This window comes from Myotis daubentonii, chromosome 3 (assembly GCF_963259705.1).
Source record: "Myotis daubentonii chromosome 3, mMyoDau2.1, whole genome shotgun sequence".
Lineage (NCBI taxonomy): Eukaryota > Metazoa > Chordata > Mammalia > Chiroptera > Vespertilionidae > Myotis > Myotis daubentonii.
The window spans coordinates 107,153,933-107,226,021 of NC_081842.1; the positions used below are offsets into that span (position 1 = coordinate 107,153,933).

The 72,089-nt window shown below is 40.9% G+C and overlaps 2 protein-coding genes across 2 annotated transcripts; both read left to right on the forward strand.

Moving 5' to 3' along the window:
* The first annotated feature begins 11,859 nt into the window (after positions 1 to 11,859).
* On the forward strand, positions 11,860 to 13,221 carry LOC132230545 (Y-box-binding protein 1-like). Its single transcript, XM_059688158.1, has one exon. The coding sequence runs from the start codon at positions 11,860 to 11,862 to the stop codon at positions 12,406 to 12,408; it is 549 nt and encodes a 182-aa protein (XP_059544141.1). The 3' UTR covers positions 12,409 to 13,221.
* Positions 13,222 to 28,138: 14,917 nt separating this feature from the next.
* Positions 28,139 to 58,637, forward strand: TM4SF18 (transmembrane 4 L six family member 18). The gene is made up of 6 exons (XM_059688171.1): positions 28,139 to 28,249; positions 28,350 to 28,543; positions 31,634 to 31,723; positions 53,007 to 53,149; positions 56,067 to 56,247; positions 58,329 to 58,637. Exons 2-6 carry the CDS (start codon positions 28,367 to 28,369, stop codon positions 58,341 to 58,343), a joined length of 606 nt encoding a protein of 201 aa, XP_059544154.1. The 5' UTR covers positions 28,139 to 28,249; positions 28,350 to 28,366; the 3' UTR covers positions 58,344 to 58,637.
* Positions 58,638 to 72,089: the final 13,452 nt, after the last annotated feature.

Genomic DNA, 72,089 nt, shown 5'->3' on the forward strand with positions numbered 1-72,089 from the left:
CTTTTGAAATTCCCAGTGCCTAGGCCACACCCCTGGTTAATTAAATCAGGACAAATGGGGATGCAACCTAGGCATCAATAAATTTTTAATACAACCCATGCAATCCCAAAGTATAGTTAAGGCTGAGAACTACTGCTCTAGAAGGAAATAATCTTACAGCAGTGGATCTCAGAACTGAATGCCAATTATAATTTGTTCTTAAAATATAGGTAGATTATCAGCCCCCACTCTGAAATTCTGATTCAATTTATCTAGGATGAGGCCAGGGCACTAAAACTTTTAAAAAGCTCTTCTGATGGTTCTAATATGCAACCAGGGTTGAGAATCATTGATTTGTAGCATGAAGGGTAAATTTCTGAACATATGCTTCAAACTCTCCAGCCCTGTTCCCATGGCAGACATTGCTAACCGTTCCCAGAACCCTTTCCCAGCAGGTCCAGACATGGCTTTAGAATTCTTCTCTACTCAGCATATCAGGCAGACATCAATAATTGATCAGAGTTGCCAATGGTATTCCCTGTGGCATCTCTGCTTTATCGATTTTCTCCATCTCCAACCAGGGGTGGCTTTGTTGGGCCTTCCTCCCCTATTCCTGCCTCTAACTCCATGACTTGGAAAGTCTGAGATTTTCACAGGAGGACTCACCAAGTCTGTGACTACATGACAACTGTTCAGGCTTTAGGACAATGCTGCACTTTCACACTATGCCTATAGTCTTCAAATCTCAAGAACTTTCTGCATACATTAATTCATTTGTTTGAAAATGTCTGGTGCTATTAGGAGTAATGAGATAATGAAACACTCTGTGCTTCCAAGATGAAGACAGTGAGCTATTCATGTAAAAGGCCTATTTAGAGGCCTCTGAAAACACTCACAGGAGTTGGCTGCCTGTTTTGCTTTGCTGTGAATGTATTTAAGGCCAGGACCATTCTTTAGAGAAGGCACAATGATGTGGGAGGAGCAGCAGTCAAAACAGCCGGTAGAACTCCAGCTTTTGTCACTTCCTAGTTTTGTTATCATAAACAAGTTTCCTAATATCTCTCAACTTCACTTGCCTCAGATGTCCAGTGGGAATTATACTAATGTCTGACTCACATAATGTACATGAGAATTTCAGCTACTCTAAGGAGCCTGAGCACCTTGGGCTGATTTTAAAGGCCACCTATGGAGCACATTTGCACTTCAGTAAGAGGACAGGTGGTTAAAAATCCAGAAAGGAACCTTCCTTTGACTAACATCAGAAATTTGTAAAATTTCCCATATTGATCTTTAATTAAAAACAAGATCTATGTTGTAACCAAGTTTGCCCTAGAAGCCAGGTTATGTCCATTCAGATAACTGACCTCTCCATTCAAAACAAAACCTCTTACAGACATATACTAAGTGGCTACTCCACACCAAGCTAATAATGGGGATTAAAAAAAACAACAAACAACTTTCATTTCTCCAATGCATGAGAAGAAATCCCAGCCACAAAATGCAGATAGCACAATACATATATTCTAAGATGCACATTTTAGTCACACATAACATACTTGAAATTGGAGTGCATCTTAGGAATGCATCTTACAACTGAAGGCATATGATAGTTTGACTAACAGCATTTCTTTTCTTTTTGAATGGCTCATAGAATAAATGGGGCATCTTACAATTGATGGCATTTTATGTCAGTAAAATACAGCAATTACTATCCCTCAGGGTTGTTTGAGGCTAAAACAGGGTAACATTGGAAAAGCACCTGTATTTTCTATTTTCTGCTGTATAGAAGGTTACCCCCAAAGTTAGCAGCTTAAGGGAAGAATTTTTTTCTCATGGTTTCTGGGGGCCAGAAATTCAGGAGCAGTTTTAATGCAGGCTCCAGGTTAGGGTTGTCCATGAGGCAGCAGTCAAAATGCCTATGGGGTCCTCTGTCATCTGAGGCTTGACTTGAGTAGAGGTTCCATTTCCCAGATCCTCATGTGCCTTCATCAGGAGGCTTTAGTACCTGCAAGGTAGCCTTTCCAATGAGCTGCTTACAGCAAGGCACGGGCTTCTCCAGAGACATGATGAAAGGGAGAGAGCATGCACCCAGGAGCCATAGAAAGAAAAACGACAGCAGCAGGCTTTTATACCTAATCACACAGACCAACCCTGGTACAGGAGAGCAGAGATCACTGGGAGCCAACACACTGAGTGACAAAAAGATGGTAAGGACAGAATATTAGTTTCACTTTTCTTTTTACCTCATATAAATTCTGTTGGAAGAGATTGAGTCTGTATTTTGGTTTATACCACCAACCAGCTCATGGTTTCAGTTTGCATAGCAGTATAGCTAGAGTGGCAAATGCAATTTTGTGTTTGACTATTTGGTATGGCTGAGGATAGAAAGCTTTCCTTCTTGATTGTGTGCAAAATGGAGAATCTTAGGATTTTACTGATCTTAGTCTTGAAAGAAATGCATCCAAATTTTAGAGACTAATCACCCAAGAGAACTCTGCTACATCAATGCTTCTGACCTTCATAGAATAGTGGTTTGGCACTAGTGGTCTAGGAACAACAAGAGCTCATGGGATCTCAGACCTCAGCTCTTCTGGTTGGGCACATGGGAACTGGCTAAGCATAGTGGAAAGAATATACACATGCATTGTAAAATCTGGGAGCTGATTTCAAAAATATTATTGGAAATAAGAAGCCTGTTTATTTAAAGATGAATCTCGGGCATCCCTGGATATAGCATCACATATCATGAGTCTGTGGTTCTTATAGTGTGGTCCTGGCCCAGCATCATCAGCATCACTTGAGAACTGGTTTGAAATGCAAATTCTCAGTCCTCACCTCAGGACCACTGAACCAGCAACAGGGGAGTAGAACCCAATGATTCATCTGTGTTTAATGAATGCTCGAGGTGATTCCAATGCTTACTCAAGTTATAGAATCACTACCCACTGTAAAATCTTCTTTGGTATGATACATACCCCACGTCCTTTCACCCTCCTGCCAAAAAAATAAAAAAGCACAACTAAGTTATACTGTTTGGGATGCATTTGCATGATGAAACTATGAAGAAAAGTAAGGCAATGATTACCATAGGTCAGGATAATGGTTACATCTAGGGCAGATAGGGGTTGTGTAGAAAAGGGTACATGGAGGGATTCTAGGATGGGGGTGTTACTCACTTGAAGGAGTGTGGGCACAGCCATTATGTTTTAGCATGGGTTTCGGGAAGGTAGATGATGGAAATATGATGGCTGGGGATTTGACTCATTCACAACCCTGCCCCCATTATGGAGTAGCTGTGCAGTTCTCTTCATAAAATTAGAGTTCCACACAAATGAAACCCAGCATAGGGATTTTGTGTGGAAATACAGGTGTTTTCCAACACCAACCACCAATTTTCCTTTTCTCTGGTTAGCAACTGGGTGCCCAACAATGCAATTCAATTTTAAAACTATCCAGACTTAGTGACAGATTCCACAGATTTAAGGGTTCAGTCCTCTAAAACTGTACCTATTTCAGAGAACTTCGGTTGTTCTCTTGACCCCCCCTCTTCAGGCTCAATAATTTGTTAGAGTGGCTCATTGAACTCAGGAAAACATTTTACTTGTGTTTGCCAGTTTAATATTAGCATGAAGAAGCCAGATGGGAAAGAGATGCACAAGGCAAAATGCCGGGGGTGGACACAGAGCTTCCATGTCCTCTCTGGGTATATCACTATCCTCACATTTTGATGTGTTCACCAATCTGGAAGCTCATCAAATATTGTTGTTCAAGAATTTTTATAAAGCTTAACCTCCAAGCTCTCTTCCACTTCCTGGAGGTCAGTGGGTGGAGCTAAAAATTCCAAACATCTAATCACTTGGTCTTTTTGGTGATCAGCCCCAACCTGAGGCTACATAGGGGCCACCCCCTAAGTCTCCTCATTAGTATAAACTCAGGTATAATAGAATTGGACATAAGGAAAGAAAGATTCCAAGAAGCCAAAATAATCCTATCTAATAATAGACAAACATGGTAATTGACCTTACCTTCGCTACGCCTCCCATTGGCTGATCAGAGCGATATGCAAATTAACCGTCACAAAGATGGCGGCTAATTTGCATACTGCAGGCAGGGCGGGACAGTGCAAGCTGCCATCCAGGCCCCATTGTGGGACCTGGGGGTGGGGATGGGGCCCACTCCGGTGTGCTACCCAGGGGTGGGTGGAGGCTCAGGCGAAGGCAAGTGATGCCAATTGCCTCACCTGAGAGCCCCCGCCCACCCACCAGAGACACGGGGCCCAGTCCCATGTGCAACCCGGGGGTGGGCGGGGGCTCAAGCGAGGTGATTGACATCGCTTGCCTTTGCCTGAGCCCCTGCCTGCCCGCCAGGGACACAGGGCCCTCTGAGAGAGAGAGAGAGAGAGAGAGAGAGAGAGAGAGAGAGAGACGGAATTGGGCACCCTGCATCCCTCCCTGATTGACCACTGCGATTCCAAGCCAGCAAGTGCTGCCTTCAGGCAGCAGCTCCAGGTCCCTCACCCCCACCCCAGGCCCAAGAGCACAGTGCTGGGCAGGGGCACCCAGGGGTTCGGGAATGCAGCACAGGGGGCCAGTATGACGTGGGGGGGGGCTGTGTTTACACCGCCAAGTTCCCCACTTTTGCCCTGGCCCACGCATCCCTCCTCCTTCCCCTCAGAGTCCCAGCTTCTGCCTACATGATTGCTGGGAAGGCCCAATTGCACTGGGGAGTGAGCCATGGTGATTGGGATAGCCACTTTCTGGGATGGGACAGCCAGACCACCGCGATTCATGAGGGTGATGAGGCCGGTGTGGCATGTGCAGCCCTTGGGCAGCGGGGGTGGCTGGCCAAGCCGAGTTTGGCTTCAGTGGGACCAGTGGGAGCCCATTGAGGCCACCCCAACCCCCACAGGTCCCGGGAGGATGGTGGCTCAGTGGAGAGTGGTGTCTCCATGCATGGTGCCCAGGGGTGGCTGTGAGCTGCTACAACCTTGCCCCACGCTTCAGGGATGGGGAGAAGGCTTGCAGCCACCAGCACCCTAGGCTGCACCTCCTGTGCCTCAGCCTGCCAGGTTGGCAGGGTCCAGAGCAGGTGAGCTGCTCCCTTCTCCCAGTGGTAGAACAGGGAGGAGAGCGCTGGGTGCAGGAAGGGGGACCTCAGCTGGGATCCTCCTGGTGTGGGGAAGGGGCCCAGCCTGGGCCCGGTGGGGAGCTTAGGAAGTCTGGCTAAGCAGGCGCTGGTTCATACCAACTCTTACTCTGCCATCTTCCTCCAGCTCTTCAAGCTAGCCCCCCTGCCCCACCTGTCCGGGGGAACGGGCTCTGGGTGACCTCCCTGAGCTCAGACTGTGGACCCAGAGACCTCAAGGAAGAGTGCCCGGCCGGGCCCAGGCAGGGGCTGGTGCAGAATTACCAGGGCAGAGTTGCTTTGGTGTCTCGGTGAAGTTTGCAACTGACCCAAGGAGGAAACCCGAGAGGGGAAAGGCTGGGAGGCATGAATTGCCAGCACTTTAGCCACTTGAAAACAGCTCCACTTGGAATGTGAGGCAGTTTTATGTTCAGCTGAGAAGTGAAGGGGCTGAACTCAACCATCGCTGGGCTCCTGTCAGTCTGAGGCCCAAGCGTCCACCATGACAAGGAAAGAAGAGAGCGAGGGACCCAGAGGAAGGGAGGACAATTGAAGAAAACCGTGTCTAGACTTTCCCCAGCCCTCTCCTTCTTTCTGCTGCCTACAAGAGCCCCAGGCCTGGCCACAGTTCTGTCTCCACCTTTTAGTCCCCTATTCTCCAACCACAGAGGAAAGAAATAAGGAAGGAGTCTCTGCTGCCTTCAGAAAGTATCTATATACCTGATCGGCCAGTTGCCTTCCACAGAGGGAGGCCAGACTGCGGCTTAGGCCTGCTCCCCACAGGGACATCAGTAGGACATCCTGTGAGGGCTCCCAGACTGTTAGAAGGGGCAGGCTGGGCTGAGGGATGCCCCCCGAGTGCACAGATTTTTGTGCACCGGGCCTCTAGTCCTATATAATAAAAGCCTAATATGCTAAGTGTCCAGTCGTCCAGTGGCTGGTCATCTGTTCAACCAATCAAAGTGTAATATGCTAATGATATGCTAAGGCTGCCCAACTATGATGTGCACTGACCACCAGGGGGCAGACTCTCCGACCAGTAGGTTAGTTTGCTGCTGGCATCCGGCCGATAGGGACTAAGTGAGATGGGCCGGACATGCCCTGGAGCCCTCCCATGGTCCCTCCCAGGCCCTGATCGTGTACTGGTGAAATCCTTTAGCTTAGCCTGCACCCTCTCCCAATCCGGGATCCCTCGAGGGATGTTGGGGAGCTGGTTTTGGTCTGATCCCACAGGCCACTCCCCTTGGGAGGACTCCAGACGCAGGGCTCATGGCTGGCGAGTGCTGCTGCAGTGGCACAAGCCTCCCCTGATAGGAACTGATTGGGTGCGAGCCTATGGCAGGCGCAGTGGGGCCAGGATGAGTGGGAGCGGCAGGTAGGAGCTGCAGGCAGTGTTGGACTGAGGGACCCCCACCCATGCACGAATTCGTGCACCAGGCTTCTAGTAATATATAAGTAGATGTGATAGAAACCCCTGAGATGAAGAGAGACATGTGGAAAGTAGCAAGCAGAGTATAACCAAAATTAATTTTAGACTGTAATAAAGAATAAAAAGCATTTATTTGAGCAAAATGAACTGCAGCCTGAGAGACACATATTCAGGGAGCAATCTAAACTGTATTCCCTTCCAGACAATGGGAGACCACCTTTTATACAAAGTTCTGGCCCATCCCAATTTTATACAAATGAGGTTTCCAAATTCTGCAGTTGTTATTGATCAATATAGATGCAAATGAAGACACAATTTATGCAATTCTAACTGGACGAGGCAGATCTCAGTCCCTCAGTAGAAAGATAAAACCATGGCTTCTCTGCAGTAGTTAACTCAGATGGTAAACAAGAGGGGCACAGTGTGGGGAGCTGAAAGTTTAGTCTGATGTTCTTCCCTGTATACAAAGTACATGAAGAGCCCTTGTCAGAAAATGGCCATTAGACTCTTTTTTTTAAATTTATATTCTTATTATTCATAAAATTTTAGCCCTTGATTGACCATGGGAAGTTCATCTCAGCAGATAAATTCTTTCTCGGGGTTCACATCAAATAAATCTTTCTTCTTGGGGTCCACAAGAGTGGGATGGCTTAAAGATTAGCTGCAGTTTGAACTCAGCAGTTTGAAAAAGACATATGTATTCAGTAATGAGATGCAGAAAATTAAATCAGGTGCTGTGGGGTCTTCCTTGACCATCTACCTTGACTCATTTCCATTTCCCATCCAGTCTCTAGGTAATTCTTTGGTTTTCCAAGGCTGGTAGTATCTCCAGATATGAAGATGTTGCAGAAAGATCATGGGACTAGGACTCCAGTCCTCCTGGACTAGGACTAGGAGTCAGGGCCCTCAGCCCCAGGTTTGCCCTTGGTCAAGTTAACTCCCTTCTCAATAAACATGGCATTAGACCAGATAATATTTAAGCAGAGTACAATATGGTAAAAACATGGGCAGTGCTGGAGGTGGGGAGAAATGGAAGGATAAAACACCTCTGAGGGGATTAGATGTATTTACTTCTCATACCATGAGTCTGTGGTTATATTATATTACAGGTCTGTAACTTCATTGAATAATAAAAATGACAGAATGAAAATATACTGGAATTATTTTATCTTAGCCTTGTAAAAGGAGTTAATATTCTGTTGTATCTCTTTAATTCTTTTGTGTGAGAAGTGCAAGCTACTTTCCCTTTTCCCTTATGGGCTAAGATAGAAAATAGCTTTGGGGTGAACGAGATGGGGTTCCTTAAAAGATACATATCATTTAGACCATAGAGAATATGTAAATAAAGGTTGAGTAATTTATATTGTCTAGGCAAAGGTGACATAGAGAGGCTCTTTATATTTTGGGAGTTGGGGGAGGGGTGGAAATAATGTTGCTGTCCTACCCCATGGTGATCACTGGGGAAAAAAGGACAGGACAGAGGAATCCATCCTGACTCAGAGCTTCAGGGCCAGCTCTAGGGGCACAGAAAATAAGAGATGGGCTGAAAGGGCTGCCACGTGGGGTCTGGTAGGGATGAGTGCTGAGGGTGCACGCTGTTGTCTGTGCACAGCCACTGTGGCCTCTGCATGGACTGGCATCTTGAGGGCTCCTCACAGCAGACAGGAAACATTTTATTTTATTTTTTAAACATATTTTATGGATTTTTTACAGAGAGGAAGGGAGAGGGATAGAGAGTTAGAAATATGGATGAGCAAGAAACATCGATCAGCTGCCTCCTGCACACCCCCTACTGGGGATGTGCCCGCAGCCAAGGTACATGCCCTTGACCGGAATCGAACTTGGGACCTGTCAATCTATAAGCCGACGCTCTATCCACTGAGCCAAACCAGTTAGGGCAGGAAACATTTTAAGGCAAACCAACTGTTCTTCAACAGTGATAGCATGTGGCAGAGAGGAATAAAAACAGCACTGAACCAAAGTCTCCCCGAGGTTAAGGATGCCTTGCCAGCCAAACCAGATTTGCACAGTTTAAGAGGGTGCACTTCAAGAGGAAGAATGACATTCTTGTTGCTAGGCTCAGTGAGAGCTACAGTTTTGTTCACTATGGACACTGAGGGAGAGCAGAGTTTATCACTCCAAAATATGTCTGTTTGGGGGATAATAATTGTTTTAAGCTGGTTATTTTTAAGAAACAAAAGACTCAGAAAGAACTTTCGATATTCTCCCTAACTGCCTAAGATAAGTTTGAGAGGGAACCTGCTCCAGGAAAGGAGCTAGCATCATAGATACTATGGGTTAATATGAACTGAGTGTGATAGCAAGGTCATTTGATGGAAGTCTTCTATGTGTTCCATTGTTAAAGATGATTCAGCAAACATTTGTTTACCAAATATTTCCTTTCATTTTCATGTGGCTTGCCTTCTTCCTCATTGAAGTCCAAATGCACACATACACACACACACACACACACACTCACACACACACACTCACACACACACACACACACACACACACCACATTTTCTTCTTAGTTGAAGATGGCATATAAACCTCAACTGCCCAATTTATCCATAATTCTTATTATGGACCCCCATATGTACATAAGTAATTAAATTATTTTCTGTTAATCTGTCTCATGTAAATTTGATTTTTAGGCCAACCAGAAGAACTATGAGGAAAAGAAGAGAAAATTTCCCTTTCCCCATCATATTTTGAATTCTTGGAGCAGTTTATACTGATTAATAAAAATTTTAAAAATTTCTGGATGTTAATTTTGTATCCTGCTGTGTTGCCAAATTCATTTATTAAATCTAATACTTTTTTGGTGGAGTCTTTAGGGTTTTCTATGTACAATATTATGTCATCTATGAATAAGGACAGTTTTACTTCCTTCTTTCCAATTTGGATGCCTTTTTATTTTCTTGTCTGATTACTGTGGCTAGAACTTCCAGTACTATATTAATAAGAGTGGTAAAACTGGACATTCCTGTCTTGTTCTTAAGGGAAACGTTTTTGTACTTTTAGTGGATTAAATATTTCATTTATTTTCTAGCTTAACACCACAGTATTAATTCCCAAAGGATTTATATATTTTTTTATATATGACTGTGTAATCTAGTCAAATTTGTATAGTCCATGCAGCTTAGAGTGTCAGTCATTCAAACCATAGTTAGGGTGTGAGCCTTACTCTGGGTCAGGCATTGGTCTTGGCATGGAAGATAGAGTAGTATAGAACAGAACATGGCTTCTCCCTCAAGTAACCTGCTTGTCTGGAAAAGATCACAAGACACTAAAAAAGCAGAGATGAGGAAGATTTTAGTTGCTATCACTAATATTGGGAGACGTAAAGTCATAAACAAATGTCAACAACCAAACATAGAATCAGCCCATGAAATCAATAGTTCTCATGCAGGCACTGATGCTCAGATGTTATATGTGTTGAGTGTTTGAGTCAAGATTACTTGGGTTTGAATTCCAATTCCACCACTTAGCAGCTGTGTAATGTAAACACTAAACCCCAAATGCCTCAGCTTCCTTGCCTGTGAAATGAAAAGAATGACTACTCAAGAGAGATTTAAATTAGATAGTACAGGCAAAGTGTAATGCTAAGCAGGATTGTTCTATAAGTTTAGCTTTATTGAATTAATAGCAATGAGCCAAAAATTTGTAGACCAATTAGATAACGAATGTATTTTTGTTATGTTCAAATCAAGAGTTGAGCCGTTTAATAAAGAGTTATATGTTTAGAGGAGATGAGATATACATTTCTCTTAACTCTCTGGATCTTGATTCATATCAGAATCACCTGGGGGATTTTTTAATTGATGTCCAGACTCCAACTCCAAAGTCTGATGCAGTTGGTGTGGAGGGTGCCTTGGGCTTTAAGATTTTTAACCATAAATTAATGTGCAGCCAGGGTTGCCACCCACAGGTCTAACTAAATATGCAGAGTGAGCTGATCTGTTCTTGGGTCACAGGTAACTAATATAGTTGCTTGTGGCTTTCCCCTTATACACCCTCATTCTGAGTGAGCAGTTGTCTTGAAAACAATCAGTGGGCGAGACAGTTACATCCACCAACTGGTGCTAACAATTGGACTGAGGCACCTATAATTATAACCACTTGAGGCATTTGTGTGTCCTTATAGTACCAAAGCATATTCCTCATCCAGAAACTGTGAGAGGCCTCCAACAGCTGGAATTAGAAAGGTGGATTTACAGGGGCAGCTCCCATAGCCCAGCCTAGAGACTTTGGGCCAATCAGTCTCCCTGTTTCATTTTGGCTTGTTATCTGTGGAGAATGTTCTTCCTGCATACCCCACAGAACTATTGTTAGGTCCATGATAATTATGTTGATAAAGCACTTTGTAAACATAAAATAATAAATAATTGATATATAATTCTTAGTAGAGATTAGACATTTACACTTTTTAAAACTGTAAAAACTGCTATTTTGTAAATTATAGTTTCTGCTATCCAAAGCTACATTTTCTATTGCATTACAGAAAAACTATGATGATTGAGACCATTTGCTATGGCAATTCTCTGCATTAAATTTCACAAAGGCAATTCACTAAAATATGTAATAAAAATATTTTTTAAAGCAGATCCTAAAATTGAATGCAAAAAGAAGCAAATGAATCTCTGTATCAAATTATTATCAAGATTTCTTTGCAGTCCCTTTTGACCTTAGAATATGTCTCACTAAGTTAGGATTGTGTTCAGTTACTTGAATTACTCTGTTCCATACTGGACACAGTACCCTGATTGCTCATCTTTAGTGCCCTTATATTCCAAAGAAAAAAAAGAACTGCAACAAAATCTAAGCTCTAGTTTGTAGATTTATGATAGCAATATTAGAATTATAATTCTAAAGCTATTTGTATATTGTAAAACAAAAAAGTAAATATGTTATTCAAAACCAAAATTTGCAGTGTGGTCATGTAGAATGTTCTTGGTCTTAGAAGATGCCTATTGAAAGTTTTCCAGTGAAACCTCATGATGTATGCAACTTTCTTTTAAATAATTCAGAAAAAATGGCATGTGAAAAACATAACACAAAAGGAGCAAAATATGACCAATCAATGAATCTAGTTAGTGATCATTATACAATTGGATAGTGATCATTATACAATTCTATTTTTTTCAAGTTTTCTAAATTCAAAATTTTTCAGGATAAAAAATATTTAGAGTTCGATCGGTAGCGGGAGCAGAGAGCGGACCTCAGAGAGCCCTGAGCAGCCCCACCGCTGCCGGCCTAGTTACCATCACACCCCGGGAGGAGCCACAGCTGCCACAGCCGGCCCCAGTCACCATCACCACAACCATGAGCAGCGAGGCCGAAACCCAGCAGCCGCCCGCAGGCCCCACCCTCAGCGCTGCCGACACCAAGCCAGGCACCACGGGCAGCTGCGGCCCGGGCGGTCTCACATCAGCTGTGCCTGCCGGCGGGGACAAGAAGGTCATCGCAAGGAAGGTTTGGGGAACAGTAAAATGGTTTAATGTAAGAAACGGATATGGTTTCATCAACAGGAATGACACCGAGGAAGATGTATTTGTACACCAGATTGCCATAAAGAAGAATAACCCCAGGAAGTACCTTCGCAGTGTAGGAGATGGAGAGACTGTGGCGTTTGATGTTGTTGAAGGAGAAAAAGGTGCGGGGGCAGCAAATGTTACAGGCCCTGGTGGAGTTCCAGTACAAGGCAGTAAATATGCAGCAGACCGTAACCATTATAGACGCTATCCACGTCGCAGAGGTCCTCCAAGCAATTGCCAGCAGAATTACCAGAATAGTGAGAGTGGGGAGAAGAATGAGGGATCAGAGAGTGCTCCCGAAGGCCAGGCCCAACAGCGCCGGCCCCATCGCAGGTAACGGTTCCCACCTTACTACATGCGGAGACCCTATGGGAGTCGACCACAGTATCCCAACCCTCCTGTACAGGGAGAAGTGGTGGAGGGTGCTGACAACCAGGGTGCAGGAGAACAAGGCAGACCAGTGAGACAGAATATGTATCGGGGCTACAGACCACGATTCCGCAGGGGCCCTCCTCGCCAAAGACAGCCCAGAGAGGGCGGCAATGAAGAAGATAAGGAAAATCAAGATGAGACCCAAGGTCAGCAGCCACCTCAGCATTGGTACCGACGCAACTTCAACTACCGACGCAGACGCCCAGAAAACCCTAAACCACAAGACGGCAAAGAGACAAAAGCAGCTGATCCACCAGCTGAGAATTCGTCTGCTCCCAAGGCTGAGCAGGGCGGGGCTGAGTAAAAAATGCCGGCTTACCATCTTTACCATCATCCGGTTTAGTCAGCCAACAAGAAGAAATATGAAATTCCAGCAATAAGAAATGAACAAAAGACTGGAGCTGAAGACTAAGTGCTTGCTTTTTGCCCGTTGACCAGATAACTAGAACTTATCTGTATTATCTATGCAGCGTGGGGTTTTTATTATTTTTATCTAAAGATGTCTCTTTTTGGTAATGACAAACGTGTTTTTTAAGAAAAAAAAGAAAGCCTGGTTTTTCTCAATACACCTTTAAAAATTTTTTAAATTGTTTCATACCTGGTCAAGTTGAGATTTTTAAGAACCTCATTTTTAATTTGTAATAAAAGTTCACAGCTTGATTTTTTCAAAAAAGTCAACAAACTGCAAGCACCTGTTAATAAAGGTCTTAAAAAAATATTTAGAATAGTAATATATCTTATTTAGCATTTTATAAAACATTTTTTGCTATTTAACTCTAATCAGAATATATTATTTGTATCAGTAAAAATAAGCTAGATTTTGCTTCAGTAAAAAGCAGCATCAAAATATCAAGGGCTTAGAAAATCAAAGGTTTATTTTTTGTTCAAGCCATTTACCCATTACAGTCAACACAGAGAGTCCATGCAAGAACAGAAAGGGCTATGGGGAATCTTTCACAAATAGATATGCTTGATTGGAAATGTCACACACATTAATCATATAACCCAACTCACCCCTAAAGAAAATCTGATGAGCAATATTAACAACTGCTTTGTTCATATGTTTTATGCCACAGAAGTCAACAGATATGGGAAGTTAACATAGTGTAGTGATTCTGTAGCCAGATTATCAGTTGCAGGTCAATTATTTACTAACTAATCTTAGGCAAGTTACTTAATTTCTTTGTGCCTCAGTTACATCTTGTATAAAACTTGGACCTAATAATACCAACTGGGGAAACAATAGGTGATTTAACATAGTTAAAGCATTTAGAACAGTATCTGGCATATTATTATCATCAACATATTTTCTAGTATGAAACTCAGTATAATTATAAAAATGTTTTAATGCCCCTCTGCCAAATCAAACAGTACAAAGATTTACAGAGAAAAGTTTCTCTCTCACATCTGAGTCTCATCAACCAGTTTTCCACCCCAGACACAATTGCTACCAGCTGTGGCATTTATGACTTTATAGCCTTTCTGCCACAAATCTCCAGTTCGTTTCTCTGCTTCTGATAATGAAACATTTCCTTTGTCAGCCGACATGATGTTGAACCTTGCTAGGGACTCCAGAGGAAAAATGGGCTTCTCTTCCTGGTTCTGGTTCGCTTTCTGTTCTTATTCCTGTGGTGCTGGGTGGGTGTGTGGGAGAGACAATGATGGAGCTCACTCTAGCAAGTTCCACTGATGCCCAGGTGGTTTCCCCAGGTCCAGCTCAGAAACACCCCTGTCACCAGCTTCCTGGCAGCTTCCCAAGGACTGCAATTTGTGGACCAGCCAGCTTCCCTTCAGGTTCCACAGAACTCTCCATCGGCAGTTTCCCAGTGAATTTCATCAACAGCCTCAGCAAGTGATTCCTGCTAGCCTCAGACTCCTGATTCCCTTGTGGAATTTCCTGGTTGTCAGTCCTTGTCTGTGACTCCCAGCTTGTAACCCATGGACCAGCTCTGACATGAGGTAACCCAGCAAAACATTACGTCATTCAGGGGCTGCCTCCTCTCCAAGGAGGTCTGGGCCCAGCTTTGAGGACCCCTGCCTTCCAAGTCCATGCCTTCCTTGGATACTCTTTCTCAGCATTAGGGTATTCATCAGAGGTCTGTTATTCCCACTTAATAAATAACTAGAAGCCCAGTGCACAAAAATTTGTGCACTCGGGGGTGTCCCTCAGCCAGGCCTGTGCCCTCTCGCAGTCTGGGACCACTCGGGGGATGTCCACCTGCTGGCTTAGGCCCACTCCCTGGGGCATCAGGCCTAAGCTGGCAGTCAGACATCCCTCTGGCAGCCTGGGAGCCCTCGGGGCATATCTACTTGCCAGCGGGGAGCAGGCCTAAACTGCAGTCGGACATCCTTAGCACTGCTGAGGAGGTGGGAGAGGCTCCTGCCACCACCGCTATGCTGGCAGCCATCAGCCTGGCTTGTGGCTGAGCAGAGCTCCCCCTGTGGGAGCGCACTGACCACCACGGGGCAGCTCCTGCATTGAGTGTCTGCCCCTGGTGGTCAGTGTGTGTCATAGTGACCAGTCATTCCCAGTCATTTCTTATCATTCTGCTGTTAGGGTCAATTTGATTATTAACCTTTGATTATATAGGATAGAGGCCTGGTGCATAGGTGGGAGCTGGCTGGTTTGACCTAAAGGGTGTCCCGGATCAGGGTAGAGGTCCCAGTGGGGTGCCTGGCCAGCCTGGGTGAGGGGCTGAGGGCCATTTTCAGGCTGGCCAAGCCCCCCAGCGGGGACCCTCACCCCATGGGGGTGTGGCCAGCCTGGGTGAGGGGCTGAGGGCTGTTTTCAGGCTGCCCACAGCCCCTTCACGGTGGGGGAGTCCCACTGGGGTGCCTGGCCAGCCTGGGTGAGGGGCTAATGGCCATTTTCAGTCTGGCCACACCCCCTGGTGACCCAAGCTCCCAGCCTCTCCTTTTTTTTCTTTTTTCTTTTTCTTGGATTTATTTATCTTCTATAATTGAAACTTTGTAGCCTTGAGCAGAGCCCATGTCCGGCTGAACCCAGGCTCCCAGCCCCTCCTTGAGCGGAGGCCATAGCTGGCTGGAAGCAGGTATCTGGGATTTATTTACCTTCTATAATTGAAACTTTGTAGCCTTGAGCAGAGCCGAGGGCCGGGGCAACCCAAGCCTCCTGCTTGCTCCAGCTCCATGGCAGTTGCCAGCTTGGTTGGGTTAATTTGCATACTCGCTCCTGATTGGCTTGTGGGCATGGCTTGAGCATAGCAGAGGGATGGTTAATTTGCATGTTGCTCTTTTATTATATAGGATTATTCTTTATATTAAATCTTCACTATGCAAATTATTGTGTAATTTCTGTCTCCTGAATGGACCCTGGCAGATAGAACAGCTTCTTGTCATAATCTTCTGGAGATATTCTATGCCTATAGGAGTGTATATATACACCTTTTTTGTTACATAAATAGTAATATTCTGAATAGTGTTTTTTGAACTCATCAATCAATTCATATCAGCACACATACCTTTATTTCATTCCATATTATGTAGATATGTCATAATATATTTAATCAGCTTTCTATTAATGGGGAATTAAATTATCTCCAGTCTTTTCTCTCCACAAATACTGTAATAGTATTCTTATTTGGTTGGCCCATATGCTCATGTGCAAGCATATCTTACCTGAAAAATTACTTCCTGGAAAAGAACCTACCTTCTTAAATTCTCTCCAAACTATCTGCATGCCTAGCGCTGCCACCTTATTATAGGCATTCTTCATTTTTTAAGTGAAATATTTTTTATTAATTAGAATTAAGAAATCATTTTGAATATATTTTAATTGCTTAAAGAACATGTAAAATCAGTGAAAAACATATCCCAAGGAAGATTATCATCAGTTTATTTGAGACAGGCATGCCCATGCACATATACACACACAAAAAATTCCTCTGTATGTCCCCAGAGTAAAATTTCTTTTTGAGAATCCATTATACATGTTTAAAAGTTAATAACATGTTCCTCATATAGTGACAAAATGGCCACTAAAATAATACCATAAAAACAGATGAAAATATTTGAGTGTATTCTGAACTACTCCCAGATATAACTTAATTCAGCATTTCACTCCCTCAGTTAAATGACTGTATCATGTGCTATCTTTTGCCATCTCCACTTTTTTTGGTATTCCTGTTTCCCTCCTTCCTTTCTTTCTTTCTTTCTTTCTTTCTTTCTTTCTTTCTTTCTTTCTTTCTTTCTTTCTCTCTTTCTTTCTTCCTTCCTTCCTTCCTTCTCCTCACCTGAGGATATTTTTCGATTGATTTTTAGGGATAGTGGAAGAGAGAGGGAAAGACAAAGAGAAACATCAATGTGAGAGAATCACATCGATTAGTTGCCTCCTGCATGAGCCCTGACCAGGGCCCAGGCCAGGGAGGAGCCTGCAACCAAGGTACATGTCCTTGACCAGAATCAAACCCGGGACCCTTTGTCTACAGGCCAAGGCTCTATCCACTGAGCCAAACTGGCTAGGGCAGTATGCCTGTTTTCTTTTTTTTTTTGAATTTTGTTTTATTGCTTAAAGTATTACAAAGAGTAGTACATATGTCTCCTTTTTTTTCCCCCTTGACCTTCCCTCAGCCTCCCCTACCCCCCCAGGGTCTTGTGTCCATTGGTTATGCTTATATGCATACAAGTCCTACGGTTGATCTCTTACCGCGCCCTCCCCCGCCCCCCCCCCCCCCCCGCAACCCTCCCCGGCCTTCCTGCTGTAGTTTGACAGTCTGTTCGATGCTGCTCTGCCTCTGTATCTATTTTTGTTCATCAGTTTATAATGGTCTTTATTATCCATAGATGAGTGAGATCATGTGGTATTTTTCTTTCATTGACTAGTATGCCTGTTTTCTTAATCATCAAAACATCTTTTAGTTTTCCTCCCCCTATTCTCTATCCAGTAAATTGTAAATCCTATTATTCTTTTTCTTCCCACTTTTTAAAAAAATTTTTCAGTTACAGTTGACATTCAATATGATACTAGGTTCAGGTATACAACCTAATGATCAGTCATTTATATAACTTATTAAGCCCCTGATAAGGCTAGCACCTATCTAACACCATACATAGTTATTGTAATATTATTATTTTTTTTTAATATATTTTATTGGTTTTTTTACAGAGAGGAAGGGAGAGAGATAGAGAGTTAGAAACATCGATGGGAGAGAAACATCGATCAGCCGCCTCCTGCACATCTCCCACTGGGGATGTGCCCGCAACCCAGGTACATGCCCTTGACCGGAATCGAACCTGGGACCCCTCAGTCCGCAGGCCAACGCTCTATCCACTGAGCCAAACCGGTTTTGGCAGTTATTGTAATATTATTGACTAAGTTCTCTATGCTGTACTTTACTTGATTATTTTGAATTTACCAGTTAGTACTTCTTAATTTCTTCATCTTCTCATCCAGCCCCCAAACCCCCTCTTACCTTCCCCTCCTTTTTTTGAAATGAGCTGTATTGAGATAAAATTTCTGTACAGTGAAATTCACACTTTGAAGGCTTAGTTTTGACAAATGTATACTGTTGTCTAATCACCACCACAATAAAAATACTGTATACAGTATTTCTGCCACCCCAGAAAGTTATTTGTGGCCCTTTGTAATCAACTATCCCCCACCCCAGCCCCTGGTAATCACCAATCTGATTTCTATACCAATAGCTCTGTCTGTTTCAGCACATCATAGCACTAAAATCATATATAGTATGAAGTCTGCCTTCTTTCACTAAACATGAGTCTTTCAAGATTCACTCATGTTCTAATATCAATCGTTCCTTCCATTTTCATTACATAACATCCCATTTATAAATGTACAATTTATTTATCTATCAGTTAATACTTCCAATTTTTGGTGAATACAAACATTTCTGTAAAGGTCTTTGTAGAGTTATGTTTTCATTTTTCTTAAGTAAATAATTAGGAGTGGGATTGCTAGGTTGTATGGTGTCAGAGACAGAGCTAGAGCCCTGCACGAGCACTGCTGCTGAGTCATGTATTCCTCTAAATTCTTCCCGACTATGCCAGGGCAGGTTCCTTCTCGAACCCTGCCCACTGTACTAACTGTTGGGAACTTAGTCCAAGTTCCTCCTTTATCCTCTACTCAGTAGTAACAGGTGTTGGGCCCGAGCCCCCCTCCCTGGGGCTGGACCTCCTTGGACGTCAGGTCTTAGAGAAGCCATGAGAGGTTATGGGCATATAAGAATGAGTCTATATTGCAGAAGCCAGTGACTACATAGCCATTAGACAAAACAGTTCTTTACAGCAAAGTCCATACAGGCAGGCATCCAGACACTGGCTGGTTAACATAATTGCCCCACATAGTAGCATTAATCTCTGCACCCACAGCTATTATCTGAGCAGCTCAGTGTACTGCTGCCCCCTAGACTCACCACCTCACATTGTAGCGGTACCTAAGCTCTCTGGCTCAGCATCTTCTCCAGTCTCTCCTGCCCAGCACTCTGGTTAATATGGTAGCTATATATCTGAGCTCTCTATGAGCTCTTAGCCTTACATCATGGCAGTACCAGCTTTCAGCTCCATCTGAGCTCTCCTCTTTCCTGCACACATAGGAGCTACATTCTCTGTCCTACCACCTCTGCTTCTCACACTAGCTAGTCAGTAATTCCAGAGACAAAGAAGGCTAGTTGCCAACAGTGACATCAAGCATTTGGCTATAGAAGGACACAGCTTACCGTGAGATTGCTGTGGCCTTGCAGCTGTGTATGGTATCTTAGCCTAGGTGCAGAGTGGCCTTGGACAGTCTGATGAATTGACAACAAGGCCTCTGTGCTTTAATTGGCCTTGACTATTAGGCACCTCTGGCATGGTTCCAACATATGGTATGTGTGTATTTAACTTTGTACAAGGCTGCCAAACTGTTTTCCAAAGTGACTGGGCCATTTTCCATTCCCACCAGCAACAAATGAGGATTTCTGTTGTTCTTCATCCTCACCAGCATTCGGCCTTCTTTATATATAGTGGAATTACTACAATTGTCTCTAGAGTGATCTCTTAGTTACAGACCTTTCAAACTCTGATCCATCCTTCAAACTGAAACTAGAATGAGCTTTAAAATTCTATCCACTCTTTTTTTTCCCTTTTTATTGAATGTATTGGGGTGACTCTGGTTAACAAAATTATACAGGTTTCAATTGCACAATTACACAACACATCATCTGTACACAGTATTGTGTGTTCACCACCCCAAGCCAAGTCTTCTTCCATCACCATTTGTCCCCTCATACCCTCCTCCACTTCCCCCGGCAATCACCACACTGTTGTCAGTGTCCATGAGTTTTTTTCTCCTTTTTTCTTTTTCGCTCAAGCCCTTCACCCTTTCTACCCAGCCCCCCAACACCCTCCCAACAGCTGTCAGTCTGCTCTCTATGAGTCTGTCTCTATTTTTCTTGTTAGTTCATTTTGTTCATTAGATTCCACATATGAGTGAAATTGTACAGTACTTGCCTTTCTCTGTCTGGCTTATTTCACTTAGCATAATATTCTCAGGTCCATCCATGCTGTCACAAAGGGTAAGATTTCCTTCTTTTTTATGGCCCAGCAGTATTCCATTGTGTAAATGTACCACAGCTTTTTTATCCACTCACCTACTGATAGACATTTGGACTGCTTCCAAGTATCCAAATATTGGCTATTGTAAATAATGCTGCAATGAACATAGGGGTAGTCTTTCAAATTAGTGTTTTGGGTTTCTTTGGATAAATTCCCAGAAGTAGAATCTCTGAACCATAAGGCAGTTCCATTTTTAATTTTTGAGGAACCTCCATACTGTATTCCACAGTGGCTGCACTAGTCTACATGCCCACCAACAGTGTATTAGGGTTTCTTTTTTCCACATCCTCTTTAACACTTGTTTGTTGATTTATTGATGATAGTCATTCTGACAGGTATGAAGTGATATCAAAATGCTATCCACTTTTAAGTGGCTCTGACTTCCTCAGGATAAAGTCCAAACTCTTTAGCCTGACATACACAGGACCTTTTGAGCTCTGGGCTCCTTCCTCAGCCATCTTCCCAATTACATTCCTTGTATCCCACTTTGTAGCCAGACGCAGCCAGCTCCACTGGTCCCAAGCTGCAGAGTGGCCACTTTTTCCCAACTCAGTGCTCTGTGCAGCCTGATGCAGTTGTTTGGGCAGAGCATTTATTTTCCACTTTGAATTCCCAAAATGAAATCACCCTCTGAATGTTGGGTACTGTTGGTGAATATACAACTGAATGTCTACCGAGTATTCTTTTTCAACTACTTTTTAAAAAATATATGTATATTTTTAAAATTAATTTCAGAGAGGAAGGCAGAGATAGAAACATCAATGATGAGAGAGAATAATTGATTGGCTGCCTCCTGTATGCCCCACACCCAGCCTGCAACCTGGGCATATGTCCTGACCTGGAATCGAACCATGACCCTCTGGTTCATAGGCTGACGCTCAACCACTGAGCCATGTCAGCCGGGAACTTTTTCAACTATTTTTAATGAAAAAGTTAAAAAATTCAGGAAAATAGAAAAACTAGTGAAATGAACATCCAGGTTGAATTAAACAATTGTTAACAGGTTGTCACATTTGCTTCATTTATCAATCTATCTTACATCCATACTTCTTCTCCCTCCCCATCTCCTCCTCCTCCTGCTAAATCATTTCAGATTTCAGATTTTTGTTAAACCATTTGCTAAATGCATTTCAGGTGTATATATCTCCTAAAAATTAGAACAACTTCCTTTATAACTATACTGTTAATACACCCAAAATAAATTAAAAACAACCTTCCAATATTATCTATTTTCATGTATTTCTAATTGTCCCCAAAATGTATTTCAACGTATTGTTTTCCAAATAATCAAGTGTCATACATTGCACTTATGTATCAGTAAACATTTAACTTTGCTTGAGTCTCAGTTTGCCCAGCTAGTTGCCATGACTAGTTCTATCCCCACCTTTCCAAGGAATCTCCCATAAACCCCAGCTCTATTCAAGGTTCCTGTACCTGCTGTACTTTCACGAGGCCTATGCTTAAATCTATTGAGGATTCAACATTTTGTATTACAAACTTTTAGCTGAACTTTTCTATTTCCCCAACTAGACTTTAAGCATAGCATCTTGGGGGCAAGATATGGCTCTTTTGCCTCCCTGCTAGGTAGTAACTGTCCAAAACACATTTAAAGAATCAATGATGGAATGCAGCTTCTCAGTCCTTCACTGTGAAGAGCTGGAATAAATAAATGGACTCTGGAGGGCTTGGAGCCAGGGAGAAGGGAATAAAAGGCAGGCAAGACAAGTCTATTCCTAATATGGACTATTGCTTGAGGAGCTTTGAATATGAGTTGTATGCTCCTTCCCGCCTCTCAGTAGGCAAAATGCTAGATGGTTACCATTAGTTGGAGATGGACCTAAAGTCTAGTGGCACTATAGACATTTGGGGCCAGATAATTCTAGAGAAAGAATTTTAAACACAAAAAAATCAAGGATTCTTCACCCTAATGGCCCATTTCTGTTTACACAGCTGTTCTACTGTAGCTTTTCTAATGTGTTTTTAAGGAAATATGCACTCCCAGTGTGTACCTAGATTGAGCCATGACCACTACTTTATGCCCATGGTCAGTGGAGTAAATCACAATTCACCCACTGAACTCCTTGGGTGAAATTTCTCTCTGAATGTTAGCCTTTGCTGCATTCAAACTTTTGTCTTTGTGGCAAACATATGATGAATTTCTTTTAGATACTTCCTTCTTCTCCATTTCCCATCATCTGTGGATTAATTCCAGGATAATATTTTAACTCTGATTTTAAAGTGACTCAGAGACTGCACACCAAGACTATTTTAAGTGGAGTGTTTCCTCCTGAGTCACCTTGTCTACTGATAGCAGGCATCCTGCGGATTTCCTCAGCTCTGCTAGAGAGAATGGGAAGCCAAGGCCAGGGACAGCCAATGAGCATAAACCCAGTGACTCTTCCCAGTTCCTGGAGGACTAGCAAGAAAATCCTGATTTAGTAAGAATTCCTTGGCAAGAAAATTTGGAATTTACTGGAGACAAATGACTTTAGAAGTGCTTTTAATGAGTACAATTTTTTTTTAAGCAGGCATGTTAAAAAAGAGTTTTCTTAAGAATGAAATTAAGCAAAATTTTTAGTTGCCCAGGAAGAATTCATTAGATATTTTTGTTAATGTGATAACCAAAGACAAGGAAATTGCTTACTTCCCCTTTTCACAGTTTTATCAAGGTTTCCAGCTTGTCATCTCTTCTTTATTATCTTCTGTCACCCTTACTAAACAGTCTTCCTTCATAACTGCCTGTGTCATGAAAACATCACCAGAGACATCTTTTGGAATGTGACCAAGACTGAGGAATACTAGCCATGCATGTTGCTCTTCCCCAACCCCGTCTTCACAGAAGACATCAGCAATCTATCTAGCTAACAGCCGACTGTATATCTCTCACACCAAAACCAGTGTATCTTCAAAATAACACTGTAGGAATCAGAATACCCACACTTAATAAATATTTCCAATGAAGAAGAGAGTGTTCATGCATAAAAGTTTATCAGGCAAGGGTGAACATAGTGGAAGAGTCCAAAGAATATGAAAGTCTTGGGCTTAACTTCTAGTTCCTGGGCAAGTTTTAAATTTTTTTCTTGGATCCATTTTCTCCCCACATTCAAAATGAGGTTAATAATGCCTTCACCTTCATGTCATGTGAGAATACTTTTCGTTTGTTTTCAATGTATCTGAAAGCTTCCAGTACAAAAGATGTCAATTTATCATAATTAGTTTGAGGGAGGTGCTGATTGGCAGTGACAACTCACCTCACTGACACTGAAAATTTCTGGAAGCTACAATTTAATACATTAATCATTAATACAGGATGGGAAATGCTCAGTGATTCCCTCCACATGAACTTTAACAAAAGGTATTCTTAGTCACTTCCCTCCAAAGAACAAACTGTTAGCAATAAAACTCCATGAAATCTCAATTACACCCTCTCAGAAGCTTGCAAATATGTTTAGTAAAACGCACTGCTTCTGGGTTTCTTGGTAGCCAATTATCCTCTTGAGAGATCAACCTCTTCTCACCGTTTCTCATCATTTCAGACCTGTTAGAATTACTATGACAAGAAATTTCAAGGTGAGGAAAACTGAAAGCCAAATCAAACATTTTCAGTATTATGACTAGCTTTGCTTCAAAGTTGATGAGAGAGGAGATGGTTGAGTATTGGCAGAAGAGACTGTAAATTTCACTACTGGTTTATATTGCTGTCATCTCCCACCCTCAGTTCACTCCATCTCAAGGTTACTTCCTTTTATTTCTTGAAGAGTTCAGCACCTGACTCTCTAAGTGTAGCCATTCTCTCCAAAACTACCATTGTCATAATTGTTGGTTTTAATACTCATTCTAAGTAGTCATTCCAATACCCAGATCTGTCAGTTCCTTTCCTCCAATCCTCTTGCATCCACCCTACCTCACTCAGCCAGTCACGATCATGGTTATACCTTGTATCAGTGTATTAGGGCTGCCATAACTAATACTACAGAGTAGGTCGCTGAAACAACAGAAATTTATTTCTCACAGTAATGGAAGCTATAAAAACAAGATCAAGATGTCAGCAGGTTTGGTTTCTCTTGAGATTTCTCTCCTTGGCTTGCAGGTGGCCACCTTCTTGTTGTGTCCTCCTATGGTTTTTCCTCTGTACACAGGAATCCCCAGTAGCTCTCTGTGTTTTCAAATTTCTTCTTATAAGGATACCAGTCAGGTTGGATTAGGTCCCACCCTAACAGCCTCATGTTAACTTAATCACTCCTTTAAAGGCCCTATCTCCGAATATAGTCACATTCTGGGGTTATGAGGATTAGGGTTTCAACATATGAATTTTGAGAACACAGTTCAACCTATAACTTACCTTTAGACTTTGTCTTCACCAATTCATAAAACATCTTAATCTCAAATTTGAAGATCCCACTTCTTAATCACTGAATTTTATCTTTCCAGTTCTTTCTCTCTCTGCTGCCCAAAACCACACTGTGACAATCTGCAAATCCAACCCTCTTTTTTGCTGTTCCTCACATTCTCTCGTGTCCTTATTCAGATTAAGTCCCACAGTCTATCATTATAATCACTCCATTACATATATTCTTGATTCCTTCACCCCTCTCTCTTCATGGTATTTGCCTGGCAAAGTCCCAGGTATATTCCAGCTTTCTCTTACCTCTGTAGCTGAACTTGAACACTCAACAGTGCTTCCCAGTCTCACTATGAATTCATGACCTCATGGGGGACTTCAGTGCCTACTAGTAATCCTGCCACATTTCTCTAGATCATTCACCATACAACTTTTTTAGGCAACTGTTTCATACATTCTCTTCTCTCTCCAGACCTTTAATACCCTCTCCCTATCTTCTCACTCTCTCTGCTGATAAACTTCCTTTCACTGAAAAAAGCAGAAACAATCAGAAGTTTCCACTACCTCCTTTCCCATATGCTCTGTCTTCCCTTCTGTTACTAGGACTGAACGGCCCACGCTGCTGTCTAAGGCCAGCTCCTCCATTTCTGCACACACTCCCACCCCTTCTCACTTACTCAAGGGCACTCACTGTTTCAGCCATTCTCTATCTGTCTATCTATCTATCTATCTATCTATCTATCTATCTATCTATCTACCTATCTACCTATCTATCTATCTACCTTCCTATCTATCATCTATCTCTCTCAGGTTGTCAATCCCCACATCCCTTCCCCACCCCAACAAAAACATTGCTATCAGTATACAAACATGCTATAATTTTTCTCATTAAATGTTTCACCTTGACTCCCACTTTCCCTCCAGCTACTGTCCCCTTCCTCTGCTCTCCTTTGTAGCAAAACTTTCCAAAAAGGTTATTTCCCTCCATCTCCAATTCCTCTCTTCCCATTCTTTCATGAACCCACTCCAGCTGGACTCTCATGTCTATCCCACCACTATAGCTCCTTTTTTCAAGGTCATTAGTGACCTTCACATTGCTAAATCCAGTAGTCAGTGCTCAGGTCTCCCGTATTACTTGCTCAATAGGCAGCGTTTCACTCAGTCGATCACTTCCTCCTCAACTAGAAACTGGACTTCCAGGATAAGCTCCTGGTTTTTCTTCCTACTCAGTGATCAGTTCCCAGCTCCCTCATTTCCCAAAACTCAATTTATTGAATTGCCTAGGATTTAGTCTTCAGACCACTTTTCTACCTATACTCATTTCCATAGTGTTTTATGGCTTTAAATACCATTTAAATACTCCATCGCAGACCTCTTCTCTGAACTTCATATTTGTGTATCCAACTGCCTAATTGGCATATCCACTTGGATTTCTAATAGGTTATTTCAAAATGTGGGATGCCTAAAACTGACCACCTCATCTCCCCCTCCCAAACCTTCTTAATTCACTGCTTTGCTCATTTCAGTTAATGACAACTGCATTCTTCCAGTTGCTCAGGCCCCAAACTACATAGTCATACTTGACTCCTCTCTTCTTTCTTCATTCAATCTGATCTGTCACCACATACTTGGCTCTGTCTTCAAAATACATACAGGATCCAGCTGTATCTCACCATCTCTGCTACTGCCATCATTGTCTGATTCGCTATCATTCATTGTAAGGCTGGATTGTTGAAATGGCTTCGAAACTCACCTCCTTTCTTTCACACATACCCTTACAACCTATTCACAACACAGCAGCCAGAGTGAGCCTTTTAAGACATCAAGTCATTTTTCTACTCAAAACTAATTTCAGATATTACTATTCTTCCCCTCCCTCACCTGGCTCCAGCCGCAGTGGTCTTTTTGTTGTGACTCACTTCTACTTCAGGGCTTTGGCACACTTGTTGTTCTCACTGCCTGTAATACTTTTTCTCAAATTCTCTGCATGGTTGACACCCTCCACTTCCTTCAGATCTTTGCTCAAATATCACCTTCTCAGTAAGGTCTTCCCTGACCACCCTTTAAAAAATGATATCCTCATCCTTATTCTCTAGTACTCTTAGTTGTCTTTTCCTGATTTATTTTATTCACACTTATCACTACCTGATAAGCTATATGTTTTACTTATCCATTTTTTTTTATTGTTAGTCTTCCCTATAGAAGAATGCAAGCTCCACAAGGACTATGATTTTGGACTGTCTTGTTCAGTGATCTCTCCTCAGCTCTTAGAACCATGCGGCACAGAGGTGCTCAATAAATATTCAGCCAAAAATGTTACTGCTCTCCTTATCGTCGCAAGGACTCTAGTAAAAATGATTTTAGGTTGCTTCTATGTTCCTGGGGGGAAAATTTAATGATGAGACTTTGTTGATGCACTTTGCTCAAAACACTAGAGGAAAAAAGGCACTCCATCAGGAGGTGCCAAGAAACCTCATTAGCATTGTCACAGTGTAAGATTGCTTGTTTCTAGGTTTGTTTTGTTTTAATCAGTAAGTGGCTTCAAGTATCTCAATTTTTTAAAAAAGTATTAGTATAATACAATTTAGAATTATTCATATAAAAATAAGCTTTTATTCTCTTATTAATAATATTTTACAGAGCATAATAATAAATTAAATATTTCTGGAATCAAGATTTTAAGAGTTCATGATACAGAAATCTAGGTCAGAAAGAAGATCATGACCTCCTGTATTATTTATATTCTTATAACTGCTGTTTTTATTATTAATAATGACTCCCATTTATTGCCTACTTTTCCTATATCACCTGACACTGCATAATAATCTAATTTAATTGCACACATATCATTTAATGTTCACATTATTCTTGTAGGCGAGGCACTATATGTTATTCCCATTTCACACAGAGACAGTTGAGATTTGAGAAAGTGAAGTCAAGCAGGATTCTGAGATTCTGAGGTTACCAATATTCTTGGCAATGAGGTCAGGCAATCTTTGAATTCTTTACCACCCCTGTCTACATCGTTTCTAACATGTTAGCACCAAGATTCCTTCCCTCAATCCTCGCCTCACGTCACCATAATCAGAGGGGATATGTGGCTCTTTAAATTTAGGACAATTATTTGGGAGAAGAATTCTTAAATCCTTATTTCAAACTTATTACTCACAAAATCTTAATCAAATTGCCCAACTTTACTCACTCCCTTTTCCTAAGCAGTAAGAAAGATATGAATTTATCCCTGTTATTGTTTTTTCAGAGAGGTAGAGGAAATAGACATGAACTCTTGGTGTTGCGACAATGAACTCAGACACTTATTTTTCTCAACCATCAGCCTGTTTGTCCCTTTGTTTGTCTTTTTTGTGTCCCCTGCCATTTAAATAATGCTTGCAGAAGAAGGAGCCCACAATTAAGAAGACTGAATTAAAAACAGTATAAAATGACAGGACATTTGAGCAAACATACCACATGCCTACCATGCTCTAGTATAAGCTCTCTTGGTAGTTTTCTCTTTAATCCATTTCTACTGTTAGATGAAATTTGCCAGACTCAATGTCAACGCCAGCTCCGACTTCCTTCTTAACATGTACTCGGGGTTAAGTGTGTAGCGCTCTAATCCAAAGGAAAATTACTTATTTTAAAAGCAGTAAAAACACAGCATTCCTCTGGCACAGGATGAAGACCAACTCAGCTCTTCAGTCCTAGATCGTTATCTATTGTTCTCCAAACAGTAAACCACTCTTTCACAGTGAGAAGCTGTGGGTTGCAGTCCTGTCTGAATCCTGGGCTCCTCCTGAATAGGAAGTAAAGGGCTCTGACCTAGAAAGTGGAGGTAATGTAAAAAAAAGGGGGTGGGGAGGGGGTTAGTTGGGGGAGATAGGTAGGATAAAAACAGGCTTTATGTAATTTTACTCTCTTGTAATCTCCTGCAGGTTCTGAGCAGGGTAAAATGGGGTCTCAGAAATGTGGAGGCTGCCTAAGTGGTCTGCTGATTCCGCTTGCGCTTTGGAGTATAATTGTGAATATACTATTGTATTTCCCAAATGGGCAAACTTCCTATGCATCAAGCAGTAAACTCACCAACTACGTGTGGTATTTTGAAGGAATCTGTTTCTCAGGTATCATGGTAAGTGTGATCTGGGAGACTGGGGATCACAAAAGGGGAAGTTTTTACTAAGAATTGCTTTGTTCCTACTAAAAGTTATCAATAATGGTAAAATTGTTCCACTAATCCTGGGTTTGGGATTTGAAAGATGGGTGGGGTGGGGAGGCAAGTAGTCCCTTGGGACTTGAAGAGCAGGTTTGTATTTTGGTTAGCTGTTCATTTTTGTAGCTTCGGCAGGACAGGAAATTGGTCTTAATAAAAGTTTGCGAGACTGGCCTATAGAAATATTGTGTCTTCATGAGCTCTGTGTGTCAACTTAAACCATTTAATCCCTAGTGGCACTGCTCTTTTCCAGAAAGACTTTCTACCTGCATTCACAATTTCTCTAGCTTGATACTAAGACAGCACAGAAAAGCAGAGGCTTGGAACTGCACACAAATTCGCATTCAGATCAAAGCTCTGCATTTGTGCCATGAGACCTTGAGCAAGTTACTCAGTGTCTTGTCTTCATTTGGAAAACGGGGATAATGACATTTACTTTTCAGGAAGTTGTAGGGATTTCATAAAATCTCATGTATGAAGTGCCCAGTACAGTGATTATTGTGATTATAAATACTTATCAAAGGATAGGCCATTTCATCATTAAATAGTGCGACATTACACCCCTAATAAAGGAGAGTAATATTGAAAACTAAATCAAATTATGCACAGTAAGAACCCATGAGTGTTTTCCTGATGACTTTTCTTTTAAAAAAATTAACCATGTTGGCAACTCAGAGGAAAAGAGATTTTTCCTGGTAGTATCAATACTAAAAACAACACATTTTACACTGTAAGCTTACTATGCCACCAATAACTAAAAGCAAATCCATTATAACCTATCTCTACATCTTTGTGGGGCTTTAATTTTTATAATACTTGAATAGTTATGTTGGAAAACAGTTTTCATTTTGTACTATTTTGCATACTAAATTAGTAAACTTTAAAATATTAATACCCATTGCTATTAAAACTACTATATGATATGTACATAACAAATGGTGCAATGATTCTATAAATAAATGCCAACTTTTGGATGAATTTGAAATTATATATTAAGATTCATGAGAATGCTCTGTCTTCCAAGTCAGTAATCCTAAATCTGAGAATTCATTCTGAGGAAATAATCCAAAATAAGGAAAGAGATGTATACACAGATGTTTTTGGCAGCAGTATTTGTAATAGGACATAGTTAGGAGCATCCTAATATAGAAATAGCCAAGTAAACTGTGATACATTCATTTTATACGGTGAAGAAAAGTGTAATGATGAAGATCTAACAACAAGGAAAATGAACATTTTGTAAGTGAAAAAAGATATAACAAACTTGTGAATAAATTATGATTGCAACTATGTAAAATATACACAGCTGAGAAAACACTGGGGCTACATACATGAAAACAAGTGAGGGTGGCAGAGCTATGGGTAACTTTCCTCCCTTTTTCTTGAGCCCTCTGTATTGAAATTATGTTTTACAACAAAAAAAGAAAATTTCTCTTTCAACACAGGCCCAGCTTGTGTTTCTCTTTTGGCATAGGACTCCAGAGCTTAGGTCTAGGTATTTCTGCCAATATTAAAATGAAGCTGGTTATCTTGTTTCCCTCCATATATCATTATAGTAAATGGAAGAGTTGTAAGGCATGATTGGGTTAAAATCTATTAAAATCTGTGATAACTAATGTGTTGAAAGGAGGGTAACATAAGACTTCTTTGTTATATTCATGTGAAATTTAAAACAGGGGAAGAACCTATTCTCTATATTTTATTGTCTAAGATTTTTTTTTTGAAAAATATTATTGTTGCTACATCAAATCCTTTTAAGAGAAAGGAGAGGAATATAGATAAATAATTAAGTTGATTGATAAATAAATAAAGACTGAAGGAATTTGGAAACTGGAAATGTTGACCACAAACAAATAAATAAAGACTGAAGGAATTTGGAAACTGGAAATGTTGACCACAAACAGTAAAATAGCAATGAACTTAGCTTCAAGATCCAGTATGGGGAACAGTGGGAGTAAAGGATGTGTGGAGAATTTGCCAGAAGCAATACATGCTCCATACCTGCCCCAACCATGAATTATAAAAATCAAGAAATTCATGTCTTTCCAGAACAAAATACAATGCTTTGCATAAGATACTAAAAAAAGGGGAAGTAGAATATATTGAATTCTCACAATTTGTTGGCTTGCTACAGACAAAACACTGGAAAATTTGTACCTGAGATGGCTTGAATGCATGGGGGAACTGACTTACTTTACTGCCTTAGCCAGTTTGGCTCAGTGGATAGAGCATCAGCCTGCAGACTGAAAGTTCCCAGATTTGATTCTGGTCAAGGACACATGCCTGTCAATGTTCTCTCTCATCATTGATGTTTCTATCTCTCTCTCCCTCTCCTTTCCTTCTAAAATCAATAAAAATGTATTTTTTTTAAAAAAAGAACTATCTTTCCATATTCACCATGCATCTCACCTATAATCCCAGACAACAATAAAAGGAGAGAGGCTTTGCAAATTGAAAATTTGTGAATGGCTTTCCTTTGTCTTTTACAACTGGGTCAATGAGAAATGCCAGGTGGTATTCCCATGTCCATACCACTTACTCCTTTTTAGTTGTTAGATTTTGATGACTGATTAACTATGATGATAATAGCTAACATTTATCAATTACTTACTATGAATTAAGTGCTATGTTCAAAGTTGTACATACATTATCCCATAATCTATATATATAAAAGCTCAATGCAGGAGCTGCCCCCTGGTGGTCAGTGAGATCCCACAGCCAACCTGCAGCCGGCCAACCTCCAGTGGTCCCTTCCCCCTGCCAGCCTGCCTCGATTGGCCTCTATTGGCCCTGATCACCGGCCAGGCTTCATGCAATGGGCCTCTAGTACTCTAATAACATCATTTATAGGAAGGACTTACGAGTTTACAGTTAAGACAGTGGCAGATCTGGGATTTGAACCCAGATCTACCTGACCTAGAACCTATGCTCTGAATCACTGTACTCAGATTATGAGTATGAATGTTCACTAGTACCTATTTCTGATCTTTTTTCTCTTCCCTATGGCAGATGCTTATGGTTGCGGTAGCTCTTCTTGTCCTAGAGAGTGACAACAACTGTCAATGTTGCCAGAGTGAAAACTGCAGCAAAAAATACACGGTAAGAGCAACAGTTTTGTGAAGATGGTTGAGTGGGCTTTAGCTTTCTTTCCTCTTACTCAGAAACACAAAACTATTAACATTATGGTACCCTCACCATGATCTTTTTAGTACAGAGCCCAAGAGTTTACTCCAAAAATAATCTTCCTTTTTTTTTACAGTTTTTCTTCACCTTTGTTCTGCTGATGTTCTTTCACAAATTCAGAATTTAAAGATACATGAGATTAGAAATAATACTATCTTTTCCAGTCCGGGTTTTTGTATAGTCTTATTTTTTCTTCTTAACAACTTTATTGAGGACGATTTACATATAATAAGTGGCATCCATTAAAAGAGTACAAATCCATGACTTTTGACAATGAATACACCCATGAAAGTGAAACGGGATTTTTAGACTGAAACCTGAATTCTTGGTCTACCAGAGTCAAAGAATGAATCCATGGACAGAAGATGGTATAGCAACAAGTACAGACTCCCACCTGGGGAGGGATAAAAGGTCCCACAGACTTCCTGTTTCCATGGTTTATAAAGGCTGCAGGTCCTGTGTCCTGATATCCCCTCTGACTGGTCAATATTCCCTTTCCAATTGGTTACTATAGTAACTCCTGAGGTCCTCCTCCCTCATTGTCCTCCTATTCCTTCTGGGCTTTCTTCCTCCTTTATTATGTAAATATAGACCTCTTGGCTACTCTCAGAAACCCTTATCTTATGTAGATGTAACTGTTGTCTCTCCCTTGTGTTATAAAGACTTAACCATGCCTGGCTTCCTTGTGTTATGGAAATGTACCTTCTCCCAATCTGTAGCCCTGTGTTTTTTCCATGGACCCCAATTCTAAAAATTCCCTAAACCTGCCTATATTCTCCTAAAATTCCTGTTTCAAAAGCACCATCACAATTAAGATATAGAACATTCCCATCACTCCAAAAGAATAATCTTTTATCTGCTTTTTGTCATTATAGATTGATTTATACTTTGTATCAACAGAACCATACAGTATTTGTCTTTTGTATCTGGCTTCTTTCATTCAGCTTAATGATTTTTGGATACATCCATGTTGTTAAGTATAGGCAATGTACATTTCTAAATCAGAACTTTAAAAAAATTAAAATAGAATCAAGAGAGAATAATATGCCCCAATTTTCTAAGCCTGTGCCACATAGGCATGAGTTGGGCTGCTACATTTCCACCATTATTCTTCTCCTCATCATCGTCATTGCTCATTCATATTTTCATAGCACTTTATAGTTCTTTTACATTTAGCCAGTGAAATAGATCATTCTTACTCCTATTTTATAGATGAGTCACCTGCTGCTCAAAGACATCATGTTGTTTATCAACTAGGAGGAGTTTTCCCAGAGGTTTGGTATGCATTCTTTGCAGCAAAGGCTCCACACCATAGCTGCACATTGCAATCATCTAAGCCAGGGGTGGGGAACATCCAGCCTGCAGGCCATATAAGACCCCCAAAATCATTTGGACTGGCCCTTCCAAGGCATAAGGGGTGAGTTAATTAAATGTTTGACCAAATATAGCAGGCTAATTTTAAGTTGAAAATTTTGTATGGCCCTCAAATGATGTTATAATATTCAAATGGCCCTTGGCAGAAAAAAGTTTCTCACCCCTGACCTAGGAGTTTGGAGTTGGAATCTCAACCCCAGAGTCCCTGACTTGGCTGGTCTGAGGTGCAATCAGATTTTAATGTGCAGCCAAGATGCTTCTTTAACAAATGCCTTTGGAAGACTAAATTAGTTGCTTAATTTAGCACTGTGCCCATGGCGAAGAATTGAAAAATTTTAATATTTGTCTGTGTGTGTGTGTTTTCTTAACCAAGTGACCCAGATATCCCCCAGTAGCTGCTGGTAGTATATTTGTGGGAAAGCTTTCAAAATTGCCTGGCAGTGGTCGGCAAACTGGGGCTCGTGAGCCACATGCGGCTCTTTGGCCCCTTGAGTGTGGCTCTTCCACAAAATACAGGCTCTTCCACAAAATACCGACTTCTGCTCATGGGCCACGAAGTTTCAATCACACTGCACGTGCACACCCGCACATGGTATTTTGTGGAAGAGCCACACTCAAGGGGCCAAAGAGCCACATGTGGCTCGCGAGCCGCAGTTTGCCAACCACGAGCCTAGGGGAATCAATGAATTTAGGTAAATTCAAGCTATGAAACTCAAGAAATTTCTAAAAAACAAATTTATATGCTAATAAAAATCAGTATGTTCAATTTGCCGGAACTCAGTATTAGCATCTCCAGCACAAATGTATGCTAGAGTCTAAAAAGGGTCTTATAACCAACACTGATGAGATGACTGCCATCTCAATGGGAAGACCAGAAGGAAGGGAGAGGGGATTCCCTGGGTCTCTGCTTGGCCCTTTCACGGTAGGCTCTAGAACAGAAGTCCAGCTCACATGTCCCCAGGAGCTGAATATCTGATGGAAGCTAAAGAAGTGAGCCTGGTAGGCATCAGAGCAAACTTTCCATTTATGGAAGGAAGGGAGCTGCTACTCTAGTCCAGCCAATTATTACCATGACAAAATTGGTCAATAATTCTGTTTTAAATAAAAAGTAGAAATACGAATTTTTATCTAAAATCTCTCAACTGTAAATGTTGGCAATTCATTCTCATTCACATTAAATGAAGCCCCCCTCTGCAGGTAATTTGAGTCTGTACCAGTTTGTAAATTCTGAAGCTCCAGAATGGAAAAGGAAATCATACAAGATTCACTTTTTAGGGGGAAAAGTTATTCTTGACCTTCTTTTTTTAAAAAATTTTGTTTTATTGCTTAAAGTATTACCAAGAGTAGTACATATCTCCTTTTTTCCCCCTTGACCTTCTTCCAGCCTCCCCTAACCCCCAGTGTCTTGTGTCCATTGGTTATGCTTATATGCATGCATACAAGTCCTGCAGTTGATTTCTTTGCCCCCTCCTCGCCCCCCACAACCCTCCCCGGCCTTCCTGCTGTAGTTTGACAGTGTGCTCGATGCTGCTCTGCCTCTGTATCTATTTTTGTTCATCAGTTTATAATGGTCTTTATTATCCATAGATGAGTGAGATCATGTGGTATTTTTCTCTCATTGACTGGCTTATTTCACTTAGCATAATATTCTCTAGTTCATCCATGCTGCTGCAAATGGTAAGAATTCCTTCTTTTTTACAGCAGCATAGTATTCCATTGTGTAGATGTACCACAGTTTTCTAATCCATTCATCTGTTGAAGGGCACTTAGGCTGTTTCCAAATCTTAGCTATGGTAAATTGTGCTGCTATGAACATAGGTATGCATATATCCTTTCTGATTGTGTTTCTGTTTTCTTGGGATATATTCCTAGAAGTGGGATCAAGGGGTCAAATGGGAGTTCCATTTTCAGTTTTTTGAGGAAACTCCATACTGTCTTCCATAGTGGCTGCACCAGTCTGCATTCCCACCAGCAGTGAAGGAGGGTTCCTTTTTCCCCTCATCCTTTCCAGCACTTGTCTTTTGTTGATTTGTTGTGTTGTAATGTACCCCGCAAATCACAGAAGGATGCCTCAAGAAGTAGAATTAAAGAGTCACATTTATTGCAATCCGGGACTATGAGGGGCCATTTTGCTTTCCCAAATCTCATAGTGATAAGATGGTGGCAAAGCCAGACTTATATAGGCAAAGATAACAAAGGTATTGATTACATCTCAAGGTTTGGAATGAGGAGCCTGGTTTGCAAAAAAGCAGTTTACAGAAGCAGAAGCAGCATGTTATCTAAATTTACAGTTTTGGGTCTCTGGATCACTGAATTGACAGAAACACATTATCTAGAGCCCTTGGGTCTAGAATGAGGAACCTGGGTTAAACTTAGGCATGTTATCTAAATTACAGTTTTGGGTCTCGGGAACACTGAGTCAACAGGGACACGTTAACTGGAGACTCTGACTTGGGATAACTGTGCTGTCCTTCCCAGGTAAAGGAAAATGTGCTTTCTAAGACCAGTATGACCACTACAAATGGAATATTCACATAATCATTAGGGTATTTAATCGAATGGGATGATTTATATAATTCAGAAAATCAAAATAACTTTTCTATTGTTAAACAAAGCAAATAAGTACAGAAGCCAAACAGTAGGGCTAAAGTTAAACTATAGTTTCTGCCTGAGATGATTGCTACCATACTTCACTTGATGATAGCCATTCTGACAGGTGTGAGATGATACCTCATTGTTGTTTTGATTTGCATCTCTTGGATGATTAGTGAATTTGAGCATGTTTTCATATGTCTCTTGGCCTTCTGTATGTCCTCTTTTGAAAAGTGTCTATTTAGGTCCTTTGCCCATTTTTTTTATTGGATTGTTTATCTTCCTTTTGTTAATTTATATGAGTTCCCTATAAATGTTGGAGATTAAACTTCTATCAGTGATAACATTGGTAAATATGTTCTCTCATGCAGTGGGCTTTCTTGTTGTTTTGTTGATGGTTTCTTTTGCAGTGCAGAAGCTTTTTATTTTGATATAGTCCCATTTGTTTATTTTCTCTTTAGTTTCCAATGCCCTAGGAGCTGTATCGGTGAAGAAATTGCTTTGGCATATGTCTGAGATTTTGTTGCCTTTGGATTCCTCTAGCATTCTTATGGTTTCCCGTCTTACATTTAAGTCCTTTATCCATTTTGAGTTTATTTTTGTGTATGGTGTAACTTGGTGGCTTAGTTTCATTTTTTTTGCATGTATCTGTCCAATTTTCCCAACACCATTTATTGAAGAAACTGTCTTGACTCCATTGTATGTTCTTGCCTCCTTTTGTCAAATATTAATTGAGCATATTGGTTCTGGTCAATTTCTGGGCTCTCTATTCTATTCCATTGATCTATATGTCTGTTCTTGTGCCAGTACCAGGCAGTTTTGAGAACAGAGGCTTTGTAATACAGCTTGATATCTTGTATTGAGATCCCACCTACTTTGTTCTTCTTTCTAAGGATCACTGCAGCTATTCGGGGTCTTTTTTTATTCCAGATGAATTTTGGGAGAGTTCGTTCTAGGTCTGGGAAATATGTCGTTGGTATTTTAATAGGGAGTGCATTGAATTTATACATTGCTTTGGATAGTATGGATATTTTAATGATATTGATTCTACCAATCCAAAAACATGGTATATTCTTCCATCTGTTTATGTCTTCCTCTATCTCTTTTTTCAACATCCTGTAGTTTTCTGAGTAGAGGTCTTTTACCTCTTTAGTTAAGTTTATTCCTAGATATCTTAATTTTTTTGGTGTGATGGTAAATGTGATTGCTTTTTTAGTCTCTCTTTCTGTAAGTTCACTATTGTTGTAAAGAAATGCCATATATTTCTCGGCATTAATTTTGTATCCTGCTACATTGCTAAATTCATTTATTAAGTCTAATAATTTTTTTATCGAGTCTTTAGGGTTTTTTATGTATAATATCATGTCATCTGCAAATAAGGACTGTTTTACTTCTTCTTTTCCAATTTGGATGTCTTTTATTTCTTCTTTTGTCTAATTGCAACGGCTAATACTTCCAGTACTATGTTGAACAGGAGTGGTGAGAGTGGGCATCCTTGTCTTGCTCCTGTTCTTAGGGGAAATGGTGTTAGTTTTTGGCCATTGAGTATGATGTTGGCTGTAGGTTTGTCATATATGGCTTTTATTATGTTGAGGTATGATCCTTCTACTCCCACCTTGCTGAGAATTTTTATCAAAAATGGGTGTTGGATTTTGTCAAATGCCTTTTCTGCATCAATTTATTTGACTATGTGATTTTTATCTCTCAATTTGTTTATGTGATGTATCACGTTTATTGATTTGCAGATATTGTACCATCCTTGCATCCCTGGGATAAATCCTACTTGGTCATGGTGTATGATCTTTTTGATATACTGCTGGATCCGATTTGCTCAGATTTTGTTGAGGATTTTGGCATCTATATTCATGAGGGATATTGGCCTGTAATCTCTTTCATTGTGTTGTCTTTATCTGTTTTTGATATTAGGGTGATGCTGGCTGCATAAAATGAGCTTGGAAGTGTTCCTTCCTCTTGAATTTTTTGTAGTAGTCTGAGGAGGATAGGTTTTAGTTCTTCCTTGAATGTTTGGTAAAACTCCCCTGTGAAGCCGCCCAGTCCGGGGCTTTTGTTTGATGGAAGCTTTTTGATGACTGCTTCAATTTCTTCCATAGTTATTGGCCTATTGAGATTCTTAGATTCTTCCTGATTGAGTTTTGGAAGATTGTATTTTTCTAGGAAAATGTCCAGTTCCTCCAGGTTGTCCAGTTTGTTGGAATAGAGTTGTTCATAGTTTTTTTTAGCAATCCTTTGTACTTCTGTGGGGTCTGTTGTTATTTCTCCTCTTTCATTTTTGATTTTGTTTATTTGGATCCTCTCTCTTTGCTTCTTGGTGAGCTTGGCTAGAGGTTCATCAATCTTGATTATCCTTTCAAAGAACCAGCTCTTGGTTTTGTTGATCTTTTGTACTGTTTTTTTTTGGGGGGGGGGGGGTCTCTATGTCATTTATCTCCATTCTGTTCTTTATTATTTCCTTCCTTCTGCTTACACTGGGATTTTCTTGTTGCTCTCTTTCTAACTCTTTGAGTTGTAAGGTTAGGTAATTTATTACCATTGTTTCTTGTTTTTTGCAGCAGGCTTGTAGAGCTATGACCTTCCCTCTCAAGACTGATTTCACTGTGTTCCATAGGTTTTGGATTGTTGTGTTTTCATTGTCTTTTGTTGCCATGATGTTTTTTATTTCTTCTTTGATTTCACTCTCCTGCCTGGACCACAGACCTCACCTTATCCCAGGCGAAATCTGACCTTTCCGTGAGGGGGTGCAGAGCCACTCGGAATCTGAGTCCTCTCACCGCTTGGGGACTGGTGTTCCTGGGTGCACAGCTGTTCCTTGGGTGCCATTTTTGTAGATTCCCAGGATTTTCAGGCTTCCAACAACATCCACCCTCCCCCTCAAGATGGTGTGGTCTCCTCATCAGAGTTGGTCGCTCCAGGAGGGATCCCAGCAGCAGTGGAGGCTGCCAGGTCAAGGGAACCCCACCCCCTACAGTCCCCTGGGGTATAGCTGTCCCTCAACTCACAAACAAACACTCTCCATGCAAGCGCACACTTTCCCTTCATTCTTTCACTCACACACTATCTTGCAGTTTGCCTTCCTGTCGACAGCCATTGTCCTTCTCCTGTCCTTGACCTTCTTAAGGGTCCGTGGCTGGGTCTGAAAAATTAAACTGATGTAAGACAGATTAACAAGAGAAAAGCATACACATTTTATTACATTTTTACATATGCATGGTAGTTTTCACAGGAGAATAAAGTCCTGAGGAAGTAGTCAGAGCATCAGGCTTTGATACCTTTTATATAAAGAAACAAATAAGTGAAGCATTAGCAAGACAAAAGGGCTTGGGCTAATTAATGGATAAGAAGTGACTGGGAAGACAAGAGTTCCTTTAGTAAGGTTTGATTATATATATTTCTCAGCCCAAATTCCCTGTCTCTGGTGATATGAATGCCTTTCTTCTTCCAGGTATAGGGAGGACACCTTTCATATGGGAGTTCTATGACCTGTTTCAGGGAAGAAAAGCAGGGGTGAGGGCTTCGGTCAGAGTACCTTCTGCTTCTGCCACTTTTTCATACCCCTTTAGCTTAAAATATACTGGTTTCAAAGATGCCATATTTAGGGCTTGGCATTTCCTGAACCCCATCTGAAATTTCCCCCAAAAAGTCTCACAGTCCACAAACTGAATTAGTAGATTGTCCCATAACCCATGGAAGCAGTATCTCAGTCTGGAGCATTTCTATGGAAAAGGAAAGTTAATGGTTAGAACTAACTTAAGTCTAGAGGTCATTTAAAAAGATTTTTAGAGGTTGGGCTTCAAGCATCTTCAGATAGAATAGGGCAGGCAATGGTAACCTGACAGATTTTCCTGCTTTGTAGTTGGATGTCCCTGGGGATGTTATCAGGTATTTTGGTAAACTTACAACAGGCATCAAGATTGTCTAAACATGAGTCATTGTGGTACTTTTTCTGAAGTTTATATTAAGTTGTCCAACTTTAGCTTATAGGGCTTTGGAAAAGGCAGTTTTAGTTTTCAATGATTCCAACTCAGCGGGTGGGAGGAAATTTGGAACATTAATTTGAGGAGTTGTAGCCAGATATTGGAGACTCCAGTCCAGTTTACAGGTAGATAACCAAACCTCCAAAAAAGTGAGCAGAACCAGTATTGGATCTCACAAGGGTGTGTTATAGTTTCCTGCTAAAAAATTTTTTTAATCACCCCATTTCTATCAGAGATAATAAAAGTAAGACTAATTTCTTTGCACAATAAGTCTACTCTCATTAAACTTGGCCTGGTTATTCATATAGGAGCAGCAAGAATAGTGATGATCATATAAGCTCTTTTAAAGTTTGCTTTGTTGAAAAAAATAAAATGAATAAATAAAGTTTGCTTTGTTGGAACTTTTCATTACTCAAGTTAGACTTTAAAAGCTTCTCAAGGCTAAGAAACCAAGCCAAGAACTTGCCACTAGACTTTGCCTACAATACCTATAAATTTAGGTTAATTTCTTTCTTCTTGAAGTCTCCAAAATATCGTAAGTTTCCTGGGCCCATCAGAAGTGACCTTTCTTACTCACCTGCTAAGGCTGCTGGGAACCCTGTAAGCAAGGTACCAGACTAGTTTTGCCAAGGGGCTTCATTTGGCTCCATAGAATCAACCTTAGTTTCTTAAAGCTGTCTTGTAATATCTGATTCTATACATATTCTTAAATATGACATTCCAGTCAAAGCATTGGTAATATATGCAATGTGTGTTTCCAATTGTCTCCCTTATAAGGAAAACAGACTCTTTATTTAAAAAGTAAGTTTTTATGGATTTCAGAGAAAGGAACGGAAAGGGAAAGATAGAGAGAAACATCAATGATGAGAATCATCAATTAGCTGCCTCTTGCATGTGTCCTGACCTGGAATCAGACCATGACCTCCTGTCTCATGGGTCAGCACTCAGCCACTGAGCCACACTAGCCGGGCAGGAGAACAGACTTATTGAACTTATGAAAATAGCTATATTGCTATGAAAATAAGAAAAATCACTAAGAATTTTCTAATTCTGGAAGAATAGAGTAGGAAGAAAAGCAATTGTTTTATCTTTGTTCACAAGCTATACTTTATCAAATTGCTGTAAGTCTTAGATAGCTTAAGAGAAGAAGGAAAAAAGTTTCCTTAAACCTGGAAAACAAAATATTAAGAATCCAGCAATTTTTTAAAGTCATGAATATGAATCATCCTCATCAATTTATTCAGTACTATATAATTAATTTTTGTACTATTTGATCTTGTGTTAGTAATTTTATGAATGCCTCAGTTTCTCCATTAGAGTTTTAGCAAATTTTTACCTGTTCAGATGTATATACTTCTTAGAGTTCTTTCCATGAATCTCCTTGAAGACAAGCACTTTTACAAAAGCATCAGAACAAATAAGTAGCTGTCTGTAAATTGCAAAAGACTTAAAAGTGGCCAAATTAAAGATTTGATGAGAGTTTATTATAATTGACACAGAATTCTGGTTATTATTGTGACATAGAATATTTTAAGTTAATAATTAGAATTAACTTAATAATAATTAGTTAATAATTAGATATTGCCCTAGCTGCTTTGGCTTAGTGGATAGAGTGTCTATCTGCAGATTAAAAGGTCCTAGGTTCAATTCCAGTCAAGGGCATATGCCTGGGTTGCGGGCTTGATTCCCAGGAGTGGGGTGTGCAGGAGGCAGCCAATCAATGATTCACTCTCATCATTGATGTTTCTATCTCTCTCTCCCTCTCACTTCCTCTCTGAAATCAATAAATATATCTTTAAAAAAAAAGAATTATCACAGATATTATCAGTCCTTCAGGACAAAATTACTCTCTTTTTCTCTTAAAAAAACACATTTTCAGCCCAGCTGGTGTGGCTCAGTGGTTGAACGTTGACCCATGAACCAGAAGGTCATGGTTCAATTCCTAGTCAAGGCACAAGCAGGAGGCAGCTGACTGATGATTCTCCTTCTCCCTTCCTCTCTCTGAAATCAATAAAATCACTTAAAAAAACCCAACAACCATTTCATACCTCATATTTTTTTGTATCAAAAACACATCCTAATTTTTTTGCATACAAAGTTGTTCCCTTATTATTCTATTAGCTTTAATTACATATGTTAATTAGAATTTTTAAGCCTCAGAATCCTTAATTTCTAGTGAAAACTAGAGAATAAATAATTATGAACTGTTTTTATGAATATACATTTTACCATTTCTAGAAGTATACACTTTCTCAAAGTATAGTTTTCAAAATGGCACAGAATGTGTTATCATTAATTCCTCTGTAATAGGAAGTCAAAAGTAAATAAACTTATGTTCAGTAATTAATATCTCAGTATTTTATCTAATTTTGAAATGATCTAGATACTCAATGAATTACCATCATTTAATTGAACAGTAAAACTTTAAGGTTTCAAGTTACTAAAAAGATTTTGGAACCTATTTAAATAGTCACATTTTATAAAACATAATGTTTGTTGAAAAGCTCATTTATTATAAATTTTTATCTCACATTTATTAATTCACTCATAACAATTGTGTTTAAATTACTAATGAAAATTTAATGAGACATTAGATAAGATTTGCCTTCATCGTATGTCATTTCTCTTTTCAACAAATTTTTTAACATATAGTTCATGAAATATATATACACATACATATATAGACATCTTATCTAATAAAAATGGGATATGCAAATTGACCATCACACCATAACAGTCAAGATGGCTGCACCCACAGTGGAGGCCAAGTTCCTGTAACGAGCCATAATGAGCAATCAGCAAGGACCTGAGGCTGCATGGCACTGGGCTGGGGCAGGGGACCTGAGGCCGCACCCTCTGCCATGTGAAGCTTGACAGGAAACCTCTAGGTGCGTCCCCCACCCTGGCCCAGGTCGGGGGGCTTCAGGCCACACCCCCTCCCTGGGCTGTGGGACGTGAGGCTGCACCCCCCATCGGGCGGGGCTTGACAGGGGACCTCAGGCCATGCCCCCTGGCCTGGGCCAGGGGACCTCAAGGTACACCCCTCAGCCCAGGCCGGGGGACCTCAGGCCACCCCCCAACACCCTGGCTCCAGGCCAGGCAACCTGAACCGCACCCGGCAGGGCTTGACAGGGTTTGGGCCGGCTGGGTCTGGATCTAGCCCAATGATGGTGGGGCTGGCTGGGTCTGGGTCTCACGCAATTTCAAGGCACACGTGTGGGGGCAGGAACTTGACTCTGGTTCCCGTGGCGCGCCCCAGGCTCTGACAGGAGGAAGATTTTCATATACATTTTACTAATTTTCTTTCATCTCTGACACTTCTATTATAGAGAAAGGGAAAATAGCAATATTAAAATATTTCCTCTAATTAACTCCCTTTTAATGTGCATGAATTTTGTGCACCACGTCACTGGTATACCTATGTCCAGACCCGCAGGACAACAACGGGGGAACGAAGAGACACCCTAGGAGAATGAAACAAACAAGGGACAGGAAAGAATGGAGGCAAGACAGGATTCTGATCAAGCCCCCAAATTTTATTCGTACCGCGGCAGGATATATACTGTTTTAGGGATGGGGGGTTTGGGGGGGCGGGGGGGTGGAGAAGCCTATTAGCTTATCAGCAGGGTTGTAGCAGGCTCCGATGTGGCGGTAGTTGCTTCAGGGAATAGGATGGTTATCTTTAGCTGCTGACCAAACCTCAGGACATACGTGGTTTCTGGTAACTAGGAGTTTCCAGAACTTAATGGCCTTGACGTGGTTACTACCAGAAACTTATTGTTCTTAAGATGGTTTTGTCTAGGCCAATATCTCTAATGGCTCCCCACATTCCTATATATTGAGAAACCTCAAATATCATAGAGACAATGCAACTAAAAAGTTTAACATATAATTTGTCTCTTTTCCATGCTACCATACTCAACATGCATTAAGCAACTTATGTTTATGTATTTTTTGTTTTTAGATTGAATTTATAGTTTTATACTCTTAAACATCTAGTAGTGATAACAAAACTTTGACTAGTAAACTAAGTAGAAACAATTATATGTCTGCATTATATTTAATGCTGACAACTCTGAAGTTATGCCTATGTTTTTTCTTAAAACCAGATGTTTACCAAAGATTATTCCAAACTACATGAACTTAAAAAAACAAACCTGTGGGTAGATTCTATATTTCTGAGAATTTTAGGATTACTTAATTTATCTGTAAGTTCATTTATATCCAAACCAATTTGAATAAAAATCCTTTGAAAAATTTTATAAGTTAATTTGATAGTACTACACAAAGGTAGAAAAAATATCACACATCCATAACATACTGTTAAAAAATACACTGAGGTCTTTAAAATTTTTAAAGTGTTTGAATAAATATCTATTTGAATTAGGCATTGCCAAACAGGAAGTTACACTCAACAGACAGGAGTTCAGGGAAAGACTTTTATAGAGAAAAGGCAAAAGCAAATAAGGACATTATTGGTTGGCTATAGCTTAAAACCTAGTTGGCTGTTTGTGATTGGTTGTTCTTTAATTTCACAATCCTGAGGCATTTACAGGTTTAGATTTGGTTTGCTTTCATAAGCTCCATGGCATTAAAGCCCTCTATTCTTAGGGCCTTCCATTTAATTAATTTAATAACACATATACACATATATCAATATAAATAAACATATAGACAGACACACAGAACTTATAGCTTCTTAAGAAATTTTAGTCATGTCAAGTACATTAATACAAACCTTCCTAGTATAAAAGAACAGATGGAGCAAGTTAAGGTTATCTGCTCAGATGGCTAAAGCATTTTAAGTTGGAAGGCAGCTATGCTCACCACTATACCACCAACGCCAACAACTAAAGCATTTTAATAATATTTATGGAGAAGACTTAAAATTTGTATCTGCTCTTGGCAAGCAATCTTACGGAGGCTGTGGACTAGATTTTGGGCAAGGGAGCTTTCATAGCAGTTTGGGGTTTTGTAGGCCTCTTTTCCCTTCTTTTTCCCTTCAATCTCACATGGTTGTGGATAGTATCTTAGTGATCCCTTGGGATGCTTTCATTTCAAAGACATGGTAAGACTTACCTCTCCTAGGGACACAATCCTTAAGTGCAGAACACTTCTGTTTACAATGTCCTGATTTGTTATATCTGCAATAATTTGGAGATGAGTAGGGGATGTTTGGGTATTGTTAAGTGTAGGTGGAAGGATATAAAGGGCTGATACCCACCCACCCCCATCCAACTACATTATCTTCAATTTGATTCTTAAATCTTTTAACTAAGATAAAAGTAAAAAATTTCTATGATCTAGATTTAGAGCTGTGTGTCTCTGGAATGCTTTAATGTCACAGGACAAAGCCTTTAGCATGTTTGCTTTTCTTCTGAGTACATGGCTTCATTTCAGCTTAGGACAGAGGCAATATAAGAAGTTCTTTCAGGCTCTGAATATCAACCTCCAATTCGGCCAACTTCTGGACATAGAGCTCTTTTTAAAAAAATTGTTTCAAATATTTATATCAAAGGTTTACCTATCAAGTGACTTAAAACCAAAACCAATACTTAGCTGTGAATTCAAGAGTCATCCTCAAAGAAGGTAAAAAAGATGCAGCCCTCCTAAGATGCAGAACGGGTCCCAAAGATAGCCAAAAGAAAGACTTTCCTGAGAGCTGGCAACAGTCAGTAGGACACTAGTCACAAATTGGATGCAGCCCACATCTATGTACAAACATATATATTTTTTAAGAATATGTGTAATGTTACAGCATCTTATATCTTTATTTTTATTTTTTTAATAAATTTTATTGATTTTTTTACAGAGAGGAAGGGAGAGGGATAGAGAGTAAGAAACATCGATGAGAGAGAAACATCGATCAGCTGCCTCCTGCACACCTCCTACTGGGGATGTGCCCGCAACCAAAGTACATGCCCTTGATGAGAATCGAACCTGGGACCTTTCAGTCTGCAGGCCGACTCTCTATCCACTAAGCCAAACAGGTTAAGGCTGTACACCCATATTTGATGGCCCTCAGTCTAACAATTGGTTGCCTGAGTCACTTGCATGCCCCAATAGACAGAAAGGCAAGCCAGATTCTCAGGACACAAAACAAGAGAGAAACAGGAAAGCAATAGCTATTCCTGGGAGGGAAAGCATCAATAACTATTGGGCACCACAAAACCAAATGTTTTTTTCAATTGCCAATGATTTTTTCCCCATTTTAAAATATATTTTTTACTGTTGCTATGCAGAAGCTTTTTATTTTGATGTAGTTTCATTTATTTGTTTTCTTCTTAGTTTCCTTTACCCTAGGAGCTGTATCCGTAAACAGATTGCTATGTGAGATGTCTGAGATTTTATTGCCTATGTTTTCCTCTAAGATTTTTATGGTTTCATGCCTTACATTTAAGGTTTTTATCCATTTTGAGTTTTTTCTTGTGTATGGTGTAAGTTGGTGATCTAGTTTCATTTTTTTTGCATGTATCTGTCCAATTTTCCCAACACCATTTATTGAAGAGACTGTCTTGACTGCATTGTATGCTCTTGCTTCCTTTGTCAAATATTAATTGACCATAATGGTGTGGGTCAGTTACTGGGATCTCTATTCTTATTCATTGGTCTATATGCCTGTTCTTGTGCGAGTAATAGGCTGTTTCAGTTATAATGGCTTTGTAGTATAGTAGTTTGATATCCTGTATTGTTATCCTTCTTACTTAATTCTTCTTTCCTAAGATTGCTGCAGCTATTTGGGTTTTTTTATGGTTCCATATAAATGTTTGGAGTATTTGTTCTTGTTCTGTGAAGTATGCCATTGGTATCTTAATAGGGATTGCATTGAACCTGTAGATTGCTTTGGGTAGTATAAACATTTTCATGATGTTAATACTCCCAATCCATGAACATGATATACGCTTCCATTTGTTTGTATCTTCCTCTATTTCTTTTTTCAATGTCATATAGTTTTCCAGGTCTTTTACCTCCTTGGCTAAGTTTATTCCTAGGTATCTTTTTTTGTTGTTGTTGTTGCTGCATGGTAAATGGGATTGCTTTATAAGTTTTTCTTTCTGAGAGTTCATTATAGGTGTATAAACATGCCATCGATTTCTGGATGTTCATTTTGTATGCTGCTACCTTGCCGAATTCATTTATTAAGTCTAGTAGTTTCCTGGTAGAGCCTTTAGGTTTTCTTTTCTTTCTTTTTTTTTTTTTTAATATATATATTTTATTGATTTTTTACAGAGAGGAAGGGAGAGAGAGAGTTAGAAACATCGATGAGAGAGAAACATCGATCAGCTGCCTCCTGCACATTTCCCACTGGGGATGTGCCCGCAACCCAGGTACATGCCCTTGACCGGAATTGAACCTGGGACCTTTCAGTCCGCAGGCCGACGCTCTATCCACTGAGCCAAACTGGTTTTGGCCTTTCTTTCTTTCTTTTTTTAATCTTTAACCAAGGATATTTTTCCATTGATTTTGAGAGAGAGCAGAAGAGAGAGGGAAAGACAAAGAGAAATATTGATGTAAGAGAAACATTGATTGGTTGTCTCTTGCACGAGCCCTGACTAGGGCCCAGGCTGGGGAGGATCCTGAATGCGAGGTATGTGCCCTTGATCAGAATCGAACCCAAGACCCTTTGGTCCACAGGCCGACACTCTATCCACTGAGCCAAACCAGCTAGAGCTTTAGGTTTTCTATGTACAATATCATGTCATCTGCAAATAATGAGAGTTTTACTTCTTCCTTTCCAAATTTAATGCCTTTTATCTTTTCTTGTGTGATTGCTGTGGCTAGGACTGCCAGTATTGTGTTGAATCAGAGTGGTGAAAGCTGGAATCCTGTCTTGTTCTTGTTCTTAAGGACAACGCTTTTAGTTTTTGCCCATTTAGTATTATGCTGGCTGTAGTTTTGTCATATATGGCCTTTATTATGTTCAGGTATGATCCCTCTATTCCCACTTTACTGTGAGTTGTTATTAAAAAATGGTGCTGGATTTTGTCCAATGTTTTCTCTGCATTTATTGATATGATCATGTAGTTTTTATCTTTCAATTTGTTTATGTGATGTATCACATTTACTGATTTGTGAATATTGTACCAGCCGTGAATCCCTGCAATAAAACCCACTGGATCATGGTGTATGGTCTTTTTAATAAATTGCTGGATCCAATTTGCTAATATTTTGTTGACGATGTTAGCATCTGTGTGCATCAGGTGTATTGACCTGCAATTTTCTTTGTTTGTATGTCTTTATCTGGTTTTGGAATTAGGATAATGCTGGCTTCATAAAAGGAGCTTGGAAGTGAGTGTTCCTTCCTTTTGAATTTTGAAGAATAGCTTGAGGAGGATGGGTATTAGTTCTTCTCTTAAGATATTTAATATGCCAAGGTGCTATATTTTAGTGTAGCATATCCTGAAGTTCATCAACTTCTTGGCTTCTATCCATTCCTTCAGAGAATCTCATCTTCTGCCCAAATTCTGTGGGTTCTTATTCCTGGAAAACAATTATTGGCCAAATAGGGGCCTTTGAAATAATAGGTAATATTTTGAATTACTTTTACACTTTTCAAATAATTTTATAGGCTTTAATTTTTGAAACAGCCTTGTTATATAAGTACTGTAATCATCTACATAACCTACATTTTACATAAAATGAAACTGATTTAGAGAGATTCTTTAATTTTTTTTTTAATTTTAGGGATTTAAGAGAGGGAGGAAGAGAGAAAGAGGAGAGAGGGAGAGAGAAAGAGAGATCAGTTGCCTCTTGCACACACCCCAGCCAGAGATTTAACCCACAACTCAGGTACATGCCCTGATCAGGAATCAAACCCAAGACTTTCTGGTGCATGGACTGATGCTCCAACCAACTGGGCCATACCAGCCAGGGCTAAGAGATTCTTATTCTCACTTTATTTTTATGCTTACCTCAATTGTGCAATGGTATCTAGCATTAATTATATTGTAGTGTGTGTGTATACATACATATATATTACTAGAGGCTCAGTGCACGAAATTCATGCACAGAGAGGTAGTGGGTCTCAGCCCCGCCTGAACCCTCTCCAAGCTGGGACCTCTCACAATTTAGGACCACTGGCTCCTAACCACTCACCTGCCTGCCTGCCTAATGTCCCCAACTGCCCTTCCTTGCTGACCTGGTCACCCCCAACTGCCCTCCCCTGCTGACCTGTTCGCCCCCAACTTCCCTACCCTGCCTGCCTGGTCACCCCCAACTGCCCTCCCCTGCTGGCCTGATTGCCCCTAACTGCCTCTGCCTCAGCCCCCACCACCATGACTTTGTCCGTAAGGAAGTCAGATGTCTGGAAGATGGCCAGTCGACAGGTCTAATTAGCATGTTACCCTTTTATTAGTATAGATAGATTATATAGGATAGGATTGCTTAAATGGGGGAGGGGGGCAGAAAGCCTTTTTCAGCAGGAGTATATGCTCTTGGCAGACAAAAATACATAACCACTATATCTGGACTGATAGCCAGCCATATGCACTATACTGCCAAACTGGTTATTAAAAAATTAAACTGCTTTATTACACCTTACACCAAACAGCTGTTGCCCTTAAAACCCTCCTCAGCCCCCACCTTAGGTTCTGCCTTCACAGTTCACCCAGATTAGGTTCTTATTGGTCAGTTTCTATGCCAGTCAGCATCAAAAGCTCCGCCTCCTAGGCAGCCATTGGCTCCTTGCAGTTCACCCAGATTTAGCTCTGATTGGTCGGTTTCTATGCCAGTCAGTGTCAAAAGCTCCATCTCCTAGGTAGCCATTGGCTCCTCTGGGAAATCCAGAATGGACCCGCCTTCATATCGGCACCAGCCCTTCAGTCACGCCCCTAGTCCTCTACCGGGTATATCTCTGGCCACTCTGGGAAGCAGCACCTCAGATCTGTGCTGGTGGCAATTTTGAATTCTCATCCCTGACCTAACCTTCTTACAGTGCAAGCTCTGCAAAGACAAGCACTGGTCTTGTTCATTCTTATTTCACTCATAGACTTTACCTGTGTCTATGCATCTATGCTAGCACCACATGGTGACCAGTGGAACGGTCATTTTGGTCATCACGGTCACTGCCTTTTTATATATAGAGATGTTATGGTTGCTAAATGAAGAAATTCTTCACTGATCTTCCCAGTGAACTGCTTAAGAGTACATTTAATAAACAAGGAGCTCAATCTTTTCAAAACATCCTTCTTCCTTTTTCAAAGATGGCATTGGTGAATAGGCAAATTTTCTTTACAAAGTGTAACTAACAACAATCTACTGTAAAACAAAAAGTAGCTCTGTTTATCTCATTCCATCATGGGGCAAAATCCTATAAAAATCAACATGAGAAATATAACTTGAAAGAGCTTTTAATCATATGAGAGGATATTGATGAAATAATATCAGAGAAGAGAAAAACAGAATTATTCTTTTGTTTTTGAAATATATTTTCTAATATTCCATAATAAACATGTATTAATGTTATAATCAGTAAAATAATTTTAAACAAAGAAATATAGATAACCCTGCTCCTAAAATTACAGGTTTGTTGTTCTCTCTTTTTCTAGTCTCAGCTTTTGAATTTATCATCAAGTTGCTACTGCATGTTTCTGTTTGGCTATCCTACTCTTATTTAAAAAACACACACAAAAAAAAACACTTCTAAAACTAAATTAATTTTTTCCCAAACCAAACAATTTTTCTTGACATTTCTATTTCTGTCTCCTTTTCATCCAAGTTTTAAACTCTGGAATTTTTCTTCAGTCATCTTCAGCGACTCATTTCCTCCTGAATGTCCTTTTTCTCCAGTGCATGTGTTTGTCACTTGACTTGAAGTTGTCTCCATATAGAATCCTTGTTCCTGGGCTTTCTCACTTCCAGTTGGCATGACATCGCTACTAGAGAAATTTCCAGAATCATATTTTGTTTTATACTATATTAGATGCCCGGTGCACTGGGGAGGTGTCCCTCAGCCCAGGCTGCACCCTCTCCAATCTGGGACCCCTCAGGGGATGTCTGACTTCCAGTTTAGGCCAGGGATTAGGCCTAAACTGGCAGTCGGACATCCCTCTCACAATCTGGGACTGCTAGCTCCCAACCACTCGCCTGTCTGCCTGCCTGATTGCCCCTTATCCATTCCCCTGCCAGCCTGATCGATGCCTAACTGCTCCCCTGCTGGCCCAATCGCTCCTAACTGCTCCCCTGCTGGCCCAACTGCCCTCCCCTGCAGGCCTGATCGCCCACACCTGCCCTCCCCTGCTGGCCATCTTGTGGCTGTGGGCACTGCCATCATTGAGGGTGGGGCAGTCAATTAGCATATTCCCTCCTTATTGGCTGTGGGCGCCACCACCTTTGAGGGCAGGGCAGTCAATATATTCCCTCTTTATTAGATAGGATTCTTGCTCAAAAGCAAATTATATAGCTTGTCAGAACAATAACTTGTGCCATGTCTAGGGCAACATATATTCAAGATGAGCTTGAAACATGTGTGCCAGAAAGCAAGGAAATGTTCAAAGAATGATAAGAACATGTGAAGGGGTACAGGAACTGACTTTGAATGGATGTTCCCACTGGCCATATTTGGACCATCTCAACATCTAAAAGAATAATAACACTTATTAATTTGTATGAATTAGAATATGTACAAAAAGAAAAATTCAGTGGAGAAAGAAATGCAAGTTCTGTGCAGAAAAAAATGATAATATAAATGCAAAAGAAATTATAGAAAAGCAGCACATTGCAACCAATTATTGTGATAATTGGTGACCAATGGATATGAGGATCACTAGTGGATGCTAAATCCATCAGTTCAAATGTCTTTAGGGAACAGGATATGACACAATATCAAAGTACTATCTCAAAAATTATTTACTAATTGCAAAGTGGAAAATGTACATTTATAGATCTGAAGGAAACCATCTTACCCAAGAGCTCAAACTTATCATTACAAATAGCAGTGAGGGGCCCACAATGTACCCACACCAATCATGTGTTCTTGCCAATAGGTTCAACCCAAGTCCAAAGTAGAGGAAACAATCAGAAAAGCCCAGAATGTAGGGCATTCTACAAGACAACTGGCTGAGATTCTTCAAAAATAACTTAATATATGGAAAAACAAAAAGGCAGTAAAGTTAGTGTAGATGAAAGGAAACTAAAGAGATGTGATTTTTGTGCATAAACCTTCATTGGCTCCTATATGAAACAGTAAAAAAACAGCTACAAAATAACAGAATATCTTTATTCTTGGAAGGTATGAGCCAATGTATGCAGGAGTAAGAAATCATAATGTCTTTCAAAAATTTCAGCAACAAAAATTTATAAATAAATATATTCATGTACATATACATACAGAGAGAGAGGGAGACTGTACAGGCAAAAGTGGTAAATATTCACAAAAGGTGAGTCCAGGTAAGGGGTATGTAGGGCTTCATTGTACTATACTTTAAAATTTTGTAGATTTGAAAATTTTTAAATAAAAGGTTATGGAGGGAAAGCCCTTTGCCTGGAAGAAGAAAGTCCAGAGTCCTTGATCCAGCACTCAAGGCCATGTTCCACTTAGATCTAACAAGCTATAGTCAGTCTGTAAGAGATACAAGGGCTAGAGTGTGTCCTATCAACCCTGTCTCCCCAGTATTAGCACTATCCTCTTCATAATTCTCTCCTCTATTCCTCTACAGGACCCCCTCTTAAGTCAAACTAATCTCACTCTCACAACTCTGCCTGTGCTGCTCTGCCTGTGAACATTGCTCATTTTCTCCATCCAAATGAAAACACTCTCTTCCCCATCAATCCCAGCCTGACTTAAATATAAACATGACCATCTAGGTTAACACCTGATATTTCCCTTCATATTTATATATGTGAGAAAATAGGGGATCATAACTTATGATTCTTAAAGACACCCCCCCACTTATAAAATAACATCTTCAATAAATAAGTATAGGTTGATTTATTACATTCCTTCACTACATTATATATGAAGTAATCATTATTTTAATGTCAAATTCCAGAAAAAAAAGGAAGAAATTTAGTAAATTAATTAGTCATCTCTATGGAATGCCAAACAAAAAGTCATTTGAAAACTTATTTTTAGAATCAGGTGGGTTTGAATTAAATGTTCCCATTTTTGTCAGGACATTTTTTATTATAGAGAATTGAGTAGGCTTGGATGAGTAGAGGAAAGTACCTATCTGATCATTTACCCACACTATCCCCTTGTCTCACTCTATGGCACTAACCTCCTTCTTCTGTGTTTAATTTAGACACTGCTGTCAATTATATTCTCTGGCCTTGGAATTTCTTTCTCTGGATACTGCCTGGCCATATCAGCTTTGGGCCTCATCCAAGGCCCATACTGCCGCACCCTCAATGGTTGGGAATACGCCTTTGAAGGCACTGCAGGACGGTAAGGAATAATTCCTCAAGCCAAGGAATTAGGCTTGAGTTACTTGACTTAATGCTCATGCTCATTTTCCATGATCACTTTGGTGTTTCATGCAGTTACTTTAGTGCAGAATTTTCTTATTCATTTACTAATCTCCAGACCAGTATGTTCCTGCTCTGATCATTGTTCAGGTTTTTTTTTCTCCAGTCTTTTAATGCCACATGCACTCACTGTTTTGAGGCTATCATGGATATATCCAAATGAAAGACATGTTTCTTCCATACTTCAGAATAGGACTTCATGGTTACTGTGGTCTGGCAACTGCTGGAGCAGTTGAGTGGCTCTGGGAAGTCAGTCTTGCTTTGTGGCCAGGTTGAGCACGTGGTAAATTACAGATATAAAAGGACTCAGCTGAGAGAGAATCACAGTGCCCGTGGATGGGCACCACCCAGAGCTATGCCAGCAGGGGCAGAGCGAGTAACAAAGTGCAGGCTGAGATGCAGAGACATGCCTAGGTGCAGGGGCTTGTAGATGGAGCCAGAAGCTTCTCTAGCATATACTGAAGAAGACTCTAGTCTAGAAGTCTTCTCAAGAGGCTGGTATGATAGTTCAGCTGTTGAAGGATTCATGCTGGATCACAGAATGCCTCCCACTAGCACTGCTGAGCTTACTGGCCTACCAGTATCTGCAGAGGCAGCTCAAAAGGAAGCAGGGCCCAGGCAGAGACACAGGAGAGGGTAACTGAATCTTGTCCTGTCTCATCCTGCGCTCAGAATTCTAGTGGAATAAAATGAGGGAGTGTCGGTACCACTTCCTGAGAAAATCACATTTTCTTCTTAACTCCCCATGACTGCCTTTATTGTTCAAGACCCACATCTATTTGAAGTCTCACATGCTCACCTAGAGCTCCTTGGCAGAACTGCTTCTGTGTTGCCTTTATTCTGAAGGTTCCACAAGGTGCTCTGGCCAAAGCTCTTCCTCAGGTCAGGAGAACCTGAAACACAACCCTAGGCCTTTCTGAGAATTTAGAGACAATCCTGTGGAATTGAAGGACTTCAGGAAAGGGACCCTATGTATCAAGTCCTGCTGGCTGCAAAAAATCCTCTTTTTATACCATTAGCCCCTGAACTTTTCCCCACCCCAAAACCAAAGAAGCCTCCCCTTTCAATTGCAAGAATCTCAGGCGTCCCACATGCCTCTCCATTACACCTTTCAAGTTGCCCTTTATATTTGCATTCACCTGGTCCAGATTCTCTATCCTTGAAGACCCGGTTGGTGCTTATAGGTTACAAGAATTTTTACATAATTCTCAACAAACAGTCACAGTAACCTTAGAGTTAGATATTTGAAGCTCACTGTCCAGATAAGACTCTAAAGGTCAGAGATGTAATATCCCTTAGCCAAGATCCTACAGATCTGGGAGTTGTGACTTCATATTCAATGCTCTTTACCTCTTGAGACCTCAGGGTCATTGGCAATATCATGAAATTTTCAGAGTGCCTCTCAGTGTACTGGAGCATAGAGAATAGGAAAGAGAGTTAATGGAGGGGAATAAGAAAGAAATGGAGTGGGGAGAGAGAAAATAAAGGTTTTGGTGGTGAGAGCACTAATCCTTTCTGCCACAGGCATTAATACCCACAGCCACTTTGGCTGGTATCCAGGTTGCCCAAATTGCTGTTTTAAGAAAAATCATCTTACTATTGACAAGATATTTATAGAAAATTCTGCCTTGTAAATAGGTTTGATTGGTTTTTTTGGGGGGTGATTCTTTTTAAAGACCAGTTTTCCATTTTGATTTAGTTGAACAGAGAGTGTGTCCTCCTTATAAGAAGAGCTAATGGTCATGGTAGACCTGGAAGTGGGCAAAAGTTGTCAGGCCGATTCAGTGTGGTTTTAAAATTATCTTGGAGTTGTTTAATTCTCACAATTCTATGCTGAACTAGACTGATCATTCCCACCTCACAGTCTAAATCTTCTTAAGAGCTGCAGGACAGTAACACTCTGAAGAAGAAGTCTTCACACTGTGGACCCCAGACCAGCAACATCACCATCACCTGGGAACTTAGAAATGTAGTCTTGAGCCCCACCCAAAATTTCTGAATCAAAAACACTGTGGTGGGGCCCCAAATTCTGCATTTTCACAAGCCCTCCACAATCCTGATACATGCTCAAGTTTGAGGACCACTGTTCTAGACAGTGTTGGGACAGTGTCTAGGAATATCTAGCAGAATTTCTCTTTTTCATTTTGCCACCTCTGTGATTTTATATCCAGTGCAAGCTCAGCTCTATCCCCTACAGCTCAGGCTAACTTCTGGACTCCCAGAGACAGGCAGTCTCTACCTCTCTTGGTATTGACATATGCTGCTTTTCATTACTATTGAACTCTTCAGTATGTGTCTTGCTTCCTAATTGAATTGTAATTGTCTCTGAGGCAGGTACCATGTTTACAATAAGCATAGTCTGGTGCTATATATATACTATACCAGAGGCCCAGTGCACGAATTTGTGCACAGGTGGGGTTCCTTGGCCTGACTGGTGATTGGAGCCGATCAGGGGGGTAGGAGGGTGCCCGCCTGGCCAGGGGGAGGGACCACAGGAGGTTGGCTGGCTGTGAGAGGTTGGCTGTGGGAGTGCACTGACCACCAGGGAGCAGCTCCTGCTTTGAGCATCTGCCCCCTGGTGGTCAGTGCACATCATAGCAACCAGTCATTTGGTCAACCTGTCATAATGGTCACTTAGGTTTTTATATAGAGAGAGATGTTCAATATATGTACTGAATGATTTCTTTAAATATATTATTTCATATTTAATAATATATATTTTAATCATATGTATTACTGTCCCAAACATATAAATAACTGTAGCCTTCTTCCTTGGACCAAGTATGTAGGCTTTGGCCTTATTGGCTCTTGTTGACCATTTCCTTCCTTGCTCTCAGTTTCCTTACAGATTCCAGCGTATGGATTCAGTGCCTTGAACCTGCACATGTAGTGGAGTGGAACATCATTTTGTTTTCCATTCTCATAGCACTCAGTGGGCTTCAAGTGATCATCTGCCTCATCAGAGTAGTCATTCAGTTATCCAAGATACTATGTGGAACCTATTCAGTCATCATCCAGGTAACAGACCCCCACTGGCACCTGTACCTCACCCATTTTACCCTGGCCCATGATTCAATGAGTTTCTTAAAAAGGCTTTTAGAATTCCATTATTTCCATTCCTACTGCCCTCACCTTTCTTTATTCAACCCTTAATATTTTTAATATTTTCTATGTGTTTGTTGATTTGTCTATATGGATTAAATCAATGTAATAGTAAAATCTGTATTCTGTGTTGCATGATGAAAATAACTCAGTGTTTTCAGTGAGAAACATTTTAATATTCCATGTAGTTATAACCCAAAGCTCAAATAAATATATGCATTTTTGTGCATTGAGAATTTTTTGTTCATTTCTTTGAATGCTGGTACATTCAGCTAAAAATCTTTCTTTGTACTGAGTGGTTTCTAAGATGTGAAATATGTCTTTATCTATTGGAACTATTCCTGAATCATCTGCTAAAATATTAATGTTAATTTAGTTATAATTGAAACTACTAAACCTATCAAGCAAGTCTGGAGTGAAGAGAAATCATAACTGAGATCTTGTGTCTTGTTTAACAGCATATCCTATCTAATAATAGACAAACATGGTAATTAATCATACCTCCGACACGCTTCCCATTGGCTAATCAGGGCGATATGCAAATTAACTGCCAACCAAGATGGCGACCGGCAGCCAGGCAGCTGAAGCGAACAGGAGGCTTGCTTGCTCCAGTGATGGAGGAAGCCAAGGTTCCCCACCTGCTGCAGCTGGGCTCTGAGCTGCACTCTAAGAAACAATGTTGCAATTATAGAAGCTAAACAAACCCCAGAAACCTGCTTTCAGAGCTGGAGCTGCAACAGTGTTTCAATTATAGAAGCCAAACAAACCCAGATACCTGCTTTCAGCAGCTGAGGTCTCAGAGCTGGAGCCGAGCCTCAGAGCTAAAGCTGGCTCTCAGCTCCAGTGACAGCCATAGAAGGTAAATAAATCCCAGAATAAAAAAAAGAAAAAAAAGGAGAGGCTGGGAGCTTCAGTCACCTGCCAGCCTGAAAATGGCCCTCAGCCCCTCACCCAGACTGGCCAGGCACCCCAGTGGGGACCCCCACCCTGAAGGGGGTGTGACCAGCTGCAAACAGCCATCATCCCCTCATCAGGGCTGGCCAGGCACCCCAGCAGGACCCCTACCCTGATCTGGGACACCCTTCAGGGCAAACCAGCCGGCCCCCACCCATGCACCAGGCCTCTATCCTATATAGTAAAAGGGTAATATGCAAACTGACCCTAACAGCAGAAAGACTGGGAATGACTGGTCACTATGACACACACTGATCACCAGGGGGCAGACGCTCAATGCAGGAGCTGCCCTCTGGTGGTCAGGGGGCTCTCACATGGGAGGAGCTCTGCTCAGCCACAAGCCAGGCTGATGGCTGCCAGTACAGCGGTGGTGCTGGGAGCCTCTCCTGCCTCCTCAGCAGCACTAAGGATGTCCAACTGCAGTTTATGCCTGGCAAGTGGACATCCCCCAAGGGCTGCCGGGCTGCCAGAGAGATGCCTGATTGCCGTCTTAAGCCCAATGCCCCGGGGAGCAGGCCTAAGCCAGCAGGTGGTCGTCCCCTGAAGGGTCCCAGACTGTGAGAGGGCACAGACCAGGCTGAGGGACTCCCCCCACCACCCGAGTGCACAAATTTTTGTGCACCGGGCCTCTAGTCTCTATATAAAATCCCAGTGACCAAATGGCAGAACAACTGGTCAACGAGTCGCTATGATGTGCACTGACCACCAGGGGGCAGACACTCAAGGCAGGAGCTGCCCCCTGGTGGTCAGTGTGCTCCCACAGTGGGAGTGCCACACTGCTGACCGAGATGAGCGGTGTTCCCACAGCAGGCCAATCCCTGCAGGCCACAACCCCACCAGTCCACGAATCTGTTCACTGGGCCTCTAGTATTAGAAAATTCCTTTCCTAGCAGTTTCAAATAGATATTTTTCTAGTCCATTATTTTTTGAATATAAACTATAAATTTCAGTTGCTACCTGGATTATGAAGTATTAGTCAAGTCAAATTTACTACTTTACTTACTTTGGTTTTCCTTTTTTTTTTTTTTTTTTTTTTTTTTTAGCCTGGAATCATTTGAATGAGGACAAGAATGTTTTCCATTATCAAGTTATGGTCATCTATCTTCTATATAAGTCTTTTATTTAGACTTGGCAATATTCAAATGATATTTTCTCCATTTGGTGTTCATTGTAGTCATTTGTGAAATTTACAGTCCTGGCTGAAAGTGAAAATTATGCCACACTTTTATTTAGATTTTTTTCTAAGCAATATGTGTCAAGATCTTTAGAAATGTTTATACACTTTGAGCAAACAAGTCTGTTTTTAGTAATCTGTAGTTTGGAAATAAATAAGAATAAAAGATGAAACTTTATGCAAATTGCATATATTTCAACATAATTTAATATTCTGTAAAATTAGATACCAAAAAAATTTAAAGTTTAGGGGAAAGATTAAATAAAGAGTGGTACATTCGTTGTAATATTACATAGTCATTACAAATGATGTTTTAAAGATTATGAATAGTGCTATGTGAAAAAACAGATTACAAACTTACATTTACAGTAAAAACTATATCTAAAACAAATAAAACAGATTTTTTTTGGTTAAGGCACAGACAGAGGCATCTCAGAAGGTTTCATTCTTACTGTTGTTCTCATCAGCCCTTTAGTTTATTAGGGAACATGTGTAAGGGTCAGGCAGAAGAACTGGACTTAGGCCTAGGTTTGAAACTTGGCTGTGTCCGCAGGCAAACTATTTAACCTCTCTGAACCTGTCTCTTAATCTTTAAAAAGAGGATAACAAGGATTAAAAGTGGCAGCAGAGCAGGTGGGTGCTGCAAAGACATGCTCCCAGGAATAAGCTGTAATTACAACTGAAATACTGAAATGCTCCCTGATAATCAACAGAAACCTCACAGGAGAGAACCCTGATACCTGAGGACCGAAGGTGGAGACCACACAGAAACTGGTATGAGGGGTGGGGATGCAAAAGGGCTGACCGAGTGCCCACAGACAGGAACTGAAGTTTTGGAGAGATATCTCAGCTGTGGAGGGGTGCCACTGAGAAGTCTGGGATCTAATCTTCAAGCTGGGCTCCCCAGAAGAGAGCAGAAAATCTGAGGAGGGTACCCACATAACATCTAGCTGTGAAAAGCAGTGGGGTGCTGTCTGCCAGGGAGTGGCAGCTGAAAGTTCAGGCACCCTCTTGAAGGGCCAATGTACAAAAATTCCCTGTGGTGCCACCCAACTTGGCAGAGAGAGGTTGAAGAGGAATGGAGCTGTGAGAGCAGAACCCAGGACTGAGAACTTGAGGGGTAGAGCTCAGAAGGCAGACACCCCAAGTTTCCTGGGCTGAGTCACTCCCTTACACAGCAGAGGACATCTTTCCCACATAGACATTTGCCTTGCCTGGTAGGGGAGAAAGTTGACACACCCTATTGGACAAAACCTTGCCCTGAGGTCACTTAAAATCTTAAAAGTAGCAATTAGCCTCCCGGCAGAAGCAACTGACCCACCCTGTTGAAAAAACTCTTGCTATACCTGAGGATGATTGTCCGGGGGCAATTCAAGTTGGAATTCTATTAGTCTGTAGACAGAGGCGGTCTCTGGAGACTTTAAGTCTTTGCCTGATCCAATTAGTCAGAAACTGACTTTAACACTGTCCTGCAATAGAAATTGAGAGGTGTAGAACATCTACCTAAAACATAGTCACAAACCCAGACAACCAAAATGAGGAGACAAAGAAACAACCCCCAAATGAGAGAACTAGAGAATTCTCCAGAAGAAGAGGTAAATGAAGCAGAGATAAGAAACTTACCTGAAACAGAGTTCAGAGTAATCATGGTAAAATTGCTCAACAATATGAAAAAAGATATAGTAACTATGGAAAAAGAACAGTCTGGGATAAGGAATGACATAACACAAACAAAGAACACATTGGAAGGAATACACAGTAGATTTGGGGAAGCTGAGGATCTAATCAATGAATTAGAAAACAGAATTGAAAATATCACTCAGAGAACCAAAAAGAAAAAAAAAATTAAAAAACAGGAGGCAGCTAGAGGGAGCTCTGGGACAATGTAAAACATAACAATATTAGAGTAGCAGTTGTGCCAGAAGAGGAAGAAAGGAATAGAGAAGGTGTTTGAAGAAATAATGGTAGAAAACTTTCCCAACCTGGTAAAGGAAAAAGTCACACAAGTTCAGGAGGCACAGAGAACAAGAACAACATGAACAGACCCATGCACAGACACATCATAATTAAAATTAAAATGCCCAAAATTAAAGACAATAAGGGAATCTTAAAGGCAGCAAGAGAAAAGAAAACTATTACCTACAAAGGAGTTCCCAAAAGGCTGACACCTGATTTCTCAGCAGTAACCCTACAGGCCAGTAGGGAATGGCATGAAGTATGTAAGGTAATGGAAAGCAAGGATCTGAGACCAGGATTACTATATCCAGAAAGGCGATTATTCAAAAAAGATGGTCAAATGAAGAGCTTTCCAGACAAAAAAAAAGGCTAAAGGAGTTCATCACCACCAAGCCAGCATTACAAGAAATGCTAAAGGGAGTGCTGAGAAGAAGAAACAGAGAGAGAAACCTAGCTATACAGAATTAAAATCGCTATAAATAAGTTCCTCTCAATAACCCTAAATTTAAATGGATTAAATGCTCCAATCAAAAGGCATAGGGTAACTGAATGGATACAAAAACATGATCCATCTATATGCTGTCTGCAAGAGACCCACCTCAAAACAAAAGACACACACAAGATGAAAGTGAAGAGATGGAAAAATAATTTTCCATGAAATGGAAAAGAAGAAAAAGCTGCAGTAGCAACACTCATATCCGACAAAATAAACTTTAAAATGAAGGCCATCACAAGAGACAACAAAGATCACTACATAATCCTAAAGGGATAGATTTAACAAGAGGATATAACCCTGGTAAACATATATGCACCCAATATAGGTGCATCTAAATATATTTTTAAAAATTTTAGAGGACTTTAATGGAAAGATTGACAACAATACAGTCATAATAGGGGACTTTAACACCCCTCTAACTTCACTGGAAAGATGTTCCAGACAAAAAAATTAACAAGTAAACAGAGACTCTGAAGGACACACTGGATCAGATGGATCTAATACTAGTAGACATTTACAGAACATTTCACCCCAATGCAGCAAAATATACATTCTTCTCAAGTGCACGTGGATCATTCACAAAGATAGACCACATGTTAGGATACAAAAAAAGTCTTTAAAAGTTCAAGAAGATTGAAATCATATCAAGCATCTTCTCAGATCACAGTGGAATGAAATTAGAAATCAACTACAGTGAAAACACCCCAAAACATTCAAACATGGAGGATAAATAGCATGTTATTAAACAATGAATGGGTTACCAACAAGATCAAGAAAGAAATTAAAAACTTCCTGGAAACAAATGAAAATGAACACAAAACAACCCAAAATTTCTGGGACACAGCAAAAACAGTCTTAAGAGAGAAGTTCAGAGAGAACCAAGATGGCGGCATAGGTACACACTTGGACATGCTGCCCCCCACACCCACACAAAAACTACAACTAAAATACTCTTGAGGGATGTTTAATGAACCGAAGACGCAGAGATAAGATGAGCACACAGGCGACTGATGCCGGGCAGAGGGCTACCACTCACTCAGGCATGTAGCAACCTCTGTACCTTTAACCATTGCTTTTTTGGGGGTTTGGCATGAGCTTAGTGCATCAGCAGTTAATCAACTAAATTTTGTTTGTTCTATATTACAATAGCGCATTAAAGACAACTTGCAGCTGTGCCCTCCCTTTCTGCTCTACCCATGACTATTTAATCTTATCCTTTCTCAGAGAGGGAAATGTTCTGGGAACTCAAGATTGTGTGCAATCTTGGCCCAGCATGAATCGCTTGCAAGTCACGTTGTTGTTCCTGATGGAACATTCACTTCTTCTTGGCAGGACTTCAGATCCTTGTTTATAAATGTCCAGCTACAAATCACCCCCCCTTTTTTTTTTTTGCTTCATTTGATGGAGCATCAGAGATAACACAGCTGCTTTTCTATTAGTTAATTGCTTGGTTTTCCCCGAGTCTTCGGTAGACTAAATATAAAATGATACAGAGACAGATTATTAATAATAGCATTCCAGCAGAAGCTCCTAAAGCGGCTTGTAAATTGTTGTAAATTGCAACAATTCCCTCAACCATATCTTTTAACACATTTTGCCCAGTTAACCTATGCAATTCCTTCTGAAATGTTTCTTGTATATGAGATTGTAAATCTAGAATTTCTTCTGTTAGATTCTTATGATTGAACAAATGTTTTTTAACCTTTTCCTATGGAAACAAACTTTCATTATAAGGTACAGGGGTAATGCAAAATGATGAATAATTCCAGTCACATTTTATATTCATTTGTCTTTGCAGACTTACAATTTGATCTCCTATCATTAATACAGCTTGTTGCAGATCAGCAATTTCTGCATGTATTTCAGTATCGATTTGTCTTTGGACGGACCATAATCGTTCTGACTCCTTGTGCCAATCAGCTACAAAATCAGTCGTCTGAACAGATTGTTGCAGTGCTACTCCTGCAACAGCTGCAGTGGCTATAATCACTATAAGTCCCAAAATTACTGTAATTAACATTCCAATAAACCTTTTTCCTCTCTTAAGCAAATCTTCTGCAATATCCTGTAACATAGCAGTAGCTGGAGAATCCTGCCATCTACGATGCATTTGTACTGGCAGCCATACTCCAGGTCTAGCTTTCAAAATATAAATGCTTTCAGATGATTGGTTAAATACAATAGAAGAATTTAGACAAGTATAGAAAGAACAATTAATACAGGAAATTTCCCCCGAGTTAGCATTCCACTTAACATCTCCTTTCATTAATAAAATGGTAATTGAACACAGGCTTGTACAAAGGCAGTTTTGTTAACATAAAATTGTAAGGTGTAATTCCCAGAGTTATTTTTATAGAAGCCAGTCCATGCTTTCAAAGAGTGTAAGGCAGATCCTAATTTTTATAAGTCAGATTGAACAGGATGTCCCTCTTGATGAGGTGTTTTGGGGGGGGGGGGGGCAAATCCTCCACCATGCCACACGATGCTTGCATTCACTTGTGTGGACATGGACTTGTTCTCTCCTCTACACCATCGTAGATCAGCTCCATTGGCTTTGGAACGGGCAGAACCTGAAGGGCTCCAACCAATGATGTTTCCATAGGAAGTATTAGATAAAACCTGAACCGTCTCTCCTCGACAGGATTCCCAATGAACCCAATTGGATAAGTACATAAACGTAGGAACATGACATGGTGGAAGTAGTGGAGGTGCACTATTGTTATCCCAACTAACATTTTTAAACCCATGAGCACTCAGAAGAAACAAATGCCTATTTTTTGTTGAAGTAGTAGTGTTTTCCAAAATGCTCAGCCAGGCTTGTGCCTGTATTGTTAAATAATGTTCTCCTTGACCTAAGCATATTGGCACTCCCTGCATTCCATTGGTATAATTTTCTATGACTCTACCTTCCTCTTCTGGTTATAATGGACCTCGATCATCATAAGGTCTGGGTATCCAATTTGAGTCATTAACATAAATTTGAACCTTTGAATCTAACCAAGAAAAACCTTTATTCAGTGGGGGATTAGGAATGTAAGCCCAGTGTGTATGATTTTCAGCATTTACCTGAGTGGTTATTAGTGCAAGCATAGCAAGGAACAAAGTAGATCGCGTCACTTCTTTACCATGATGCGGAACCAGTTGTTCTCCCTCTTGGGTAAGCTTCTTCACCTGACCCCAGGTTGGCACAGATGAATGTTGCATTGACCGTAGAGCTTTGCGGATAGGAGGCCCCATCAACGTCATCTCTGAGAAATCCTTGGTCAGGTCACCTAAGTAGAACTTCCTTTTGGTTCCCATGTCTCAGCTTAAGACACCTCTCAGGAACCCAGAACTTTGCTTTACCTGTGGAAATATAAGCATAACCTTGCCCCCATCGTAGGACCCATGCAGGATCCCACGGCTGAGAGGACTCATTATGATAAAACACAGGTTGATTCAATTCCTGTGAAACCTCCTTTACCCAATGTCGCTGAGCAGCAGTGCTGTCAGTCTCATCTTGATTTAAAAAATTTAAAGTAAATAGAGCAGTTAATAGTCTTTGTTTAGGGGATTCTCCCCCTTTTTGTTTTTTGAGCATTTCCTTTAGGGTGCGATTTTGTCTTTCAATAATAGCTTGTCCTGTTACCAGGGATGCCAGTGATGTGAGTGATATGATGAAATTGAAAAAATGTTCGACATTTTGTAGATAGATATGCAGAACTATTATCAGTCTTAATATTTTGAAGTATTCCCATCACTGCAAAAGCTTCCATTAAGTGAGTAATTACTGCATCTGATTTCTCAGACGTCACTGCAGTAGCCCAAGAACTAATTAAAGTTTGGAGTTGTCGAAATAAAACATGCAGCTCTGACTCATCATTGGGAATAGTGGCAGTCTCAATATTTTTAACAGTGAATTCTGCATATTGAGAATTAGTGACAATATTTACAGCTTGAGGAAAATGTTGCAGTAATAAAACAATGGCAAATAGTTCTGCCCATTGCACTGAAGTGTATGGAGATTGAATTACCTTTGTTAGCTGTTTGGAATGAAAACCAGCTATTCCTAGCTTGTTAGCATCAGTATAAACAGTAAGGCCTTGAACTGGTTCATTAGCTATAATACGAGGCAATATCCATTGAGTTTTCTTAAGAAATTGTAACCTTTTATCTGTAGGATAATGATTATGTATTTTCCCTAAAAAATGAGCACAAGCAGTTTGCCCATCATCATATATTCAAAACAATTCTTGAATTTCCTTGACAGTAAAAGGTACTATAATTTCTTCTGGATCTAAACCACATAATTGTCTTAATCTTAATCTTCCTTGTAAATAATTTGGCAAATTTTTTGAATATAAGTCTGTGATTTTTTCTGTGATTTATGAGGCAAGAAAATCTATTCAACAACATTACTGTCTTGAACAAGTAACCCTGTAGGAGAATGCTCAGTGTGGAAAACTAATCATTTAAAATTGTCCATGGAAAGAATTCTATCTAATTGTGCTTGTACATGCTGTTCTATCCAAGTTAATTCTTTTTCTGCAGCAGGGGTTAAAACATGGGAACTATCTAATTCAGATTTCCCCTCTAGGATTTTAAATAAATGAGTTAATTGATAAGTAGGTATACCAAGGCTGGGTCTCAACCAATTAATGTCTCCTAATAACTTTTGAAAATCGTTTAGAGTCTTTAAACTGTTTCTTCTAATTTGAACCTTCTGTGGAATAATGGATACATCTGTTAAATTTTGCCCAAGATATTTCCATGGCTCCTGCCATTGTACCTTTTCTAGGGCTACTTCTAATCCATAGTCTTGGAGTTTTTCAAGGAGGTATTGGTAAATCTCCTGTAATTGTGATTGAATTCAGAAGCTACTAAAATATCATCCATATAATGATAAATTAGAGCAGTAGGAAATCTTTTTCTGACTATTTCTAAAGGTTGATGTACATATGCCTGACTAGTCTAATTTAGTATTGGAAGGGTTTAGAGAACAAAATGGGGCAGAGAAAAACTTGTTGTGCTTAGTAGCAGCTTGCGGCCTTGAGTCCAGCATAGTTCAGATAAGAAACTATCTCTCCCTGCTCTACTTGACGATGGCCCCCCTCCTTTTCTGCATTAACCATTTGGATATCGGGGATATTGTTGCATATCCGGTGGCTTTTGCTGCTGCTGTATCGAAAATGCAAGGAAATCATCATTTCTTCTCCAGGTGGGAGGAACAATCTCATCCCCAGGTTCTAAATCTAATAATATTTTGTTTATTTCAGTAGGCAAGGGCAGCTGAAATTGCCGATGTGCCCCTGTGGAATAATGTGGTGGGTCTGGAGGAGGAGCCGTGGGAGTTTTTCTGGGCTCCTCCGGCAGTGGCTGTTGAACTGAAAAAGCATTTTTTATTAATTCCAGTAACTTATTAGTGGGTTTAACATGAGGCAGTGGGATGCCACATATTAAAGCCTTCATATGAATCAGAAAATCTTTTAATAACTCTTGTTCGTCATCCCTTGTCTTGCTTTAAAAAAAAAAAAAAAAAACCACTAGAATCAGTGCTACTAGTTTCACTTTCTGAGAAATCCTGAATGCCCTCTTTATCAGTCCCTTCTATATCTTCATATCCCTCCAACTTCTGTTCAAAATATTTCCCTTTTTTCTCTGTATTATTGTCATGAGGCAAAGAAGGTAATGGTCTATTAGGCATGTCTTTATCAGTTTCACAAGCGGACTGATTTCTGCCTGTCGGCTCAAACCAATAACAATGCCTTCTTATTTCTCTAGCTAATTTCCTAAAAGTATCTTGAGACACACTAACCCCAGTGCTTTTAAGCACTGAACGCAGCAGAGTCATATATTGACTCTCTGCTGTCAGGGAGTTCCACATTGCTCTGCCTGGCTTGCCGCACTTACCTTAAGGTCCCACATTCTGGGCGCCAAGTGTTGAGGGGTGTTTAATGAACTGAAGATGCAGAGGTAAGACGAGCACAGAGGCGATTGATGCTGGGCAGAGGGCTACCACTCGCTCAGGCATGTAGCAACCTCTGTACCCTTAACCATTGCTTTTATTGGGGTTTGCCATGAGGTTAGTGCGTCAGCAGTTAATCAACTAAATTTTGTTTTGTTCTATATTACAATAACGCTTTGAAGACAACTTGCAGCTGTGCCCTCCCTTTCTGCTCTACCCATGACTATTTAATCTTATCCTTTCTCAGAGAGGGAAATGTTCCGGGAACTCAAGATTGTGTGCAATCTTGACCCAGCGTGACTCACTTGCAAGTCACGTTGTTGTTCCTGATGGAACATTCACTTCTTCTTGGCAGGACTTCAGATCCTTGTTTACAAATGTCCAGCTACAAAGACAAAAACGGCTATCATCCAGAACCACAGGAAATCTGGCTGAGTGGAAGTTCTAAAACTAGAAGGAAAGCAAAAGCACATTGAGACTGGGTAGGAGGTGCGGAGGCGCCAAGAACAGAGGTACAGAGGCACGCAAAATGGGCTGACAACTGGGTGCGCAATTTTTTTTCAATTGGAAGGGAGATACAAGCTCCCGACGGCTCTGAATTCCAGATTCCGGCGAGACTCTAGGGATCCAGACTCCTACGGGGAGAAATGGGACTGTCTGCCATTGTGTCGGAAAGTGAGGGTGGCTTTCTCACAGAGAACATTGTTACTGTGGGAGTGCGGGACTTAGGGATGCGGAGATGCGGAGACCCAGAGAAGCAAAGACACACAGAGATGCAGAGACATGCAGAGACGCGGAGATGGCTGACTGACAGCCATCGCTGTTTGCTCTGCCCTGATGATTCCCTGAGACCCCACCCCACCCAATTTACAACCCAACCCAAGCCATGCCCAGTGGCGTATATGAATCGCGTGTCCTTTCACAGACTAACCTAACAAACTTCAGCTGGGTCAGAGAGCTCCCAAACTCCCAAACCCCAAACAAAGAGGAGAAATCTGCATTGCTCGCTGTAGCTCCTGCTGGGTGGACTCCGGCAGTGGCTAACTTTGCAACTCCTTGGAGATCCAGGGGTCCGTGTACTCAGAGGTAAGGTACCAGATTTCAACTCCTCACATCCATAAATGACACACTCAAGAGGCAGACTCAGTAAGCACAAAAGCCCCACTGAAGCAAATCCTGCCCTATAAGAGTGTCTCCAGCACAGCAGCTCTCCTACTGTAGTCACAGCTGGTCCCCACAGCCAGTTGGCCTGGAGGTCAATTCTTGCCAGTGATACCAACAGCAATAAAGGCTTAACTACAACAAGACTGTGCACAGAGCCCACAAAGTGGTACAACAAAAGTGTCCACCTCAGGTGATTGGGGAGGCTAAGCCACTGGGACAAATAGGACACCTACCACGCAAAGCCACTCTATCAACACAGGGAAGCAGCCAAAATGCAGAGACAAAGAAAAATGTCACAAATGAAAGATATGGAGGAAAGCAAACTATGGGATATAGAGTTCAAAACCACAGTTATATAGTTACTCAAGAATCTTCTACAAACCTCCGAGAAACTTAGTGAGACCTTCAAGGATCTTAATGAGAATGCCAAAACAATGGAAAAGGGCCAGTCAGAAATTAAGCATACACTGTCTGAAATAAAGAATAATATACAGAAATTCAACAGTAGACTAGAGGATCCCAAAAATCAAGTCAAAGATTTATAATACGAGGAAGCAAAAAACACCCAACCAGAAAAGAAAAAAGAATTCAAAAATATGAAGATAGTGTAAGGAGCCTCTGGGACAACTTCAAACGTACCAACATCCTAATTATGGGGGTGCCAGAAGAGGAGATAGAGCAAGATATTAAAAACCTATTAGAAGAAATAATGACAGAAAACTTCCCCTACATGGTGAAAGAAATAGACTTACAAGTCCAGGAAGCAAAGAGAATCCCAAATAAGAGGAATCCAAAGAGGACCACACCAAGACACATCATAATTAAAATGCCAAGGGCAAAAGACAAAGAGAGAATCTTAAAAGCAGCAAGAGAAAAACAGTTAGTTACCTACAAGGGAGTACCCATACAACTGTCAGCTGATTTCTCAACAGAAACTATGCAGGCCAGAAGGGAGTGGCAAGAAATATTCAAAGTGATGAATAGCAAGACCCTACAACAAAGATTACTCTACCCAGCAAAGCTATCATTTAGAATTGAAGGTCAGATAAAGAGCTTCACAGACAAGAAAAAGCTAAAGGAGTTCACCACCACCAAACCAGGATTATATGAAATGCTGAAGCGTATTCTTTAAGAAGAGGAAGAAGAAGAAAAAGGTAAAGATAAAAATTATGAACAACACAGTTGTGGGAAGAGCTCAGGAGATCTACCTCAGTGCTGCGGCCGAAGCCACACTGTGAGTATACTCCAGTGAACAGACTTCCTTGGCACACCAGGAAGTGGCAACTCCTGCCTGACAAATCTCCAAGAGCCACCTACTCTTAGCCCCAACCCTCACGCCCATTGGATAACATAGCAAGTGTGTCCCTATTGCATTGGCTGCTTACCCCTTTATATACGGCTGTACTTCCCCAATAAAGTTAGATCTGTGTCTCTGAACCTGGTCTCTGGAGTCGTGCATGCAGGACGCCCCAGTGCGTTGGACTCCGTCGTCCTCATCCCCGAGGGACCCCCTGTCTCACACAGTGACAACAAATACATATTTATCAGGAGAACAAGATGTTGACTGGCAGGAAGGTAAGGAGGGAGAGAGTGTGAGAGCACGAGGAGTGATAGAGGAGTGTGTGGACATATGTGGTGTGTGTGTGTATGAGCTAGGGACCGTTAGATTCTGCAGGTCTTCTAAGGGGCTGCTAAACCAGGCAGTCTTAAACTGCGGAGCCCCACTCCCAGTGCAGACACTCCTGGACGGCCAGCGCAGACACAGAGACCACACCATTTTGAGAAACAGCTGCTTGAGACTAGGATCCTGGCTTCAGCACCGCCCAGTCTGGCCTCAGATGCAAACCAGGACCCTTCAGCCACTGGGGACAGAGACCTGCGACCACAGCTACAGACCCATGGACACCAAGAATCTAGACATCCTGGCGGCAGATATCTGTGAGTAACAGAGCCCATCCCCCTCCCCACAGGCTCGCCATAATAACTGATAGACCCACCCCTCACCCGGGCCTCAGTGCTGCTACAGGAATCTTAGCCTGGGAATGCGCAAACACTGGGAACTTGTTCCCTGCAGCATGGGCTACAGCAGTCTTAGCCTGGAAATGCGCAAACACTGGAAACTTGTTCTCCACAGCATAGGCTACAGGAATCTTAGCCTGGGAACACACGAACACTGGGAAGTTGTGCCCCCCAGCACAGGCTACAAGAATCAGAGTTTGGAAACACGCACGAACACTGTGAACTTGTTCCCCGCAGCAAGGGCTACAGGAAGCTTAGCCTGGGAATGCGCAAACACTAGGAACTTTTTCCCCGCAGCACAGGTTCCAGGACCCCAATTCTCCGGGCAGGAGGCAGCACTAAGTACCAGTGACTTAACACTGTTTCTTATCACCTGCACCTGGGATCCCTGATTCCCAGTGCATTCACACCAAGAGCCAGTGATTCCAATTCTTGGTGCATGTGCACACAGGGACCCTGATTCTCAATGCACGGCCACGTGAAGCAACAGAGACTCTGATACTGGATTCTTGGGGAACTGATTTCTGGCATGTGCTAGGGGGCTCTGATTTTCAACACACTCCAGGGGGGTCTCTGTTTCAGCACAGTGAAGGTGGGGTCCCTAATTCTAAGTGTGCACATGAGACCACACTGAGCTCTAGTAACGCTGACTCTGAGCGAACCTGGTTCCCACCAACCCACAACAACCACACATCTTAGTGTCAGAGCTCTTCAGTGACACTAGGGTGGTGCAAAGCTCCCACTGCACACCTCCCAGGCCCAGGCAACTCGACATTTGAACCTTCTGGAGATAGTCAGAATGGGGAGACGACATGATCCCCAGAGGAAAGAAAATGAGGGGTCAACAAGAAAGGAAATTAATGAAATTGAAGCATGCAACATGACAGAAAAAGAATTCAGAGTAATGGTTGTACAATTCATTAACCAGATGGATGAGAAAATCAACACCCTATGCAAGAATCAGGAAGAAATGAAAAGTGATATAGCTACAATCAAAAACACAATGGAAGGTTTCAACAGTAGACTAGAAGAAGCAGAGGACTGAATTAGTGAGTTAGAAGATAAGGTAGAGAAACAAGCTCAATCTGAACAGCAACTGGAGAAAAAAATTAAAAAGCAGGAGGAGAGCCTAAGACAGCTTTGAGACAACATGAAATGAAGTAACATATGCATAATAGGGATGCCAGAAGGACAAGAAGAGCAGCAAATCTATTTTGAAAATCTATTTGAAGAAATAATGACAGAAAACTTCCCTGATATGGGGAAGAAAAAAGTTACACAAGTACAGAGAGTCGCAAGCAAGGTGAACCACAAAAGACCCACAACAAGACATGTCATAATAATGATGGCAAATGTACACGACAAAGAGAGAATCTTAGAGGCTGCAAGAGAGAGACAGAGAATTACCTATAAAGGCTCCCCCATCAGATTATCAAATGATTTCTCAACAGAAACACATCAAGCTAGAAGGGAATGGAAGGAGGTATACAAAGTGTTGCAAAGCAAAGGACTGAATCCAAGAATACTCTATCCAGCAAGACTAACAATCAAAATTGAAGGGGAAATCAGGAGCTTCACAGAAAAAAAAAGGCTAAGGGAGGTTATCACTACCAAGCCAGCAATGCAAGAAATGCAAAAGGGAATGTTGTAAAAAGAAGAAATAAAAAGGTAAGAAAGAATACAGTCACAGAAATAGAAATGACTACAAACAAGTACCTTTCAATAATGACTTTAAACATAAATGGACTAAATACTCCAATCAAAAGACATCAAGTGGCTGAATGGATAAAAAGACATGATCCATATATATTCTGTCTACAAGAGACCCACCTCAGAACAAGGGACTCACACAGACTGGAAGTGAAGGCATAGAAAAATATCTTTCAGTCAAATGGAAATGAAAAAAAAGCTGGCGTAGCAATACTTATATCTGACAAAATAGGCCTCAAAATGAAGGCCAGAACAAGAGGTAATGAAGGCCACTTCATAATACTAAACAGATCTATACAAGAGGATATAACCCTGATAAACATATATGCACCCAATGCAGG

Excerpts from the sequence above, each read along its gene's own strand:
- LOC132230545 (XM_059688158.1), top strand. The coding sequence starts at position 11,860 with ATGAGCAGCGAGGCCGAAACCCAGCAGCCGCCCGCAGGCCCCACCCTC.
- TM4SF18 (XM_059688171.1), top strand. The coding sequence starts at position 28,367 with ATGGGGTCTCAGAAATGTGGAGGCTGCCTAAGTGGTCTGCTGATTCCG. Across the intron at positions 31,724-53,006 it reads ACTGCAGCAAAAAATACACG|ACACTGCTGTCAATTATATT; the intron begins GTAAGAGCAACA and ends TGTTTAATTTAG. Across the intron at positions 53,150-56,066 it reads TTTGAAGGCACTGCAGGACG|TTTCCTTACAGATTCCAGCG; the intron begins GTAAGGAATAAT and ends CCTTGCTCTCAG.